The 60,948-nt window shown below is 36.1% G+C and overlaps 1 protein-coding gene across 2 annotated transcripts; it reads left to right on the forward strand.

Annotated features, from left to right (window-relative positions):
• The first annotated feature begins 23,914 nt into the window (after positions 1-23,914).
• On the forward strand, positions 23,915-59,003 carry LOC306847117 (enhancer of filamentation 1-like). 2 transcript variants are annotated; one of them, XM_079380902.1, is made up of 7 exons: positions 23,915-23,944; positions 41,054-41,446; positions 51,723-51,821; positions 52,677-52,808; positions 54,642-55,748; positions 56,649-56,738; positions 58,227-59,003. In XM_079380902.1, the coding sequence occupies exons 2-7, from the start codon at positions 41,060-41,062 to the stop codon at positions 58,779-58,781; spliced, it is 2,370 nt and encodes a 789-aa protein (XP_079237028.1). In that variant the 5' UTR covers positions 23,915-23,944; positions 41,054-41,059; the 3' UTR covers positions 58,782-59,003. The 2 variants fall into 2 exon arrangements, with proteins under 2 accessions (XP_079237028.1, XP_079237027.1); XM_079380901.1 differs by lacking the exon at positions 23,915-23,944 and adding an exon at positions 25,720-25,860.
• The last annotated feature ends 1,945 nt before the right edge of the window (positions 59,004-60,948 follow it).

A 60,948-nucleotide genomic window follows, 5' to 3' on the forward strand; every position in this document is an offset into this window, starting at 1 on the left:
GTTTAAAAAGTTAATTGCTAATTTATCTCTCAATTATTACTTTTTTTTTTACCTCAGAATTGCAGGTTTTTCTCACAATTTGAACTTTTTTCAGAATTGTGACTTTAAATCTTAAAATCCCTAAGAATTTTGAGTTCACATTTCGCAATTCTATTTTTCTGTTTCCGTCACAAAATAAAAAATATATATATATTAAAAAGTTAATTGCGTAATTTATCTCACAATTCTGACTTTTTTACCTCACAGTTACAGGTTTATATGTCACGATTAGTTTGAATTGTGACTTTAAATCTCACAATTCTGACTTTTTAGTCAGAATTCACATCTTGCAATTTTGAGTTATTACTCAGAATTCTGAGTTTACATCGTTCAATTCTTTTCTGCAGAACAGCAAGTTATAAACCCGCAATTGCAAGTTGAAATCTTGCAATTCGGTTTTCCTGTTTCTGTCATTGAACAAAATTAAAAAGGTAATTGCAACTTTTTATCTTACCATTCAGATTTTTTCTGAATTCAATCTCAGAAAAAAGTCTGAATTATAAACTGCCAATAATGAAAAGAAAAAAGAATAGTGAGATTAAACATTGCAGTTACCTTTTTTATTTCTTGGTGGAAAGAAGCTTCCATAGTAGCAAAAACAGGCTGTTTAATTCTGAATGTCAAAAAGGGTGGAAATGATTCTGGGCAGTGGGCCTACAGTGGCAAACAGAGCTGGAAAAAGCTGCTTTTAAACTCCCTTCTGAAATGTTATTCTCCTCACCTGCTGTCTTTGTCCTCTCACATCATCTCTTTACCCCCGGGCTCTCTTTGCATTCAGAACGAGGTCCGATGTCCTGCTTAAAATAACCTCACAGTCTCACATCTTCAGCAGGAGGGCATCCCAGGGGTCCGGAGTCACTGTTCTGTCGAATGATCTCTCCCTTTCTCTCTCTCTGTTTGTCCTTGTGGTGTTCGATTGCATCCTGAAGAATAAGGATGAAAAGCACAGTGCGCATAAGAGAATTCTTTCAAAAACTTAAAAACCTTACTGACCACAAACTTTTGAATAATAGTGTAATAATGATATTCATGCATTTTTATTGTGTGCAAATGTTTTCAAAATACTAAAGGTTTTGGACTGTTTGGAAGTTTTGGAAGCAAAAGCACCTTTCCAAATCCCAATCCAAAAGTTTTTGTACTTAGAAACATTACACTTGTGATCAGAATATCTAAGATGAATGTTCATACCAGGTGTAAAAAGGGATTCATCAGCAAAGCCTCAAATGTACAGTGCTGGAACACTGAAACAGAACAGCGCTGTGTGTGTGTGTGTGTGTGTGTGTGTGTGTGTGTTGGAAAAAGTTTCAGTGTGCGCTTTGGAACAGTAGCTCTCATTCTGGGATGATTGATTTTACAGGAGTCCTCAGCTCAGAGCTCCAAACTGCTGCTGGATTTAAAGCCATGCACTGTAGCTTAAAGCAATAGCTCACCAAAAATAAACTTCTGTCACTGTCACCATTTACTCACCAGCATACTGTATATATTGCATGAAGTCCAAGCTGCTCTTTGCCACAGAATGAAAGTGAATGGGTGCTATCAATCTGCAAAAAAAATAAAAAAATAAAGAAAGAAAAAAGAAAAACACAAACTTTATACTCCATATACAGTAAAAGTTTGGGATCAGTAAGATTATTATTGAAATAAATGAACTTTTATTTAGAAAGAATACATTCATTTGTCAGAAGTGACAGTAAAACATTTATAAAGTTCACAATATCCCCCAAAAAATAAAAAATTTAATTAAGTAGCACATCTGTTTTTAACATTGCTAATAATAAGAAATGTTTCTTGGGCAGCAAATCAGCATATTAAATTGATTTCTGAAGAATCATGTGACACTGAAGACTGGAGTAATGATGCTGAAAATTCAGCTTTGCTTCACAGGAATAAATTGCATAAACATGCAATAAAACAGTGCATGCCATCATGGACATCAAACATGACACTTACATGCATAAGACTTCAAAGGTACAGTAAAGGGGAGGATTTTTAGAGACTTTTGGAAAAATACATTTTCATACTTTTAAGATGCTTCAGCATCGACTTCCATATAAGTAACAAAGCTGTCAGATATCAAACAAACTCTTAAACTCTCGGGTATGTGTGTTGGACGGTGTGGCCCGTTCCTCACTGGCATCTAAAATGAGTGGAGCAGCCCAATGACTCAGCCAGTGAAATATGAAGGCTTTTAGCAGCCCGCCACAAAGGATCACTTACACTCAACTATGTCTCATTTTTGGGGGTTCAGTATGTAGTCATCCTGTAAAAAAGGGAGTCGAACAGCAGTGAATTTGATTAAAAGAGAGTTTTTGCCATGTCAATTTGGCTCGGTCGACGAAAGCAACATCGTAAGGTCATTCATCACCTTCAGACAAACATTTCAAGACAAATTTCGCCAATCCATGGGAGAGGAACTCAAAGTACTATTTGTGGCCTTTTACAAGCCATTTTTGGATTTAGCTGTGCCGGAACAATCCATGCGGTGAGGAAGAGGAGGGCCAACGAGCCCTTCTCAAAGCAGAATCATCTGGAGTTGGCCTGTTTGGGTCTAACCAAACTCTTTCAAGTAGGGTTCTCTGGTCGCTCCATACCACTGCCAGAGGACCAAATGTGCTCCTTTCAAACGCCTGGAGAAAGTAAACACATCAGAATCAAATAAAAACCCATACTAGACGAGAATCTGATTGATGTTTAGAAGGCGTCTGCAATTTGATGAGCTATTGTTTCACAGCTTGATAGATGAACGTCACCTGACAGAGACGGATGAGGTGGTTGTTTTATTGGTTTAGCAGCAGGGGAAAAAGCAGAGACTTGAATGAAAGAGATCATTTAAAAAGTGAATTATGTGCTAACAAGTCTTTGGTTGATTGTTAATTACAGATGCTCATTAAGAGCATTGATTATACCACACAATAATGAGACGTACAAAGATGCTCACACATCCACGTCAAATGTACAAGAAACTGTATTTTTCTTAGGATGTGAAACATCCTAACAACAGTCCCAATATATGAATGGACACAAATGATATAAAAAATATAAGCAAATTGCAAAATCCACATATACCAACTTATATGACAAACATGCACATTTTTATTAATAATAATATTATTATATTATAATTTTGTTGAAGGAATATAAAATATAAAATAAAATATATATCATTTCATATATATAAAATAAAATATTAATATATACATATAAATAAAAAATAAGCATCCCCAATTCAGTATCCAATATTAGCAAAAACACACTTTCATATTTAACAAAAAAGAAGAAGATTTAACATTTTGTGAAAGGTAATTGGAGTATGTTTTACAAGAAAACACTATTTCAGTTTTTCTACCTCAAAATGTAAAGTGTTAACTGTTTATTTTTCATCAGTTGTGAAATTAACCAATTTTTGAATGAAATTTGTTTCTACAGCAATTTCTTTTCAGAGGGTACTGATTAAAAAAAACACCAATATCAGCTGATAAACAATAGTTTTCCTTTATTTAAATTATTTAAATTGTGTTTAACAAAAACATTTTATATTTCATTACTGTATTTTATTTATTGTAATACTTTAAACAAACAAGCATTATTTTATAAGTAAAATAAATAATTTTTAAATATATAAATAATATTGACCATATATTGAATATTGAAATATTGAAGATCACTAATATCAGCCAATAACCAAGAAGGTCCCATTATAATGCATCCTTAGTTCCAAATTTATTTAAGTATAAATAATATTAAATAGAAATATATTATTTAAATTAAATAAAATAAAATAAAATAAAATATCATTTTTGTTGCTGGATGATAATAATAAATGAAATAATGATATAATGATTATTATTATAATTATTATTATGCTGAAGAAGAAGAAAAAGAAGATCTTAATAAAAAGATTATTGAAATGAAAGAAATAATAAAAGACATATGAGACCTAGGCACAAACTACATGCACATATACAACACGCGCACACACACACACACACACACACACACTCACTAATGAGCGGATTAGACAGCATCAGGTGGTCTGTGTAATTAGTGTGAGATTAATTAGCATTTGTTCAGCAGCTTTAGAGGTTGGTAATTCTTTTCTCATTAATTTGAGCTTATATGCATTCCAAAAATAAACAAAACTAAATATTTGTAAAGCTATACTTCCACATTAATACTATTGCATTTTCTCCAGGACATTTGGCTCAACGGAACTGTGGAAAATCTTTCACAAAAGCAGCAGCTCCAGTGAGTCTAAGCCAGTGCTGGTTTTACTTCCAGGTCAAAAGCTGCAAGTGAAGAGAAACAGAAATTCACATTCCTGAGACACATCAGACAGTTTAGTTTATCTGTCTGGGGTTGTAAAACAGTCACGCATTTCTTATTGTAAAACCCATATGCTCACATGCATATATTGACAAATACACTCGAATGCGTGTGCAGTATATACTATATCCTGCTAGTCCACACCAGCAGGACTTTCCCTGAACGTCTCAAGATCACACAAACCTTTCCAATAAGATGTGCTGTCACTCATCCCGTCTCTCCATTCCTTCAGGATGGTCTAGAAGTAAATCCAGGCAGAAAAAGATCTCTGATGCATGTGTTTGTTTAGTACTACAGGGCAAGGTGGAGGCCGGCATTCTGCACTGGAGTGTGAATTTCACAGAACGGCTTCACATACGCGTCTAAACTCACTTTCCGAAAGCCAAAGCTGCCCCTGAGCTAACTGGAAAGCTCACAGAGAGGCTCCTCACGCACACTAGAGCAACAAAGGTGTCCTGTGTCACCTGTTTCCACAGTCCCAGAGGCCTTAGGAACCCTCGCAAATCCAGGATAGAGCCCACATTGTAGAATATTATGGTTAAGAACAACCCACTGAAACAAGGCCTTCTGTAGCTCTGCAAGATAACACACTACACAAAACGTGACAAACGCATTCACACACTGACCACATCATCACACCGAATGTGTTTTCACAAGTACTCACAGTTGTGATGTTGTGATACTTTCACATTTTCTATCCCACAGCGGTTAAAGATCTGGCTTTGTAGGAGAAAGGTTACAGCCAAGATTCAACCTTGAATATCAGTCATAATGCTGAACAAGGTGCATGCAGTCAACAGGAAGTTCAAATGGACCCAGTTTTCTTAATGTGATGTTATAGGCTACATTTATTTAATATTTAATATTTCATTTGATATAATAGTTTTAAAACATTTTAAATATTTTTTTAAATGTAAATTACATTTATTTAAATTTAAATGTAAATAAATTATTTTTTTAAATGAAATTAAATTAACTTTAAATTAAATTAAATTAAATAAAAAAAATCCATTTGCCATTATGTACATTTTTCTTTGTTAACTTGTTAAAATAATAACACAGTATAAATGCAATAAATTTATATTCTTATCATTTGACCGTACAATTATCTTCTCTTTCAGAGGTCAGAGAAATTCTTCCATTCTACACATTACACCAGGTAAAGTTGAGCACTTTTCATTGTGGGACATGGTGTGCAAAAATAGTATAAGTACTGTGGTAGTATATCATTCAGAATTTATGAGTGGTTATATTCTTGTGCATTAGATAGCGAAGACTAAGGCCACTGATCCAGAAAAGAAAAAAAAAAGTTTTCCTTCCACATTCTGATAGATTAGATTACAAAAACAGTATTATCTGATGGTCAGGACTCTGTTGTCAGATGATTTACAGCGTAACTGCAAATAAATTATATTTTCTGTAAATCATGATTACACAGGAAGCCACACCAAAAGGATGCAGAGCTCACGAGTGCCACCACACTGCTGATGGGGAAAAAAATACTTCATTACATCAGTGACAGAAAGTGAAAGAGCTAAAATTACAGCTGTGATTACACACGGCCGGTGAAGTCACTCAAAAATCACGTGGAACGGGAATTTGATGAGGAAAATGAAAGAGATCTGATTTTACAAGACTGATTTGTGCAATGCAGATGCATTGCGGTTAATGTCTGGTTATGTTTTTTAGCTTAAGTTGTTAGATATTGCTTTTATTTTATCAGATTTTTGTGGTGTTCTTAAAATGTTTCCCTCATCTGGAACATGAAGGTAAACTATATTTTCTGGCCTACACATCCAAAAATAATCCAATATAAAATTATTTTGGGGCTCACGGCCAACTACACCAGGTGTTTCTATCATCTCAACTGATCTGGCAATGTTATATGTCTTTGTGTGTGTGTGTGTGTGTGTGTGTGTTTTGTATGCATTAGAGTGTGAGTACACGATCAAGTTTTCACTTGATCTAATGGCATGAGCAGATATCCTGGGCCTGTATTGACATTCTTACACATGCATGTGCTGTCAGACACACAACACACACCTCTCATAACGCATGTCAGCATTATTTATGAGGATCCAAATACTGCTCAAAGTAAACTGCGCATGCTGCTCGAGACACACATGTACTACTGTAAGCGATCTTTGCTTTACAGTTGGAATTCATTGACAATACATTGACTAAACTATGAGAAACTATTGTTTGTGGAAAACAATAATAGAGAAAGAAACCACTATTTATTAAAAGTATTACTGTGACATTAAAAGAGTAGTTCACCCAAAAATAAAAAGGTGTTGAAAAGGTCCAAGATATAGAGTTTGTTTCTTCATCTGAACAGTTTTGGTGTCATTTACTGTAGCATTACATCACTTGCTCACCAATGGATCCTCTGCAGTGAATGGGTGCCGTCAGAAACAGAGTCCAAACAGACGATAAAAACATCACAATAATTCACAAGTAATCCACACGACTCCAGACCACCAATTAATGTTTTTTAACTGAAAAGCTGCATATTTTTAAGAAACTAATCCATCATTAAGATGCTTTAAACCGTTGCTTCCGGCTAAAATATGAATCCTCTATCCATAATATTGCTTTCTCCAGTGAAAAGTCATCTTGTCTGAATTGGGAGAGAAATATGCACAGATCAAACGGTCCAAACACGGTTCTAAACAAATATGTTGGTGGATTTTGATGTGAGAGGACAACAGGGGACGGACTTTTCTCACTGGAGGAAGATTTATTATGAATTATGGTCGCATAGTTTTTTTGTTTTAAAAGATGGCCTGGAGTCATGTGGATTATTGTGATGTTTTTATCAGCTGTTTGGACTCTCCTTCTGACGGCACCCATTCACTGCAGAGGATTCATCTGTGAGCAAGTGACGTAGTGCTAAATGTCTCTGAAACTCTTCAGATAAAGAAAAAAACTCATCTTACTCATCTAGATATTAAAAGTAAATACAAAAAAGTACCTTGGCACTGCCACATGCTGACTCATATTCAATTCAATTTGTTATAATTTCAAAGATTTTTAAAACAGAATTCAGATGTTTGAAAAGCGCCATCGAAATGCTTTTTTTAAGATAGATTTGAAGTAACACTTTTTGTTTTATATGCCTGTAACTGGGATTTCTTAAACTAATCAGTGTTATATGTTTGTAGACAAAACTTCATTGTGTCAGATGGCATGAGTTCTCCAGGCGTATGGAAGACTGACAAACAGCACCTGGCATGGGCCGCATTGTACGCTTGATTATCGACAGGAAGTCTTGAAGTAAACCACAATAGGGTGTTTTGTTTCTCTTTCAACTTTCCTCCCTCCTTTTCCTCCTCCTCCTTTTTTTCTATCCAAACAAAGCTGAACATGGCTGTTGAGAGTATTCAGTGATTCACCACCTGTGTGAGTGTGTAGATACAGGTCACATATTTAAAGAGCTTTAAAAACAAGTGTTTGTCTGCTGGCAAGACGTCAGCGGCTGTCAGTTTCCAGAAGAGAGGCATATTTTTGGTTTGGAGATAAACAAAGCGGAGTACACAGTGTCACTCTACCACACGGATGTGAAATTCCAGCTGTCTGTCAAACTTTAGCTGCAGTTTCGGCAAGTAACGTTGCATCTCAATGTTGTACAAGATCAGAAAACAAAAATAAATTCAATGGAAAGAGTGAGCAGAAATTAGTGGATTCACATGCCATTGTTCATTGTATGATTATTACATTCACCTTGAATGCAAAAAAAAGAAAAATTACTTGACATCCGACCTGACTGGTTTTTTGTTTTTTCAAAAATAAACCCAATGCTGAAAACAAAACAATATCTGTTTTCAGATATTATGCAATAAATGCTAGTTGAAAAGTCATTTTATTCTTCTGTGTTTATGATTAACAAAAGGCAGCAGTCAGGAAATACGTCTCAGCTCAGATGAGGAAAATACCTGTGGTGTCATGTTGCGTTTAAGTCATTTCAAGGATTAAATACAGTGGTTTTCAGTTTTCCATTCACTAATCTTTAACTGAACGATTAGTTTACTCAGTTTGCAAGTTTTCACCTAGCAACCACCTTAGAACATCCTATAAACAACCTAGCAATTCCTACCCAGAACACCATGCAAAAAGTTTGGGGCTGGTAATGTTTCTGAAAGAAGTCTCTCTATTTATTTGATCAAGTATTATATTATATATTTTAAAATATGATTTATTCCTGTGATACAAAGCTGAATTTTCAGCATCATTACTCCAGTCTTCAGTGTCACATGATCCTTCAGAAATCATTCTAATATGCTGATTTGCTGCTCAAGAAACATTTCTTATTATTATCGATGTTGAAAACAGTTGTGCTGCTTAATATTTTGTGTTTCAAGATTCTATGATGAACAGAAAGTTCTAAAGAACAGCATATATTTTAAATTGAAATCTTTCATAAAAGGTCAATTTGATCAATTTCATGCATTCTCACTGAATAAATGATCAAGTTTTTGAGACTGAAGTCTTGATAATGAAATGATAATGTTCTTTGATAGGCTAATGTAAGTTTCCTTTGCTGTGTTCTGTACAATTACAACGTTTTATCAAATTCATGTTAAATACAAAGGCAGTCATAAAATATTTTAAGGCATGACACCCATGTGGTACTTAAGTAAAAAGTCAGATTTTATGCGTAGTTAATGGGTCATTCTACAGAAATGACCATTTTTGGTATGGCAAGATGTCTTAAAATATATTTCTTTTTCTAACATTTAAACGTAGACTACATTATTAGATTACCCTTTGACTTACGAATATACATAAATGGCAGGCTTTTTTTTTCTTTTTCCTTTTGTGCATTTATTTACCCATAAGGAAGGTGACACCAGTGACGGTAACACACAATTTTCATAAAAAAATGCATAACCGCATGTTGTCAATCACTCGCTAAATTAAGTAGTTTAATCTATTTGTATTCTAGTTTGTTTTTTTTACAGTTCCCTAACAATAAAGCAACTTTCAACTAAAAGCAAAGTTCAACTAAAAGCTATGAAATCATGAGATAAATAAGAAAATGTATGTTCTGAAAAGAGACAGTGGACTAATCATGGGCCTTTCTTCATATATCTTCAGGAAATAGGAAGAAGGAAGTCAAGTGATGTCATCAGTGTGATTTTTATTTCAAAATTAACTATTTTTGTTAAATGGTAACTCCAGGGGACTACTTTCATTATTTTATCATATTTATTCACCATTTAGTTTTCTTATGTCATTTACATGATATATTTGATAGCTATGAATACATTATTGTATTTTAAATGGTAGAAAACCCTGTTTTGGACCTCAAAATAAAGCACTTTTTCTCTGTACATGGCTGTGGGGACGAGCAGTTTTGTGGTGCTTAGAATTCTATATAATTCATTAAAAAACAAACATTGCAGCATTGATGTTCAAGAAGGTGTAATTGTTCAAAGAACATGATTGTTCCATTTTAAAATCATAACCCTAAAGTGTTTTTCAAGTGTAATATCTCTGTAAAGTCTAGGGTCAGAAAAATGGACATTTCCATAGAATGACCCTAATAGAATATTAGGCTAATTTGCCCATCGCCCGTTATAGATTAACTAACGTGATATATAAAGGTGCAAAATCCATTTACTTACAGTTTAATTACTGGGAATATTTCAAATAGCCTAAAAAATGAAAAATTAAGTAAACCATAAGCCTACTGCTGTGTCAACCCCCATCCCCCCACCTGTGCCTCCTCAAAAATAATAAGTGCATGACGCCCCTGCTCTTGCATCTCTGGACTATTGAGTCAGTTTACAACCAATTTCCATATTTTTTTGGAAGCCAGATTATCTTGCATCATTCCACATGATTATACTATACATGTTTTTACCAAGCAGCTTAAAAGTGTTGACAAAATAGCTCATGATAAGGCAGATAGAACATTAGATAAAAGTTTTTTTTTTATTTAATATCTCATAAACATTTACCTTCACCCTGTTTTAACAACACTCATCCCAACTGGTTGAATATAGCAATGCCAAGATTTGATTCCCAGACAACATGCAAACTGACATTAAAATGCTCTTTAATGTCTGCCAATTTTTAAAATAAATATGTCTAGCTTTTATTCAGAAAAAAACAGATTACATTGTGTGGTACTTGTGATATTTTGTCTGTGATCCAGTCCCTTATACGAGACACGAAACACACATTTCCCCTGGAAGTTAAAACTCATTGTGAAATTCCTGAGGAGTTCTGTATTTTCCCCACAACAAAAAATATGTTTGACAAACAGCCATCAACTATATATGGATTATTCACATGGTTTGGGGAGAGTAAAATATTCCCAATTCAAGGTCCTGAGGTTTGGCATGGGAAGCGTCCGGTTGAACTAAACTAAGCGGGACGTCAAACTGTGGAAACATAGCGTTCATAAAATAGGAAATCATTTGTGATGTCTGATAGGTGGCGATTGGTCTTGAGCAAATCTTGGCTGTTTTCTTAGAGTAAGGGGATTCAATTCAAAGAGAGTTTGTCTGCCAAACGGAACAGGCTGAAAGACCGGAGAGTGTCCGTCACCAGGGAAACCGCAGATCCGATCGAACTCGCAGCGAGGGGCGAAGTCAACATGGCCAGTCTGACCCAGATTTCACGTTCCTCACAGACAGTTCCTCGGTTTCTTGCTATTTTTGATCTGTTTGATGAGGGGAGCAGATCCAGACATTAAGGCAGCTTTATACATATGTTTTGTCTATGCTTAAAACTCTATAGGCCTGGAGGAATATCTCAAAAGTAGTCTATGGAGTTAAACACACACACACACACACACACACACATAAACACACAAACATGCACACACACACAGAGAGATAATAGTCTGAAATGATCTCTGCATGCTGCTTCCTATGTAATAGAGGAAGTAAAGAAACTTCTTTTGTTCCTGTTGTTTCCTCGCTATATAGGATGTGTCTGTCAATTTATATTCATAACATAATGGAGATGAGAACTAAACAACAGCCGTGCACTAATCTGAAAACATTACAGCCTGAAATATTATTTACTAGAATTTTAATTACTTTCAATTATGGAATGTGTTCCAACTCTAATCTTTTGAATGTTAACTACCATATGTTCATCAAGGCTGCATTTATTTGATCAAAAATACAGTAAAAACAGTGGTATTGTGTGATATTATTCCAATTTATAATAACTGTTTTCTATGTTGATAAATTTTAAATAAATTCCTGTGATGCAAAGCTGAATTCTCGGCATCATTACGCCAATCTTCAATGTCACATGATCCTTCAGAAATCATATGCTGATTTGCTCAAACCTTTAAGCATGTTTTTTAGGATTTGTTGAGGTAGAAAAAGAATAGCATTTATTTAAATCAATTTACTGTCAATTTTGATCAATTTAATCCATCCTTGTATAAAACAAGTATAGTATAAAAAAGTTAATTAGAGTTAGTTAAACCTGACCAGTCTGTCTAATAATCTGTTCCTTTGAGACCGTTTTATTAGCCATGTAACTAATGCAAAATTCATTACATGGAATTGAGACAGTCAAGGTCAGTTCACTCTACAGCCATTCTGAAAATGGAATCAGAATGTCAAATTAACTGTATTTTCCTGGCTGCTCTAGTTAATTAATAAAAGACATTTGGCTCTATATCTAAGGACAACCTGGAGAGCGTCTGTCTGGGTATTGTAGCACTTTAAGTTTTGGGACTGAAATCATCTGATGGCCTCATCTGAAGCGTAAACACCTGCATAATGATTCACTGCTGTCACAATGTTAATATTAGTGATAACATAATTGTTTCTGAATCAGTTCTGAAAGTGATTTCATAGTGACTGGGCTATACTTATGCAACAGGACGGTGCAAGAAAATACAAGATCCATCATCAGTGTTCAATTTGTATATGTCTGCTACATCTATATCGAAATTGTGAATAAAGTAAGCATATTTGGCAGAGGAAAGAGAATAACTGCATTCACTGATGGTGAGAATCTAGTCATGTCTGTGCATTAATGGACGCATATGCTGTGTTATAATCAGCATATCCTACATAATAAAGGAATTAGTTCTGCTCTGTCTTTCTAAATCTTAGCTGTGAGTGTGTTACATGAGGAATTCAGTGTGATTCAGACATCTTCTCCCATGATACATTTCAAAAGGCAGACTTGCTTTGTTCGAAGACTCCAGGTGCTGATGTATCCATCTATGAGTGACCTAATTCTGGGCACTCACAAGAGACGGCAATCATAAAAGCACGACTACACAAACCACAACAGAATACGGCATACAACTAATCTTTTATGTGTTTTTATGCTAATGTCCTTTTATGAATACTGTCTTTTTTGAGTGCTTAGGTCTCTTATATAATACATGGACATCTAAGAAGGTTTTATAAATTACATAATTACTTGTTTCTATTTGTAATTTACATAAATGTAAAAAAAAATACTTACTTAAAATATATGTATATAAGTACATTTTATAATAATTATGTATTATATTAGATTATACTTATTTATTTTAATTTAAAATATGATTTAGTTATTACAATAAAATATTTAGATAAAACCTATTGTCGTGTCTGTTTCTGTTTAGTTTCTGTTTTCCCTTATTTGGTATTTCCTGTTCTAGTTTCCAGTCATTAGTTAATTATCATTATCATCACCTGTGTTATATTAATCATCTCGTTTGTTCCTGTTTCCGTTCCTTTAGAAGTCCTCAGTTCTCCCTTTGTCTTGGTCTCAGCTAAGGCTGAGACCAAGACTAAGACTAAGACTAAGGCTCTCAGGCTGAGGTGAGAGTGAGGACAGCAGATATTTATTTGACACCCCTGACCTGTTTAGATGACCTCTCAGTCTGTCTGGACTCTCTCCAGCGTTACATAACGAGAATATTTCATTCCCAGACAGCTCTATTGTTCTGTTCTTCCCTGCAAACGATGTCCAGACTACAACAGACAACACAGCAGTAAACACTATAAACAAACAGGGTTGGAATTCACGATGAGCTGCAGCACTATTAAGTTCAATCCAAGTTCACCCTGGAGACCAAATATGGATGAGCTTCTGTATCTCCCCCTCGGCAGACATGAATGAACAATGAAAGGGGGTTTTATAAATCCACAGCGTTCCTCAGAGAATTTCCATCTGCTGCAGGCGAGCAAAATACAGACACAAGCATCTATTGATGAGAGATGTGCTATTTCAGTTTGAGGGTTATAGTATAATACACAAATGGCATAATATATCTACATACTGACCGGAAAACTGGGTGTCCTTGCAGGCAGGTGAAGGGGGCAGTGGAGCACAGAAGCTCAAATAAGCCGCAAGCAGAGAGCAGAGGGTAAATGTGGCTCAGATCCCACTGCAGATTTGCAAGCGTCTGTTCTGCTTTTGTCTGAGCTGTGCTGATGGAAATCTCAGTAAAATAAGAAATAATGGCTGTGAAGTCACTTTGTAGAAGCAAAAATGTGTTTCATTTCCTTATTAATTTGACATTTTGCTTTGATTGAGTTGATTTAAATATGTATAAAGTTCAATTATGAAGTTAAAGTAAAAAAAAACAAATGCCATCTGCGTATTTCATTTGGTAATAAAAGGTAATGAAAACAACAGAAATGCAGTACATTTTCTCACTGACATCAACAAATCAATTCAATAGCAACACAGTGTCTTAATCAAGTACGATGCAACAACTTTCCAATGTTAATTAATATGTCTGTCTTCACTGACTGTCGTCTCGTGTAGGCAGACTTCTGACGGCTTAAGGTCTAGCCTTCAATACAACTTATACTGTCAAGCAACACTTACGTAAGAGACTGACCAACATGTAAAAACAAGAATTTAACTAAAAGTCAAAGACTTGCTGTCACTTACCTAGAAATCCAGCTTTTTGAAGTATAGCTGCATAAGAATTTAACTGCAGATGCCTTTGTACTGTTTTTATGCTCCCTAAACTTGACTTTTACATATGCACTGCAAGAATTGCATGTGTACGGCACCATACTAGTGAGATAGCTGTGAATCCTTAAGCAACTCAGCATCACACTACAGTGTGCAACTGGTGCAACATTGTAACCAAAAATAATCTTCTCTAACTGAGGTGCTAAGACTTTTCATTCAGATTTCATTAAGCTATCAACTGCAGTATCAACAGATTACTTGGCTGCATACAAACATATCAACCAAAAGAACATATTAATGTTTAATATACACACACTTACACTACTGGTCAAAAGTCTGGAATAATTCAGAATAATTTTAACGTTTTTGAAAGAAATCTCTTATGCTCACCAAAGTGACACTTTTTTTATTAGAAATACAGTCAAACAATAATAGAGTGAAATATTATTATGAATTAAAATAACTGTTTTCTATTCGAATATATAATGTAATTTATTACAGCTGAATTTAAAGGCATTAATAGTACAGTCTTCTGTGTCACATAATCATTCATTTATTAATAATGGTTTTAATTATTTTCAGTGTTGGACACAGTTTTACTGCTTTAATATGTTTGTGGAAATCATGTTACTGTACAGCATTTATTTGAAATAGAATTCCTTTGTAACATTATACATTTCTTTACTGTCACTTTTGATTAATTTAATGCATCCTTGCTGAATAAAAAATGTTTTGTTTGTGTATTATGGTTTCCATAAAAATAAGCAGCAAAAACTGCTTTCAACATTGTTAATAATAAGAAAAGTTTCTTGAGCAGCAAGAACAATCAACAAAGCAGAAGGATCTGAAGGATCATACGATTGAAGACCAAAGTAATGGCTGCTTCCTTCAAATATAATTTTTCTGTATTTTTGATCAAATTGATGCCACTTTGGCAAGCATAAGTGACTTCTTTCAACAACATTGAAAAATCCAAATTATTCCAAATTTTAGAAGTGTATTTGAAGTGGGTGGAGCTATGCATACTAAAATAGAAACCAAACAATAATTAAAAAGTCACTTTATCGTGGATTGGATATGTTGTACATACAGATAGTAGAAGCACAGTACATACTATCTATTGTCACTGCAGCCATATTGCTAAAACAGACATGAAAATCAAAATATCTGGCTTTGCACAGTGTTCTAGAATGTGATGATAATGGCACAAGCATTACTGAAAAAGGAATAGATGGGGAAATATTCCACTGCCAAATTAAAATCGTGCACACATACTATGAATATGTTTCCCTACTGTCCACATACATTCAATAAAACACAGGATTTGGATGAAAAAAGACAGATCTGAATTCCAGAGATGATGATCTTTTCATCTGCGGAAAGGTTTTGTATAGTTCTCCTCTCCTTTTGGAAATGCTAAGACAGCTGAGTTATGTTTCAGACCGAATCTTGTCTGGGGATTTGTTTTTGTACTTATTTTTAAATGTGGACCTCTATGAATGAATGGTTGTTGAGACAGTCTCATGCTGCCATGAGCGAGAAATAATGGATGATCGTACCGTTCCACTGATGAATGGAGGGGTCAACAGAGAGGGTTTGTGAGGTTTGGAGTGAAGGTCAGGATTGATTTGTTTGCTCAGATGGTTTGAGATGGCAGTCTGGAGAGGGAAAAATTGATCAGCAGGTGTGACAGATTAGGTGGTCAGATTGAACTATACTTGTACTTCAGTTAAAAATCAAAGTTACTATGACTTGTTAATCATATAATTTGTTTTACAGTGTCCATTTATAGTACTTTACTGAATAGTGAATAATGGAACATAACAGAAACTGAATATTGTCAAAATATTGTTTTTCACATTTATTATATACATTTTCACAGTATAAATTGGGTATAATAGCTATATACAATAATAGCTGCCTTTTAAATTTTAAGATGCGGTCCCTCATATGAGGATAATCCTATTTGGGAGTCTGAGGCATCTAAAAGACTGAAAACTCTAGCTCAGTATAACTCAAGTGCTATATTCCAGTTTTTTGAATACATATTTTGGTTGAAAAAAAAGCTAATTTCAAACATTTGCAAAACAAAAATATTGTCACAAGAACAAACATTTGTAGAGAGGTGAATCTAACAAAAGAGTAGCCTGGTTTTGCTTTGGGAAATAGATTTTCCGTACGATATGTGCTTTGAAAAGGAGACAAAATAGATTTATTGTTATCATTGTATGGCCTTCAGATTTACAAAACAGAAAGACAGATAGCACGTACTGTCTGTTTCTCAAGCCAGAGTTCGGACTGAGAGCAACTGGAGAGAAAAAGACATAGATTCCAGTGTAGCCCTGATCTATCTGTATGTGTGTGTGTGTGTTCCCTGGGAGGTCACTAGTGACTGGAAATGTTGAGGTCACCTGTTTGTTTCCAGAGTGTTGATACAGCATTGTGTGTGTGTTTCCAGGCAGCAGGAGTGTCATTACAGTGACCCACCCAACGACTGAAATATTCTGAACTCTGACACAGACGAGAGGTCTTCAACTTATCTAAGCATGTTCAATGACGTTCAGCCTCTGTGATACACAACTAAAATGTGTCTCACCCTAAAATCAATGAAAAACACTCCAGGCCTTTTGACCTGGGCCAGTAATCTTTGCTGCTCGAGCCACGAACTGTTTCTAATTTAGTGAACTGGCTCATCTTATTCACTAGAAAGTATCTGTTCAAAAGAATTTGTTCGCAAACTGGACACCATTTGCCTGAGGTTATGGATTACAGGTAATAATGTTGTATGTTCAGTTTCTTGCACAGACTGATTGTTTCACTTCATAAGACCTCAATATATGGTCAGGAGCCCCACGTATTAATTTTGTATTGCCTGATATCCTTTTTTTGACTCTCAAAGTGACGGTAGCCACTGACTGATCACCAAGGACCACAGTTTGAGCTAATAATCTTCTTTGCTGTTCTACTGAAAAGTAACCTACATCTTGGATGGCCCGAGGGTGAGTAAACTGACAACAGCTTTTGATTTTTGGGTGAACTATCCTGTTAAAACTTGCATACTTGCCATACAAAACTGATTTTCAAAGCTGTCATGAGCTCTTTTTGCTCATTTTTAAACATCAACTCTCTTCTTTATGTACATCTGGCCCTGCAGAGTGTTTCACGGGACACACTGTGTTGCTGTTTTCGAAGGGGTTTACTTTGTGCTGAGGCCATATTGAATATCCAGTACCCCAAAAAGGGGTAATAACTTCAACCATGTACACAGCTGGTGCCAAAGAGCCAAAAGTAGGTCAACGAACAAGCTGCAGCACAACCCACCACAGCATTGTGTTTGTCTTCAAATAATAAGGGGACCTAATGAAAGAAAAGACATTTTCAGTGGTAAGGAACTGTTTTGTGATGGTGTATATGAAACAAATTCAGTATCATGAGAAGCATTTAATTACACGGAGGGTTTGGTTCAGGACTTTCAATGTGTTTGAGTGTCCTGTAAATTCAGCGTATACAATATGCATGTTGTTCATCCTAACAAACACTGAAATATCCACAATGCATTGCTGTCTTTCTTTAAAATGCCCCAAAGTACACCACAACCAGATGGCCCAAAACCTCAATGGATCCTCTCCATGAATAACCAGACCAAAACCAGACTTCTCCATCTCAGGCCTAACATCTCTGTACTAGACATTTCCCTCAGGAATCCTCAGCTCTGTCCACAAGTTCTGCTCACAAATGGGAAAAGCAGACTAGACGCAGAACAAAACTGTGTTTGGCTTCTGCTAAAGGGGTCAAATCATGAGGAATCACATCTTCATTGATGTTTTGAGATGAAAGAGCTGTACTTTGTAGACTTTCACAACTTCCTCATAGACACTAGGAATCTATTTAAAACAAGCTGCAAAAATGACTCATTCTAAACTTCTGCAATCTTCTGACATAAACAACTGATTGTTCGTGTTTACACGATGACACCAATTGATGTTCAAAAACTCAGCCTGTCTAGTTACAGTGAATTAAGGAACAACCAGGATAGATATATTATTCACAAAGACCAAAAACCCCAGATAATTATGGTTAAATAAGTAAAAGTTTGACATACCTTGAGTGGGTGATGCAAGTTCTCTCCAGGCGTTCCATCCCTGGTTCACTTCTAAATGTCAAAGAGAGGCTGGAAAATATTAACGAGAAACTAAAACAGATTTACTGCAAGGAGAGAAAAAAACAAACCATAAACAAAAGACACTTTGAAGTAAATACCAGAATGACAACTACATCCGTATCCAGGTGGAATCTGAAGACTCTCTTCAATGTTTTCTGCAGAAAATGGGAAATCTGCAAAATTCTACAGGATTTAAAAGGCAAAATGTGTTAAACACTTTGAAATCATAATAAATGACCACAATTATTAAGAAATTAACATGCTAAATTGAACATTATAAAAGACAAAATAAAATTCAGTATGTGCCTCTCCATATTTTACTTTTTCTTAACAAAAGGTACAGTATCTGAGTGCAAAATTCATTTGAGTTGTTGATGCATTGGTCTGACAGTTTTCAGGGCACTGACCACACATGTGGTGTTTTGCACTGATTTCACTATGGGGAGAGGAACAAAGTGACAAGTACCAGCAAGGCTTTTAAAAAAAGAACCAAATAGAAAGAGATCAAATCGGCTCAGTGCTCATTGTAGAAGAGGTGTAGTGATGAAAGAAAGCCTGAAGAACAGAGCCGCAAAAGAAGAGGGGGAAGAGCTGTGTGTGTGCAACCAGTATTCCAGACATGTAGGGTGTCTCGCACTGGAAATGGAACTGTCAACACTCCACCACGCATCATCACTCACATCACACACACACACACACACACACACACACACACTGTTGTCCTCATTGCAATGCAATTAAAGTTCTAGAGATCAAAAAAAATAGGGACAGAGAGGAGGATGTGCGGCGTTGTGTCCAACCAAATCTCATTTTGCTCTCCAAACATTTATCATTCTGTTTTTGATTTTATCCATTGGATATTGATTGGATAATAAAAACTGGGCAGGTGTAGAAGGGCTGAAAGCGGGACTGGTGACATAAGTTGTTACATTAATAAAAGAAAATAAACAAGGTCAATTTTCATTTCATGTCGACTTTAAAGGTTTTATCTGGTACAGCATTTGATCCAGTTGTAGCTCTCAGAGGAAGACATAGGTAGAAATTCTTTCTTATGAATCACGAGGTCTAGAAATTGGGGTCAAACCAACCCAGCAGTCACAAACAGCAACAGACATTCACTGTGTTGTGAGATATGTGTGTCTTGACACAAAATGCACAGTAAGTGGGTGATATACAGTACACACAGGAAGAGGTCAAAGCCCATTAATGACCATTTTGGCCTAATGGTTAGAGAGTTGGACTTGTAATCCAAAGGTTGCGGGTTCGAGTCTCGGGCCGGCAGGGATTGTAGGTGGGGGGAGTGAATGTACAGCGCTCTCTCCACGTGCAATACCATGACTGAGGTGCCCTTGAGCACGGTACCAAAGCCCCAACTGCTCCCGGGCACCGCAGCATAAATGGCTGCCCACTGCTCCAGGTGTGTGTGTTCACTGCTGTGTGTGTGCAGTTTGGATGGGTTGAGTGCAGAGCACGAATTCTGAGTATGGGTCGCCGTATGTCACGTCACTTTCACTTTCACTTTTATCCTTTCAAATTTATCACTATCTATTCAGAATCACACACACCTTCACATGACAAAAACCATGATTCAACAGGGAGAAAGAGATATATGTTAAGGTTTTAAAGACTACTTCTGGGCAAGTCCTTTAGCTCTCTAACAAAATAACACTAAATAAAGAGAAACATTGCTGGTGTGCATCTTGAGACAAAACAGAGGACCTGATATATTTTAAGATCAGTCAGTGCACGTTTCTTTCAGTCAAAACAGCTCAGACTTACATTTTAGTCTAGAACTAGGCTTAAGCCTTGTCTGTGAAACCGGGGGCATATTTAGTACCTGGTTAGGTGGCTACATGTAATATTGGCTATTTTTACAATGCATTTATCACACTCAAATATCTGTACAGAAATTATTATTGTTTTTATTATTGTTATTGTTTTTTTGGGGGGGGAGGGGGGGGGGAGGGGGGGGGGGCCGCACAGAGATTGTTACCAAAATAAAATAAAAAAAAAATAATAATGTTTAGTTAAATATAAAATATAAAATAAAATGTTAAAATATTCATTAATAAATAGACAGACCAACCTCAGGGGAAAATGAAACAACCATTAATATTGGTAGTTTTATGATGCATTTATCACACTCAAGGAACATGCATAAAAAACTTAAAGGAGATTAAAATGGGTGAAATGGTATCTAGTCACAGTAGTTAAAAATATTTTCTTTCCTTTATGCATTCATATAAACCTAAATAAACCTAAAAATCTGTACAGTTTTAATATTTGCCAATGCTGTGTACAATAAATACTACATAAAGAGTTTGATCAGAAATCCAATCAGTCACACAAGAGGAGCAAATGACCTTTTCATCTGTAAAATTTAAGGAAACAACTGATGTTTTACGCACTGCAGGGTGTCCCATACATGTCCACATTGTCTAAAGGTATGATCTTCAAAGACGACATGCTTATTTTTTGGCGGGGTCTGTTTTTTTGCTGAAGTGATAACTCTTAAGAAAATCCCCTCCATCTCTGAACAGCAAAGCTTTCGTAGCTCTTTATTTCCCTTGGCCTTCACATGCCCTGGATTCTGACACAATGCTCCACAGCTACAGGGTCACCAAAGGTCAGCGTGCTTATAAAGGACCTGGAGAGACATACAGAGAGAGAATGAGAGGGGCTGTCAAGACTTTGCTGATGCCACAGGAAGCTCTGCTGATTACTGATGTTGATGGATTAGATGGGTGGAACCTTCACAGTATCCTGAAGGACCTGGGATACTAACACAATGCCTTCAGGTTCAATCTCAAGTAGAGAAGTTACTGAGAACCAAGTTAAATCATCACTGTGCCCTTGAACAAAGCAGTTAGCCTAGATTTACCTATGGGAAATGTCCCCAAATTAAAATTTCATTGTTCAGAGTTTCATTGTGTCTCTTTTGCTGCACACTTAATGGACTTATCACCTTTACACAAAATAAAATAAAATAAAATTACAACCCGAATTGCGGAAATGTAGGGACGTTTTTTAAATTTGAACAAAATGAAAAATAAAAGACTTTCACATCATATGAGCCAATATTTTATTCACTGTAGAACATAGAGAACATAACAAATGTTTAAATGGAGACATTTTACACTTTTATCCACTAAATGAGCTCATTAAAAATATTCCTTAATTTCATCCAAACTTCCTACCTAAAGTACAAACACACACACATACACACATATCAGAGAAGGCCATGGTTTTACATTAAAGTGCACCAAGCTGTTTCGTGATTGTTTTCTCAGATCATGAGAATCAGTCCAAAAACTCCCTAAACATAAATTCCTCTCTCGGTTCAACTCACAAGACCAAGTGTAGTTCACTGACAGACTCCTTATGGTAGAGGATACATTTGTTACTCACATGGTGGTGCCTCTAGAGTCAAACAGAATGATCCCATTATGCCCAACCATGTGTATTGTGAGTTTTTATTGTCGAGCCCAGCTGTTAAACACAAAAATAGTTCAAGCATCACCCACCATCATTACAGAACAACCACAAATCTCTCGGCCTTAGAAACCAACGTTATGGTAACAGCTGGTATAGAACATTGTGCAGCTCAGAGTTTGCAAAAACTTATAATTTATTTTCCTGTTATTTCATATCTTGAAACTGCAAACTAATGACTTTTGTTATACAACAAAGAGCTCTCTGGCTACGAGCAGAGTGTTGATCTAGTCTTGTCAATTTTCTAACAACCAAGGGACAAGTTATAAAACAGCAGAGCTGTTTAATTTTATATTACTAACATGGTTTATATAAGACAAAAATGTGTGGCATTTGCCTACATTTATAAAATTACTTCCACTATAATACAAGGTGCTACAAGGAGTTCTATAAACTTTACAAAATAATTGTCATTTTAATAATAAAAGACAGTAAATGGTTAACTGCGAGTTCTCTTACTAGTGAAAACTGTAATAGATAGACATTTTATGCAATTTTACAGTGAAATACTATGTACAGTTTCTAATGCGATGGTCAGTGTATTATAAAGGTAAAAACTGATTTTAGTGCTATTATTTGGTATATTAACACCACTTCACTTTGACTTTTAATACAGTGTATGATTTTCAATTTGTTATGAACTAAAGTTGAATACTTTGGATCAGGGGTTATAATGCTCACAATACAAAGTTATAATTAACCAAATGATTCCTAAAGTAATTAAAGAAAAAAATCTCTGTGGCGTTCTAGCTCAGCCTTGTTATAGTGAGAAAAATAAGTATTTTAAAGGATGTTTGGGAAGGAAACAGGTGCACAAAAACACTGCTTGTCACAGAAAGCTCCTTCTAACCCAGCTGCCACTAATGTATGAAAAATGTTTGTTTTGAGATGTATGATTGGAGATATGATTGTGGTCCTGGAACAAAGAGCAGGGCCTTGAGTCTGCAGGAACTACTCATGAGACCTGTAGAAATGGGAGAGGCAGGCAAACATGAGGGCTGCGCTTGAAATAGCATGCTACTAAACTGCTATTTTAGCAGAATATAGTATGTATGCATATGCAAATGTTCGGCATGCATGGAATTCCCAGATAATCAACTACATTTGTCAAAATGTGCAATAAGCAATTATATATTTCCATAATATAATAATCTACCAGCAGGGGCTAACAAGGATATGCTAACCAACCAAGCATCACTGGATGACCTATAGGGTGACCATACGTCCTTTTTTCATGGACATGTACTAGTCGGGCTTTGTAAATTGCCTAAAATGTCCAGGTTTTGGCTTTGTTTTCCTATATTGACATGCTTTCTAAGATCTCACCTTCTCACACTCCACGATTGATCAATTTTGCACAATTCCTGAACGCTTCTGGTCAAACTACTTTTCAGCCTTACTTCAGGAAGTAAGAAAACAATAGGAAAATTAAGCCAAATTCCAGACATTTTAGGCAACTAAGAAATCCTGGCAAGGACAAGTGCAGGAAAAAAAGGATGTATATACTTCTACACTTGCCAAATATCTCTACAGTAAAATAATACTAGCTGCTATTTTAATATCTCATTTTCAACTTTAACTTTTGTTTGGAATGTTAATACAAAATTAGATTGTTTTCCATGCAAAACAACTTTTTTTTTTATTTTATTTACAAACTGGATGCAACTTGCCCTAATAAACATGCAACATGAGGCCATATGACATAGCAACTGAAATGTTCACAGCCTTTCAGTAAATTAACTGAAACTGAAACTAAATACAACAAAAGTGGAATAAAAGAGAAATTGGTTGTGCATTTGTAGTGGAGTATCCAACGTTCATGTTCTGCATGTTTTTTAAGCCAGTAATCATAACTGCATTGCTTCAAAGCATGTGCATGCACTGCAAGCTCAAACTCACATAAACAGGCAGTCGCACCCCGGCCTACTGCTAGATCAGGCCATCCAGGGCGTTTCCTCTCACCTCTTTGCCATCATCTTTTCTTTACTGTCAAGAGCTCTCTTAAACACACTGACACTCAGCCTACTGGTGAGTACATTACCATTTTTATTATGTGAATTACCTGTTTTGTGTATAATGTTGTGTGAGGTGTGTATGAATCTTTCTGGAAGCAGAGCATCTTTCATTAATTTGATTTCAGATGTACATATACCAAAAACAGCACATTTCATTTAAGTAAAAAATCTATCTTTCAGACATCTCCTAGTTGTTTTAACTAAAGTGGTTTGTTAGAACCCACTCAAAAAAGTCAGCATAGAAGGATTGTTTAGACATCAGAGTTGTAAAATCTGAAATATTATTCATATAGATATTAATATAAATAAAATCTGCATCATTATCATTTCCCACAACGTAGATGTTTCTCAACGTAGATGTTTCATTATCATTTCCCACAACGTAGATGCAAACTTTGATTTAAATTTAAGATTGATATGAAACATGTACAGTGAGACCTTAAATATATTTACAGCTTATATTTTAAATATACATTGGTGTCTTCTGACAAATGAGCAAGAAAACAAGCTACACTGTTCATGGCTTATGATCAACCTCAATGCATTTCACAACAGGAAACCACAATGTGTTCGTAGTTCAACTCTTAATTTTTTGTCTTTTAAATGACATGACAAATTAAAAAGCAGCAAAAACAAAATGTTCTTAAGTAAGAATTTAAACAAAAATGTAATGTAGAACCATGTTAGTATTTATGATTGTGATTAAATTCAAGAATGACTGGAAAAAATAAACCTAAATCCTTCTTGCATCAATCCCGGCCACATCCACATTTAAATCATCATCTTGGAGCTTATGTAAGACTAGTCTCATTAGTGCCTGTGGTCATGGTGGTACAGTCACCACTCATGTAATGCCTGCCTACAGTGATGCAGAAAAGGGATGACTTAAAGTTTGACAAATAAACCAATTAAAGCTGCTTGACATCAAGGGCTAAAAGATCATGATCAAAATCCCACATTAAGGTAACCTCAGGCAATAAACTTGTATCCATTACTTCAGGTCAAGCTATTTTTCACGAATGCCATGTATAATCCAAATCACATCAATCAACATGGCTCCTACAATCATGGGAAACCTGGAAATACCAGGAAATTAAACGTTTTTATATAAGATTAAAAAAAAATGCATACATTTATACAAAAAAAAAATAATCGACCACTAATTTTAATTGAATTAAACTTTGTTTAAAACATAAATATTACGGGAATTCTAATATAAATATATGTTTATGTCTGATATAGGCCTATTTAATTGGCAAAATAATTGCTCTTGTTATCTATTTTTAAAAATCTTCATCCAGCAATCATAAACGACTAGAGGAAAAATCATACAAAACGTATGGAAACCTTGACTCTAGGGGTTTGAAGTAAATTCACTTACAATGTGGCTCAAAATGAATCATGAAGTGTTTATCAAATAAGTTGTTTACAAACTGAAAAACAAAAGCCTAGATGCGTGTTGGTCAAAGTGTGCACGTGTCTAATCATCATTCAGTATACCCCTTCCTTAATATCTAAGACAGTGAGCTCATATTCTATCATCTGTGTTATTTCCGAGGAAATATCGACGCCGTCTTTTATGGTTTATGACAAGTTTTCACTCTGAATTCCGCAGCGTCTAGTCCGCTGACATCACGATCCACGAGTGGAGCGTCCCGCGACCGCTGACCAATGAGCGTGCGATATGCAAATGAGCTCGCGCAGGTTCGCAGAGTAGTGCGCGCTCCTCCAGCTCTCGCTCAGATTAACTACAGACCCTCGAGCGCGCAGGACCGCTTTATCGTTATCACTCCGTTCCTGCAAAATGGGCAAAATGCGCGTCTAGCCTCGTTTAAACGCTAAAGAAGAGTTTCTTCTGACGTTGAACACGGATTTAGTTTCTTACTGGAGTTACTGAAGAGCGAAGGACGCGCAAAGATGAAGTACAAAGTAAGTGACTCTCCATTCATGCGCGCTATTTCCGTAAACTAACTTACATCAGAACTCATCTGTTTACTAGAGTAAAACGTGTAGAATTTACATGTTTATCAAACTTAGAAGGGATTTCTATAACATTTTGAAATGAAAGCGCAACTGTTCTTCAACTGTGACAGACAGATAGATAGATAGATAGATAGATAGATAGATAGATAGATAGATAGATAGATAGATAGATAGATAGACAGACAATATGCAAAGAGGTATAAATTGTATAATGTGCATTATACTACCTTTATTTCTATGTGCCATTATTGTGTGAATGTTTATTATACAGAGTCAAATTCTGTAAATTCATTGGAGGATGTGCTTAAGCATCCTTCCCTTTTAGAACCAATGCTATTTCACTAGTTAAATACTCCTTAACTTGACAACCGGCTGGCTCCAGCTCTGAGCAGCAGTAATTTGTGTGCGTAACCAACCATTCATTTATTGCATGGCTGGTATGATCCAAAAGCAAAGTGCAAGTCATTTATTACAACCACCGTGACACAAAAGCACTCTTTGAGCTCTATTGTAGCGAGACTTGTAATAAATGATGTGATTTACACTCTGCATTTTTAACTCAAGTTACTCGGAGCCACTTGAGGATATATGGGGCCATTCATTAGCCCTGGCTCCAGCCCCTTTTCCAATTTGAGCCTCACTGCGATTGTATAATGTGATGTTTTAAAGCAAACAGCATGCATTTTGTTCAGAGTAACAGGGTTGCTGTTATACTGTGTTCCTGGTGGAGACAGAAAATAAAACCTCTCCAGGATTTTATGTGCATGTCCATGTTTGATTTGTGCATAGATTGCCCTTTACACTGCTGGGACTGAGGGTGGTTTCATAGACGTCATTCGAAAATGATGAATAGACTCATTAATGATATCTATATCTTTAGACTTGTATTTATTTGATTGTTATTAACATCCAGTATTAAAGGAATCATTCCCCTAGAAAATTTTTGTTACTAAAATTTGATTTGATAGTTCTTTGTGTGACATAAAGGCTGAAAATGTGGCTTTAGAAAACTTGGAATATAGAGTCTTATCGCACTTTAATGATACTTTTATGGTGCTTATTTAATCATTTTATAGTTTGACAGCGTCAGACCCCATTCACTTTTATTATAGCCTAAAAAAATTGACTTTTTAAGCAAAATTATCTTTTAAGCAGACAGTGACTTTAGCTGTCATCCTTTCAAAAGTTTTCCCAGCTGATTTTGGGGCACTCAAAAGTATGCCTAAACTTTGGCCAAATCTGTACTTCCAATCCAAGTGCACACGGCGTGGGGGCAGCTTTTCATTCAGGAGAAACTTGGCTCTTGTGTGCGATTCCTTCTCCATTTGCATAGTCTTTGAGGCTTTCAGCCCTTTGGGAAGATTTGCTTCCTACTTTGGTAGGAGGATCGAGTGACTTCCTGAATGGAATGCTTTTGTCTGCTTCACACTATCTGGGGAATGTGGAGTTCTTGGCAAGACACGGACTGTTAGCGCATATTAGACTGTTTGGATTCCTCTACAGTATGGCAATGAGCCTCTGTTGAGATCTCTCTCAAATATGCTAAACATAGCTGTATTTATTTGATTTATTTGCAAAAATAATGTAATAATGTGAAATCTAAATAAATTAAAATACATATTTTCCATTTTAATACATTTAAAAATTTCAGAAGGTATTACTTCCGTTTTCAGTGTCACATGATCCTTCAGAAATCCTTCAATCCTATGCTGATTTGGAGCTCAGGAAACATTTCTTATTGTCAATGTTGAAAACTAATTTGCTTAATTTTTGTGGAAAATGTGATACATTTTTTGCAGGTACTTTATTGGAAAAAAAAACACATTAATTAATAAATATGTATTAAAAATGCATGCTAATATAAAGTCATTCTAGAAAAACATTATGCATTTATTCCCTTTGATTTTGGAGTGAAATATGACCTATATTTGTCTTGGCAGTTTTTGTGAGGTTCACCCCGTAACTTCAGAGGAAGTTACATCAAAACAGATCCAATTTCCTTTTATCTCCTGTTGCATAGAGAGATCCTTTGTTTTGCTGGCATTTTTGAAACTTTTAAAGCATCTTTGCCTCCGAGACTGGTTTACTTTGTGGAGGTAGGACTTTTACCGCAGGGTATTAGAGGATCAGGGCTGCAGGGCTGAACCGGTCATGCTGTTGTTGTTTCTGACGCAGAACAACTGATGTTCATCACCCTGAGTGACACACATGCTGTTCTCGGTTCACGGTCTGATAACTAATCTGCCAAACACAACAGAGTGGACAGGCAGCTGACGGAATAACTAAGGCCATACTTCCTCAGTTTAACCTGTTTACTTCCACAAGTGCTCTTAAAAACCAAAGGTTTCTCAACTGATTCTTTTGGGGTATCAAGGAAGCCCCTCACACAGTCCATGAGGTGAAGTACTGTTGTTAGTTAAACATTAAGTTCTCACCAGAGCCAGTTTTCCACCTTTGGAGCAATGAAGATACTAAACAGACCTCATCTTTCAGTCACGTGGTCCACATCTTGATGTCATGCATCACAAAGGTCAGTCAGAACCCAGGCCTGTCAACGTCAGTTATGTTTTCCAGCAGGTGCGCAGGTGTGAGAAGATACATAAGACACAAATAATCCTCAAACAAGCAGACATGTATGGCCTCTTATTAGATTTCAGAGCTCATGTAGCCTGTTTTTAACAGATACGGGGATCTGGGATCAGTTTGAGACTGTTACGCCATAGATTTTCCTTCAGGAGCACATCGAAATGAGAGCTGACCCCTCCTTCTAAACACCCAGCCACACTCAAACGTCTGTACCCTGCGTTCCTGCTTTCTTTTCACTCTTATGTAACTGTGGCACAAATAGCCTGACAGGCACAAAGAACTGATTAGGTGAAGTAAACGTTCTGGGATTTTGTTTTTTTCTCTTTTCTGTCTAGGCTGTAATCCAAGTCGAGGGTTTTGTTTGGAAATGTACATTGTTCTCAATGTGTCTGAGGGGAAGAAATAGGGGGTTGCCCCACTGAAATGAAAAGAAATGGGAAATACAAGGTAGAGAAAGGGTAAACGGTGATTTTGTGGTTTATTTTTGTGTGTTAGAAAGATAAAATTGTAGTTACCATCAATGATTCCAATAGCATATCTCTCTCATTCCTAGATTAAACAGAGTTCAATTTAGCTTAAGTCTCCTGATTCTCAGAATTTAAAATGACCCAATCATACATGGTAACTTAATTTAAAATAATAATAATAATAATAAAATAAAAAGGTAATTGCGACTTTTATCTTTCAATTTTTTTTATTTTTCTTTCACAATTGAAAGAGTTTATATGGGAATTTTCTTCTCAGAATTGTTTATATTTTTCATGATTCTGTTTATATTAGAATTTATACCTGGCAATTCTGAGTTTATATCTCAACATTCTGACATTGTTTCCTAAGAATTGTGAGTTAATATCTTATAATTCGGACGTTTTTCTTGCAATATGTTTATACCTCACAATTTTTTTTTCTCAAAATTGCAAGAAAACAATCAGAATTGTGAGATATAAACTTGCGATTGTGAGTGAACTTGCAATTTTATGTATTTTTTATTCAAATTGCGGAAATATGCTTTCATATGCATCACATCTAGTGTTTCGGAAACATTTGCCAAAATCGCCAATCAAAAGTGAGAGTTCTTGATATGAACTCGATGTGAAACATTTTTAATCAGATTTGTACAGAAGACATAATTATATAGATAACCTAATTATCTAAACCATGCAATCCATATTAATTTTATAGCTCTTTACTCTTACTATCAGCAAAAATCTTGTTTGCATTATTTCTCTTGAATTATAGTCAACGATGAGACAAGGTTGATAATGTAGCTGAGAACTCAAACTCAATGAAGAGCAATAACGTTTATCTTTAGGTGTCTGGGAAGTTATTAAATGTAAAAGAAATCACTGAAAGGTCTTTCAATTTAAAATCACTTCTTGTTTCCCTCTATAGGAGAACATTGGAGTATGAAGACTTTTGTGCGAGTGAATATATATTCATATGTCTATATATTCATGTGTTTGGTCTGTGTGTGTGTGTGTAGGCCACATCGGGGTGGTATTGTGCATAAAGAACACTTCTCAGCAGGCATTCCACATTCTCCAGGGTGAGAACAAGGGCTATTCAGAGAGTAGGTCTCGACCAGCGCTCCACAGCACAGTTCTGCCCTGCTTGAAAGACATGGACAAAGAAAAGAGATGATTCTGAAGGAGCCGAGAGCCCTCCTGCATATACAGACATGGGGGGTTGTAAAGATGCATCGAATAAGAAACTGTGAACCTTTCAGAACCGTAACCCGCATAGTTGTTAAAGAGCACACATCCCCCAATATTCAGATTAATCCTCAACCCTTATGTGAGATTCAAAAGTTTATTCTTCAAGCCTGGATTTTGTGGTTATATTCATGCATCAATGCATGAACACACAAATCTTCAGAATTCAGATCATCACTCTTCCAAAATTGCAGACAAACTAAGAAAGCCAAGAGTTTATTTGCCTCCAGTGAAAGGTAAACTAGATTAGATCGATCCATTTGAAATACTAAGGAGGATAGGTTAACTTTTGTGGTGATTTAGAGCGATTATCAACAGTCAAAAGGTGGGATGGCAAATTGTCAGATAAGAGGAACTTTAACAGCTGCAAACATATATGTGATAGTGTGGGACTGTTTCCCTTGAACTTTGTGACTTTTCTTTACTTGTAGTCATCACTATTTAAAGACTGACCTTTTTCTTCTAACTTCTGCTGTTGGCATAATTGGAAAATTTTGAATGGATTTGTCATTCATTGTTAATTTTCAGTGTTTCATTTCGTCAATTTGTTTTACATTATTTTATTTTTTGTGATTTATTTATTTGTATTTAATAATAGCTGGAAAACAAGAAAAAATATCTATTTATATTTTTGGCCTTTTTAAATATTTTCATAAGATCTTTTGTCATCCGTATATATATATATATATATATATATACATACACACACACACAGTCACTCACACACATCATAAACTACACTTCTCTTTTAAACCATTTTTAAAATGTAATTTTTTTAGGTTTGTGGGCTCACTGAATAAATAACAGGTAGGGTTGTGACGGTGAGGAAATTTTCCCACCGGTTAATCGACGTGTGACAACACCGGTAATACCGGTATTACCGTGGTGGTAGTGGGGTCGTTTGAGTTTTCCCTCTTTTCCTCGAATTTGCGGCAATTCGGCATCAAACAGTTGTTTGTTTTTAGTTTGTTTGAGTTTTCCCACTTTCCTTTGTTTGTAAAAGCACCGTGCGCATTTTACTTTCACTTTGGGGAGAAATCACACAGTTTAAATAAAATAAAAACTATCAAAGTAGCAAATACTGTGGAACCAAATAAATGAGAAACGAATGTTAAAAAAAACCTTCCAATATCACTTTAGATAAATGGCAGGTCAACAGGCTTTTCAAAATCCAAAATAATTTTTTAAACAGGCGCTTTTACATTTCGTTTTGAAATTCTTCTGCCATCGTCTTGTCTGTCTCACCTCACTCTTCTGTCAGTCACCTCGGCTCACTCTCCTCACGTGTTCAATGAAATCTGATCTGTGATGCGCGACTGTCGTTCGCTCGATGTGTTGCATTGAGCAGCCGTGTTCAGTTTTAATTGTAGTGTCTGTTCTCTAACTGAACTAAATGATTTTTATTACTATTAAAAAAAAATCTAAATTACGGTGAGGGACGGTGCCGCGGTGGGCAAGTGAAGTAACCGGTGTTGTGGCTTAACACCGGTATCACCGCCAACACCGTCTATCGCAGCAAGCCTAATAACAGGTGCTGTTTTTCTAGTGTTAGTCTGGTGACACACAGCGGTTTCTGAGGACATATGTTTTTCTGCTTCATGTCAGAGCAAAACAGGCTTGTCCTATTTACCCAAAATCCTTTGAAAGTAATTTACAGCAAGCTCATGCACTGCTTATCCGTGCCGGACCACTATAGACATTGAGATGACATTTCCCGCTCTTGAAGGGCCGCCCCTGCTGTGGCATCATGAATCTATCACACATCCAAGTCGCTAGCTGGTTTGGGGGGGAATTATGTCTTAAAGTATCTCCCACAGGATGAATGAACCCGATTACCTGATACACGTGTCCAGTCTACCCTATGCAACTACCCTCTCAACAAAATCCATGTCAGCCATTTTGCAATGAGACTGGAGCCTCCTGGCAGAAGCAACTCCCATGACGCGAATTCGCATCTGTTGTGAAGCGAATTTCACGTGCGAATGTATGGAAAGCCAAATGGTTCAGAATTCGCCTGCTTTTCACCACCGTATCAATATTAAAACGCCGTTTTCATAACGCCGCCAGGCGTTAAATAAGCTCCGTTAGGCGATAAGTTAACGGCAGACGCCACCACGCATTAAAATAACGCCGCTTGTTTTCAGTAATGATGCTGAAAGTTTGCCAGTTTTTGGCCACCACGAGCCTTATTTTCTCCATGCCTACAGCATTTGAACACCAAAACTAACCGTTGATGTGTGCAAATGCTCAGAAACGCTAGTGTGGTTTAAAGGTGTTAAAGGAAAAGCCTGCGCTGTATGATTAGAGTCTTTGAGGTTGCCATGTTGGCTGGGCTGTGTTTGTTAGGTGGTTGGTGAGCGGGGTTTTTTTGCTGGTGTTGCAAGTCACGTTGACGGCTTTTAGTGTGGGCTAGTGATGGGTCGTTCTTGAACGATTCGTTCATTTTGAACGAATCTTTAATGTGACTCGAGAAGAACGAGTCGTCTCGGGGAGTGATTCGTTCAGTCGCGCATGCGCATTGCACAGCATTCTCGGGTTTGAGTCGTTCGTTCATCACGTGACAGCCCCATACGCTTAACCAATGCAGCCTGAGCCGGAAAGAGAATTGATTAGGTCTTCTATATCGAGTCTCGGGTTTGAGTCGTTCGTTCATCACGTGACAGCCCCATACGCTTAACCAATGCAGCCTGAGCCGGAAAGAGAATTGATTAGGTCTTCTATATCGAGTCTCGGGTTTGAGTCGTTCGTTCATCACGTGACAGCCCCGTACGCTTAACCAATGCAGCCTGAGCCGGAAAGAGAATTGATTAGGTCTTCTATATCGAGACCTCGGGTTTGAGTCGTTCGTTCTTTTGTCACGTGACGTGACAGTTTTGGACAGAGAAATTAGTTAATTTACAACCTTCCTTACAAACGGGTGCATAGTCATTATTATTATTATTAGAATTATTAGTATTATTATTTACTCTTACAGTTATGTGATGCTTTTCTGGTCTCAAATTATTGCTTTTAATTTCTGTCACATGGTTCTTTTCCATAAAAAAAGATAATAACGAGTTGGTTAACCTCTTCTTGCACTACACATATATCTGCACAGTTTTGTTTTATTTAACTGGTTTGCACTCTATCTATTCTGCCATGTGCCTTATGCCACTTTATCTCTTTCTTTATTTTTCTACAAACGTCCTCATTTGTATAGTTGTATGTGCATATGTTTAAACTGTATTTATCTGTATTTGAACGTCTACTGTCAGTGTCTTAAATGTTAACTGTATGCACCAAGGGTCTGAGAGTAACACAATTTCAGTTCTCTGTATGTATGTACTGTACATGTGAAAGAATTGACAATAAAGCAGACTTGACTTGTTATGCTTTGTTTTTATTTTTTTAGTCTAATCTTCATAAAATACAATACCTTGTTGTATTTATGTCTTTTGAGTTAACCCTTTAGATTGGACTATAGTGTTACTTACTATACTTTTGTAACATATGACACTTTAGACATTAACACTCGGTACACACTCCTGAATTGTTTTTTATTGTTTATTTTTGTGCCAGAAAAAGCTATAGCAAAGAAGATAACTATTCCAAAATGAATTTAAACTATTTAAATAAAAAATACAAGAAAATTAAAATATACTAAAGCCACAGAGCCTTAAAAACCTAAAACAAAATACTGCACAACAAGCTAGGCCTTTTTTAAATAAATAAAAAATAAATAAGCTTTAAAATAACACTGTGGCTATATTTTAGAACATGCTTTAAGGCATGTTTGCATTAAAAAAAATGAACAGACCATTTTTATTTCTAGGAAAATGCTTATTACACATATTTTGATAATTTTATGATAATTCTTAAATATGATCCAACATACAAAAAATACAGTTTTACTTTATGGTAGCCTATTTGATATGTACTGATCCGGCAAGTGGTCACGTGACAAAAGAACGAACGACTCAAACCCGAGACTCCATATAGAAGAACTAATCATTTCTCTTTCCGGCTCAGGCTGCATTGGTTAAGCGTATGGGGCTGTCACGTGATGAACGAACGACTCAAACCCGAGACTCGATATACAAGAACTAATCATTTCTCTTTCCGGCTCAGGCTGCATTGGTTAAGCGTATGGGGCTGTCACGTGATGAACGAACGACTCAAACCCGAGACTCGATATACAAGAACTAATCAATTCTCTTTCCGGCTCAGGCTGCATTGGTTAAGCGTACGGGGCTGTCACGTGATGAACGAACGACTCAAACCCGAGACTCGATATAGAAGAACTAATCAATTCTCTTTCCGGCTCAGGCTGCATTGGTTAAGCGTACGGGGCTGTCACGTGATGAACGAACGACTCAAATCCGAACACTTGTCAGATAAGAGGTGGTGCGCAAATCATAGACTAAAGACCCAGGTAAACAATTAAGTAATATTTTCTGTTTCTTATAGCATAGTTTTGTATTGTTTGTAGTGTGATAAACGTTTGCATAAGTAGTAGATGTGTTTGGAAAGTAACACATAACATTTGAATTATATTTTGCTAAAATGAACGAAATGAACGAAATGACTCGAAAAAAGATTCGTTCATTTTGCTGAACGAGACTCAAAGGTCCGAGTCGGTAAAATGATCCGAACTTCCCATCACTAGTGTGGGCGATCACTGATTTGCAGTGCTGAGGAAAAGGGAGGGATAACTATTACTAACATCACACCACCACTGAAATGAGACAACACTTTTCTTGTGTCTCCTTCCAGCCTTTTATTGATTGGTCAAATGCAAAGTGAAGCATGGCACGACCACTATAAAGTAGTCAAAATATGTGTCACTATGAAATCAGCCCCCCTGGTGGGAGTTTCCAGAGTGTCAGCGTTCAAACCACCAGATTTATGCTATATGAAAAATGAAAAATGTGTTATGTAAAACTTTCTGAAAAGATCCCCAATGTCTTTGATGCATGTTTTAGCTTCTAGCTGTTCATGTGTAACGTACTGTACATTAGAGAGCATTGATCAAGCACTCCGTTGCGTTTTGGCTTGGGGCATGAAATTATCGATCACGTTTCGCTGCTATTATTGTCATCGCCTGTTTGCTGAAGGCGGTTTAATTGCAAGTAAACTCACGTGCAACAATCTTTTCTGCCAAAGCATGACGTATTGCATTAAGGTGTCAAGACAGATGAACTTGCTCAAGAATTATCTAAAGTAAACACAACCGTTCCTAGCCAGTCCCTCAAACGTCCTGTTCATTCGACAGAGCCAAACTCTCGTTCATTCAGCACTACGGCCAAGTTGAGTCATCAGGTCTGTATTAGAGTCATTATGGTAATTATCTTCTATATTTACTCGAGTGAAATGAGGGTAAAAGGTCCTGGTTCACCAGTCCTACCCACACCACCCTCCCTCCAGGGGAACGTTAAAGTGAGCTGGCCTTAATTCTCACACCACTCCATTTCACTGGAGGAACACACCACTTTTCGCAAGGTAGGGGGTTTGCTTATTGGCTGAGACTATTTAATGATCTTTGTTTGCACAGTGCTTTTTTGCACCCTGAGGGTTTATATTTGTGCAGTGTTTTGGTGACTTTGGCAGCGCTGTTGGGGGAATTTTTCACTAGTGTGTTTTGACGTGCTCATTTACTTACATAATCAGCCTTGATGATTTTACTGGGGCAAAGCCAAAAACCACCCAATGAGAGTGTACTTAAGAAGTAAGGAGTCTCTACTGTGCGTAAGTAATTTTTGTTGCACAATGGTGTCAAGCTCCACACCATTGTGTATTCCTCAACATACAGGGTTTACTATACAAACACAAACTGTCTAGCCACAAAAAAGATATATATATATTTAGGACTGGATGAGCCATGAATTTTCAAAAAGTCTCTAAACATAGAGATGATGTAAAGGCGTTGGATACCAGGTGTTGATACCAAATAAAATTTGCAAAAATTTGGCCAAATTAAATTCGACTTGCACTTGTTTTCATCCAAATTAAAATGTAAGCATTCAGTGTTTTAAGATGTAAATGTAAATAATGATGAAATTTAAGAATATATATGTATTACAATGTGTATGTCTCACTTGCTCATCAATATAACATATAACATTAATGATATAAAATTAAGCATTATATCGGCCATCTTGCTCATTGTATATGTATCATTGGTAGAGTCTGAATTTCTTTATCCTGAACCAATGTTATATTAGTATCACTGTAATACTATTATAGTTGTTATTAATCATTTGAATCTTTTATTTTTCAGTTTTCATTTGAAATTTTAGTCAGTTGTATTTTTGTTGTTAATTTTTATTATGATTTTTTTAGTTTATGGTTCTAGTTTTAACTATTAACTATAATAACCCTTTCCTGAATTTGTGGTCAACATTGTAAATTCGAAGTGTTGCACCAATTGGCACCACTTAGACAACTACAGTGAGAACCATTTGCTGGGCAAATGTGGACACATCTGGTTCTTTCCGTGTAAAACACCACTGTTTTATAAGATGGCCAAATCGTTCATGAGACCATGAAATACCCTACATCGTGTAGCTTCACACCTCAATAACATACCACTTTCAGGAAGTTGTTTCAACATTGAAGTGTTGGGGCTTCCCAGACCATCAGGAAAGGTCATGTCTAACACTTGTGTGTAGAGGGACAAGAATACACCACTGATTAGACAACTTTATGATGCTCTGCATCCAAAGAGGCTAACATTAGCATTACCATGACATACAGATACACACCTGTGGTTTATATGCATGCACTGAACAAATGTTTGAAAAACTTAAACCTTAAAAAAATCAAATCAAAGTTACCCGTACTGCAATGACTTGTCTCTGTTTCTTTAAGTCTGTTGCATCCAGTGAGATTAAAGATTGTGTTATCACAATAAAGGACTGGAATTTATTTTGGATGTACTGTAGATAACATATTTTCTGCCGAAGTCATCTCTAAAGTCTAAGGTAGTTGATGGCAGAGGTGGGGGGACTCGAGTCTGACTCGAGTCGCAAATTTAAGGACTTGTGACTTGCTTGACTAAATAATAATAATAAGTTACATTTTATATAGCGCTTTTCTGGGTACTCAAAGCGCTTTACATGGAGGGGGGGGGGGGGTCTCCTCATCCACCACCAATGTGCAGCATCCACCTGGATGATGCGACGGCAGCCATATTGCACCAGAACGCCCACCACACACCAGCTTATTGGTGGAGGGGAGACAGAGTGATGAAGCCAATCAGTGTTTGGGGATGATTAGGAGGCCATGATGGTCAGAGGCCAATGGGCAAATTTGGCCAGGATGCCGGGGTAACACCCTTACTCTTTTTCGAAGGACATCCTGGGATTTTTAATGACCACAGGGAGTCAGGACCTCGGTTTAACATCTCATCCGAAAGACGGTGCAACCTCTGGTTGATGGCTAGTTTAGGGTGGTCTTACAGATCAGGATTCGTTGGAAGATGCACGTCAACTGTTTGTGAAATGTAGTACTTCTTCTAAAAGTGTTGCACTGTAATTGTAGCGAAGCAAATTTCTTCTTTTTGCACGGAAACTTTGCACAAGAGGAAACATGTATTGCCATGATAGTGAATGCTTTGAATGGAATATTTCCAGATCAGTTCTGCTTACAGACTTCACTTTGCTTGTGTGTGTGTGTGTGTGTGTGTGTGTGGAGGTGAGAGTACCAAAAATGGCTTAAATGATTCATTTGCTTTATCTACACACTATTACATACATTTTTGACACTTTTCTTCTTCTTAGTATTAATCTTCTGAGTAAAAACTACTTAGTGATGTTTGCTAAGGCTGTTAATAGCATGGCTCATACTAAGCATTAGGGCTTTTTCAAAGTGTTATTATGCAATTTCATGACGTTCAATGAATCACCAGTTTTAACTTTGGACACTCTATAACTAAACTTGGAAATAAAATGAAGTGGTTAAGTGATTCGACTTAAGATTTTCTCATGCCTTGCTTGATTCTCTGCCTTGTTTCCTATTCAATGAATTGTTTTTGTATTATTTTTGAGCAAATAAGCCCTAAACAGGCTGAATGGTCGGAGATGAACACAAAACGCTCCTATTAGACAATGATGACTCTAAAGGTCATGTTCTTAGGCTCACTGTATTAGCATGTCGTGGTTTTCTCAGCGGGAGTTGTTGTCATGCCCTAATGCGGGTGACCAAGGCCATGAATGTGAAACAATAGCCATGCGACCAGACGCCCAATCACAGATAATGATGCTGCTCAAACAGGAAGGTTCACGTGGGAACTGGTTTACTTAGCATTGTGGGAAAGCAGACGAAGGCATACAAAGTCAGCTAAGACAGAACTCAAGGAAAAGCTGATAGACACACTGTTCAAAGTGAAGATAATGTTTGTAGGACCGTTTGTGTTTGGTCCATGGGAGCATTAGTGATAGACTGATATGTTGGCCAAGATAAAGCCATATCGGTCAACCACTAAATTACATCCCAAATTACCTTAGAACTGAATTTTTACATTTCCAAATAAAGGCATCTTGTTAGAATTTGAATCTGAGTGGAACTGAATCTTAAAAATCTAGCTGTAATCAATAGCTGTCCTAAATATTTACAGTGGTGCTGTATGATTGCCATTTTCATGGGACTTCAAAATGATATTAACCATGTAAAGCCTGACATATGAAATAATAGTCAGGAAAAAAATGAAATTAACTGTTTATTGAACCTTTAGACAAATTATTTTAAAAAGTGTTGTAGAAATGAGTGCATCAAATATGGTACAGTATGCTTCAGTACCTTTTTTTTTTTTTACAGTATAATATTTATATTCTAGCTTCATCTTCTTGCCTGTACAAAATATACATCATCAATAAGGTGTTTACTGAATTTCGCCTTTTAATATCTGTATTTTACTACATTATTACTTGATGCAATTTGCGTAAAAATAACTGGCGGTCAGTGGAGCAAAGCTTCGTTTTGCCCGCCAGGTGGGCATTCCTATAAGGGTGTGACATCACATGAAAACTATCAATTGAGCCTTCAGCTCGTCTGTATTGTTGAATCGACTGTTTCTCATCTTTCTCTTGAACATATCCCATAGATTCCATATGGGGTTCAGGTCAGGCGAGCTGGCTGACCAATAAAGCACAGTAATATCATGGTCAGCAAACCACTTGGAAGTGGTTTTGGCACTGTGGGCAGGTGCTAAAGTCCTGCTGGAAAAGGAAATCAGCATCTCCATAAAGCTTGTCAGCAGATGGAAGCATAAAGTGCTCCAAAATCTCCTGGTAGATGGCTGCATTGACTTTGGACTTGATAAAACACAATGGACAAACACCAGCAGACGTCACGGCACCCCAAATCATCACTGACTTCACACTGGACTTCAGGCAGCTTGGATTCTGTGCCTCTCCACTCTTCCTCCAGACTCCAGACCATGATTTCCAAATGAAATGCAAAATTTACTTTTATCTGAAAAGAGGACTTTGGACCACTGAGCAACAGTCCAGTTCTTTTTCTCTTTAGCCCAGGTAAGATGCTTCTGACATTGTCTCTGGTTCAGAAGTGGCTTGGTAGCCCTTTTCCTGAAGACGTCTGAGTGTGGTGACTCTTGATGCACTGACTCCAGCTTCAGTTCACTCCTTGTGAAGCTCTCACAAGTGTTTGAATCAGCTTTGCTTGACATTATTCTCAAGCTTGCGGTCATCCCTGTTGCTTGTGCACCTCTTCCTACCCAATTTCTTCCTTCCAGTCAAATTTGCATTTAATATGCTTTGATACAGCACTCCTTGAACAGCCACACCTTTCAGTAATGACCCTCTGTGACCTTCTCTTTGTGGAGGGTGTCAATGATTGTCTTCTGGACCAATGCCAAGTCAGCAGTCATCCCCGTTATTGTGGTTCCAAAGAACAAGAGATACCCAGAATTTACACTGTGGGGATGGTCATTTATTGAAACTCAAATATAAATATTCTAATGTTTTGAGATACTGATTTTTGACTTTCATTAGCTGTAAGCTCTAATCATCAAAATTAAAACAAAAAAACTTTTGAAATGTTTTACTTTACATGTATTGAATCTAGAATATATGAAAGTTAAAATTTTGAAATAAGAACTTTCAAGATATGCAATTTTTTTATGCACCTGCATATATATATATAATAATTTATTTATTAATATTTTAAATACTTTTCTTTCCTAATTTGTAGGTAGCTAAGTAGCTTTTAGGCAAAATACAATTCAAACCCACTAGACCTGTGGAATATTGTTTTCTAAAAGTTTATGAAATAAATGGAATGGACTGGCACAATATTTAACTAAATTCCGCCAGCAGGGTTCTTTTTTTCCCCCCTCAAAGTGGTTTCTAAATGATTGACAGAAAAATGGTTTTCCAGCATGGCCCTTCAGAGAAATATGTTTTGGCTATCGAATCGGCAAGTGGATTTTATGATTATTTTCCTAGTCCGATGTGGGTCGACTCAGCCAGACGTTCAGTTTGAGTTTGAGTTATTATTGAGACGCAGTGGATGAAATGGCTTCTTTTGAAGGGAACTCCCAGCAGGCTACCGAACTACATGGATAGTGTTACACGGATGTTTTTTAGACATCTAATTGTGATATTGCAGGGAACCGCTTTATATTACAGCCCACAAGAACCCGCTGAACAAGTCCAAAAATCACTGTATTTAATCACATAATATGCCTAGATCATGCCTCAATGATTGTGATAATACTGAACATGAATATGATACTTGAGTTGGCTAGCGGTTAGGGTGAGCATTTTCTTATGTAAAATCTGGAATGTTAAGTGCCTTAATGAGTGCAACAGCATCATAAATTATTGTACCTTCATTCTTTGCAGAATCTAATGGCTAAAGCGCTTTACGACAATGTCCCGGAATCTCCAGAAGAGCTGGCTTTCCGGAAAGGTGACATCCTGACTGTCATCGAGCAGAACACTGGCGGTCTGGAGGGATGGTGGCTCTGTTCGCTCCACGGCCGTCAGGGCATCGCACCCGGCAACCGCCTCAAACTGCTTATCGGACCAATGTTTGAAGGACAGACGCCTGCATCCCCCTCCCCTCCACAGGGTCACGCTCTCCAGCAGAGGCCGCTCACACCTCAGGGTGTGTACCAGGTGCCGCCGTCCCACCAGAGCCCACAGGGACAGGGCATCTACCAGATCCCTCCTTCTAAAGACGTGTACCAGGTTCCGCAGAGAAGCGCACTGAAAGCTGATGGGACTCCTAGCAAGGTAAACTGAACTACAGCAAAGATGTTTACCTTGTGCTTTATGATAACACTTGTGGCATGTGTTGTCAAGTTCAAACGTTCATCTAGTGTATGATTGTGCAACACGCTTTTGCGCTTGCATTTTTTACTCTTACAAAGAAGTACTGTGGTAAAGTATTGGAAACACCATGGCGTTTTTATATGAATCACTAGTCAAAAGTTAGGACACAACTACTTTTTCTACTCATTTTCCACATTTTAGAACACTTGAAATAATCAAAATGATGAAATAAAACAAATGAAAGTATATAGGGATTCCAGGTTTACACTCTTTGGACATTAAATCAACTTACAGAAGTGCATCTTGGGATGTTTTTAAAGATTAAATTCAAATATTACTTTACTTTTGGATTATTATTTAAGAAATACATAAAAGGCACAATGTGTACAGTATTTGTCTGCATAATATTTAGGCATAAACTCAAAATATTTTTTTGAGATCATAAGAAACAAACTGAGTGAATTGTGTCCACACATTTAACTGGTAATGTAGAGACCATGGTAATTCATGATTATCATATTCATAAATGTGGTACTTGAAAAGGATATTAAGCTATTGCCATTATGAATAGCCTTCCAAAAACTAAGGTACTTTTTCACTTACTAGTTTTAATTGTGTTTGACAGGTAACAGGTGAATAGTGTATAATAATAAATAATACAATTAATAATAATTAAATGTAAAAATATCTAATATATAATTCTATATAATTATGCATTCTATAAATTTAAATATAATTTTATATATTATATAAGAAATAATAATACTAGCTATTTACAGTGGATGGTTAACCCATAAACCAGTTTTATAGTCCAGATTAAAAGCGTCTCCATGCCCAGCCAAAAACCATTCTGGATCGAAGTTGTGTGCACACCCTGCCCTGCCCTCCACCGCAGTGATGAGGCTTTATGTTTAAGGGCTTTGTAATGGTCCTGTCGATGCATCGGGCTGCACCGGTGCACTCTGAATAGGAAAACCACAGCATGAATGGAAAAATAAATAGAGGAGATCCAGCTACTGAACATGCTGAGAAAGCATACAAAATGAAGTGGATGTCAGCAGGACGAACGGGATTTCTGTGTCGTTCTTGAAAACTCTCACCTTATTTCTTTGAAGCACATCTATGGCAATTCTCCTCCCTCTTTTATAGACACATCATAATGCATGATGGTCCAAAAACAATTCATATTTGAGAAATACTGTGATATGATAAACATTTAACTTTTCATATTGCCATGGAACTTATATTATATTATGGCTTTAGTTTTATTTACTAAAATTTATGCAAATTAAAAATAGATTTAATAAAAATTGTATTTATTTTTATTTTTATTATTTATTTCATACTGTACAACATTGTTTCAAATATTTATTTTTTATTAAAATATTACATTTGATTTTGAAGAACTGCAGTATGATAAACAATTCTGAATATAATTTCATATTGTGGATGATAACTGAAGATGAATATTAGATGCAGACACTGTAGACATATCTTGTGTTCATAAGCACTAGATGAAAACATCACTCAGGCAAACTCATAACACTAACATCTGCTTCTGACATTAAGTGTTTAGAGGGTTACTAGTCTCTGAGATCAGGTGTTGATGTTAAGGTTTGGTCTGTCCATCTCAAATGACCTTGATATGGACGATCATGGACATAGGGCTGTCTTGTCTTCAGCAAGGTTTGTCTGGCTGTTTTGTTTGGCGGTGTTCAGAGTGATGGCACGCCTTGTTTGTTGTTTTCGTGAGGTTGGCATAACAGTTGGCCGGCTCCAGTAAGAGTGAAGTAAGAGGGTGTTCCCAGCAAATCTGCAAATGCAATGTTCAGTTGACGTACTTCTGACATAAAGTGTGGCATAGAAAGGTGTGGCATAGCGGAAAGTGCAACAAAAACAACCGTTTCCTTCCTGCTCTCACTTCCTGTGCTGAAAAATAAAAGTGATCCCCTTTTTAGATCTATCGCTGAAAATGGTGACGCGATTTTGATCAGATTAGTGTGCAGTTTAGATTTTCCATGGTGATTGTTCTTCATTGCTGCATCTGTGTGCATGCTTGCTTGCAGTGTGGCGATGCACATCCTGACCTTCACAACTTGGCCAAATCAAATGTTTTAGGAAGTACAAAAACTTGTAGAAGTTCAAGAACAAACGAAGCTTGTCATGTGACAACCAACCAATTACGTTTAATTGACATTATGTCTACAAGTTTAAGACTAGTAAAAACACTTAATCTTTGAACACCAACTTCTTTACATAATTGTGATTGACTATGTTAAAAATAGCAACAGTTTCAGTTAGGTCAACTCACACAGTATTTCTGTTAAAAATGCCATTTTATTAACGTCAATAAATATTTAATGAGCACATGTACAGATAAAATTACCCCTGTGCTGAAAACCCTTGATTTTGATTAGATAGCCGATCTAAAATGACCTTTTAAAAGTTTTGTGTAAATCTCTCTTATGATATATTATCACCAAATCTTGTTCTTAATCTTTTTGTTAACTTGTTTTATTTTAATTAGCACAGGTTTTTTTTTATTTCTTTTTAGGACTGATTGATTGTAGACCTCATTGATTTGAGCTTATGCCCTTCAGTTTATGAGAAAAAAACAGCAAAAATATTATTTGTGGATAATTTTGGCAATATTACTGAGGTGCATAAGTTCTGATCAATGAGGCCTATTATCAGTCAGTTCCAAAAGCAATACAAAACCTGTGATAACTGAAAGACAACTAAATTGAATCCATTATTTGGTAATGATATAACAAGGAATTTAAAAAAAGGGAAATATTAAATGTTTATCATGCTGCAGTTCTTTAAAATTAAATATTTAAATTAAAAAAATATATTTTAAACAATGTTATATAGTATAAATGTAAAATAATAACAAATATAATTATATGTAATTTTTATCAAATATATATTTACAAAAATCATTCAAATTTATGAGCAAAGTTAGTAGTCCAGTGCGACATAATTAACTAGCATTGTCTGAAAAAATAAAATGTTTTTTTTTCCCTGTCATCAACAAAAAGTAGCACATGGATCCATTTTGGCTTTTTTAGACTTGCCAAGCAACTAATATCTAAGGACCTGAACTGCTCCGAGTTTTCGTCTTGTAATTATGGCCGTTCTGAAACAACATGAACACAGTGTTTCTTACTATAGGCCTAATTCTAGAACATAAAGTTCTTGAATGTTTCATTTGAATCCAGAAAGTGTCTATTTGTGCTGTAGTGCAGTTATGCTCGTGGATGATGTGTTTGTTGCTGGCACAGAGCAGGATTTGGGCATATAATGACACACTGTAAGGTTTGGTTGCTGGAGTCTGGCTCTGTCGAGGAGGGCGGCTCTGTCCCTGCCTGACCTTAAGAGTACAGTGATCTAAAGCTGCTCACAGTTGCACTATTCATGCCAGCCAGAGCCTGGCTCGAGCGAGGGCTGTCTCTGAGATTTACACAACCACACAATGTCCTTCACAGAGCCGGGACTTATGGGTAGAGATGAGATCTCTCGTCCCATTGGTGCCCGAGTCTGGTTGACACCACAAATTGACGTTGTTTGTGAAGTAAAGCAGTTTTTGTGACTTCATACACGCCTTTCCAGAAAATTCTGAGCTTTGACGTTTCCAGACTTGAGAGCAACGTTGTTTGTAGGCATTTTTAGGATTAACGTTTCTTCATGAGTCACATCATAAATCATCATTTTTTGCCCACTCTATGGCCCGAGGCTGTTATCGCCACTAACCAGGTATTGTTCTCCTCCTTCCGTCTTGTTTGAGACGGCTAAGCCAGACGTTTTTGTTTGTACACCTCAGTCTCCAGGAGATATCGTAAAGATTTGTTGGAAGCGTAGGCAGATCACATGCCACCACACCCTTCTGTGGAAAAGTTAGCAAAGTAGTAGAGCATTGTTTGTGTGACTCACACTTGCTAGTAGCAACTACATTTGACATCCTCATTTCTACTATGCATTATCTATTTAAAAATACATTTATACATTTATAATTTTATAATATTTAATACAAAATATTACAAATATTGTTTTGTCTAAATATTTATATTTATTAAAAATATGACTAATATATATTTAAAACTTAATTGCATTGGTTCAAATATAATATAAAATAGGCTAATATAATGTAATATAATATTTTTTTATTTAATAATAATGTAATTTTACATTGTATATGCACACACAGATATAAACTTATATTTTATTTTATAAATGTTATATTTAATTGTATTTAAATGTAAATATTCACATATAAATATAGTTATATTTTATTTAGAAAATTATTTAAATAATGTTAAATAATGCTAAAATTAATAAATGTAATATTTAGATATGCATTATATGTATATATATATATATATATATATGTGTGTGTGTGTGTGTGTTTAAACATAAATATATTCACACATATACACTTATATTTTATTTAAAAAATGATTTTAAATAAACAAATGAATAAATGTAATATTTAAATATGCATATTATATGATTTTGTATATATTAATATTACAATTATATATTACAATTATATTGAATTGTAATTAAAAGTAAATATTCATGTTATTTTTAAATAAATTAAATGTAATATTTAAATATGCATTTAATTTTTTAAGCTGTGTAATTTATTTGTATACATTTGTACAAACACATTAAATTATATATATAAAAAAAAAAGTAATTTTAGATATAGATTAGGTGTGAAGTTGTTCGGCCTGTTTTTAGTTTGGATTTGTCACAAGCCCCTGTGATCTGACCCAGAAGAGATGTCATGACCCCTTTAGTGTGAGACACATGGCTGTGTTTTCCCTCTGCAGAGATAACAGGAAATGCTCAGCGGAGAGGTAACTTATTTCCCCATGCTCACTGGACCTTTTCAGCACAATTCATTCCAGTTTACCTCCTCGTCTTCCTTATTTCAAGTCAAAAATCCTGTTTTTGCTGCCGCCCAGTTGTTATTAATCAAACACAAACTGTTGAAATCAGGGTCACTGCATAATTGATGCATATAATTAAAATAATCACCCCAAGCCCGTCGTCTCAATGCGCATCTATAAATCACGGGGTGTGTTTGAATGATTCCATTGGATGTAAAATAATTATGGTACTTTGCATTAGGCTAATACTGCTAAATTGGTAGGAAGTCTTTGTGCTTTTCGGTTTTATGGCCGTCATGTGGGAGATCCCTGAGGGTTTGACATTTAATTGCCTTCGTTGATGAGTTCGACTTATTAATAGGATGGAGCTTTTTCTGTCACAGGAACAGAACAGATGTAAAGGGACTGGAGAGAGAGAGACACAGCAGATCAAGATGGAAGATTACAGATGATTCTAGAGATTTGTTTTTTATTCTTTTTATCCAGATGATCAACCAAATGATTTTTCAGCTCTATTTACTTGTCAAACGTGACTCAGAGCTGCTCAGTGAAGTCATTGTTTACTCAAACAGCTTTCGCCTAAATGCTGCATACCGAAAACTGAGGCTGGTGAGAAAACACGCTTATGTCATGCTGCTTTTTCAGCGCTGTTATTCTCCAAGGACAAAAAAAGAGGCTTCTGCAGCAATTAGGTCGGTCTCAGGTTCAAATGTGATCCGGTCTTAGTCATGCACTCCCAGCCAGGGTGTAACGGAATACAGGGAAGGAGTCACCTGAGCGGGAGAGAATGTTTGCCTAGAGGTCACAGTTCACACCTCACACTGCCACACATTTACTCATTTCCGATTAGACGCTCCAGGTGGCAGAGGATTGATCTGGGTAATATAGGATAGATTTATATCTTATCATATTTGCGGAAAATTAATAGAGCATATAATAAATGTTAAATAATGTTAAAATGTAATATAATACATTAAGTAAATTATAATATGTGACCCTGGATCACAAAACCAATCTTAAGTCGCTGGGGTATATTTATAGCAATAGCCAAAAATACATTGTATGGGTCAAAATGATTGATTTTTCTTTTATGCCAAAAAGCATTTAGACAATCAATAAAGATCATGTTCCATGAAGATATTTAGTAAATTTCCTACTGTAAATATATCCAAACTTAATTTGATTAGTAATACACATTGCTAAGAACTTCATTTGGACAACTTTAAAGGCGATTTTCTCAGTATTTAGATTTTTTTTTAGCAACTTCAGATTCCAGATTTTCAAATAGTTGTCCTATGCTAACAAACCATACATCAATGGAAAGCTTATTCATTCAGCTTTCAGATGATGTATAATTTCGAAAAATTGACCCTTATGACTGGTTCTGTAGTCCAGGGTCACATATAATATAATATAATATAATATAATATAATATAATATAATATGATATGATATAATATAATCTACAATATATATGAAACCAGACTAATATATATCAAAATATATCAAGATTATAATATATTGTATATTTAATAATAATATATACTATATATATATATATATATATATATATATATATATATATGTATATGTGTGTGTGTGTGTGTATATTTATATCTTTTTATAATTTATATCAAGATTATAATATAGATTTATTAATTATCCCCGAATACTGTAATTAGGTAAGGGGGAATATCCTGAACATGCAAGTGTGAGATTTATCAGACCACTGCTGTGTCCCGTTCTCCATTTATTCCCACTTTATTTTCCCAGGATTTCTGGGAATTTATGACTGGTGATTTATGACTGATGGGAACAAGCTGAGAGATCTGGGTAATTGGTGAACTATGCTGAACCTGGAGTTCCAGAATGCTGATTTATGAACAGGAATGTCATTGATGTGCACCTAAACTCACAGAGTAAAAATAAGAGTGTGACGGTCCCGTTTATGAAAACCATCTGGACATTCCCATCTCTGGAACTCCGAGTGTCAGAAGGGGGTTCTTAATATGAGTGCAAGTCGTCGAAGAAAGAAATTTTTCCAGTTTAACACAGCTTGGATAAATAGATATAGTGGGCTTAGGAGTTCCCAACCTCACTTATGAAGATACCGCGGTTCATACCTCCTACATGCCACAATTATTGCGGAGCGTGAGAGATAGAGAACTAGAATAGAGAAAATTCTTCCTCTTAAAGAGGCTTTGTTCCAAACCTTAGTGAGTTGACTACATAGGTTTTATACATTATGCATTGTTTATAATTTCTCTAAACAAAATGTGTTTTAGATTGTTTTGTTTTTTTTCAAAATTATATATAAATGAGATAAATACATTTAAATGGTTTTTATTTATAATTTATATCATTTTAAATCAAATAAATATTATATATTTAATTATATAATAATTATATATATATATATATATATATATATATAATGTGTGTGTGTATGTATAATATATAATATGTAATAAATAATGCAATCATCATGATGCTATGAAATAATCACAAATATATTTAATATTAAACATTTTTGTGCTTAGAGATGAGAATCACTGTTTCTTTGAGTTCCTGCCTGTGTAGAGTGTTCCAAATCACTCACTTATGGGGTTTCAGTTCAGTTGGAAGGCAGCTGTCTATGTAGGTGGTAGACAGTAAGGCAGCCCACTAGGTTTTGGAACAGATCTAGAGTCTCTCAGGCAGGAAGCAGTATGGTTCCCATTTTCGAGACCTGTCAGTGACCCGTAAGTGTTCTCGTGTGGTGACAGTGGTGTGTGGTGTAGTAATGCCTGGGATGAGGAGGGGGGCGGATTTTGGGGAAGAACAAATGGAGACCAAGTACATTCCAATGATGCTTTTGTCTGTCTGAAGCAGAAGACGGATGTGGAGCATAATAAGATGGAAAGAAAACTGGATGAATATAGAGAGAACTGATAGATTAAAAACGTACAAGAGGACACAAATATTGTTTGGAACCGAGGAGGCATGTAAGACAGATCACCCCATTAGCGTCTCTGTTTGCAGTTGCATTAATCTAGTCACGTACACAATGCACCATATTTTCACCATAGCCATTTTGCTTGTTGCCGCAATATGTTGTGGATGAACAACAGCTTTTTGTGATTAAAAAGTGATCTTAAATTAGGCAGAATTATTCACTATAATAGAAATGCGTATAATCTTAATTCTAAAAATATATATATAAAGTGATTTTTTTATCATCACTAATAATTTATTATTATTACTATGCATTACATATAAGAATATATATATACACTCCCCTCCAAAAGTATTGGAACAGTGAGGCCAATTCCTTTATTTTTGCTGTAGACTGTAAACCTTTGGGTTTGACATCAAAAGATGAATATGAGATGAGAGATTAACATTTCAGCTTTTATTTACAGGTATTTTCATCTGGATCTGATACACAACTTAGAAGATAGCACCTTTTGTTTGAACCCACCCATTTTTCATGTTACCAAAAGTATTGGAACATGTGACAGGTGTGTTTTGTTGCCCTGGTGTGTCCTATTAATTGATTATTCAAACAATAAATAGCACTGAATGTCTGTGCTCAGTTTCAGATCCGTGCAGACTGCATTTATAGTTAGTTAGACGTGTAACCAACATGAAAACCAGAGAGGTGACTATGGGTGAAAAACGAGCAATTGTGAAGCTGAGAGAAGATGAAAAATCAATCAAACCGTTGCACAAACACTGGCAATAGCAAGTAAAACCATTTGGAGTCTCCTGAGGAAGAAAGAAACCACATGGAGTACTAAATAACGCACCTCGAACGGGTAGATCAAGGAAAACATCTGCAGTTGATGACAGAAACATTGTGACAGCTGTAAAGAAAGACCCTAAAACAACTGTTAGTGACATCAGCAACATCCTCCAGAGGGCAGGAGTGAAGGTATCACAATCTACTGTTCGCAGAAGACTTCATGAACAAAAGTACAGAGGCTACACCAGGATGCAAACCACTCATTAGCAAGAAGAATAGGAGACGAGCCTCAAAAATTCTGGAACAAGGTTTTATGGACTGATTTTATGGACCAAAGTGATGGAAAGGCTAAAGTTTGGAGAAAGAAAGGATCTGCTCATGATCCCAAACATCCAAGCTCATCTGAAACACAGTGTACACAGGTGTACATTATAGTACACATTACACAAGTAATGTAATGGCTTGGGCTTTCATCGCTTCTTCTGGGACAGGCTCATTAATCTTCCTTAATGATGTAACACATGATGGCAGCAGTAAAATTAACTCAGAAGTCTACAGAAATATTTTGTCTGACAATTTACAGAAAGATGTAACCAAACTGATTGGGAGATCCTTCATCATGCAGCAAGATAATGACCCAAAACATAGTGCCAAAACAACAAAGGAGTTCATCAGGGGCAAGAAGTGGAAGGTTTTAGACTGGCCAAGTCAATCTCCACACTTAAACCCTGTAGAGTATGAGTAAGAGACTGAAGGGAGTAACCCCCCAAAACTGAAAGAGGAAAAGCATCACAAAAGAAGAATGCAAAAGTTTAGTGATGTCAATGGGTCACAGGCTTGATCAGAATCAGAATCAGAATGAGCTTTATTGGCCAAGTATGTTTACACATACAAGGAATTTGTTATAGTGACAGAAGCTCCACAGTGCAACAGGACAGGACACAGATAATAAAAGAATAACAACAATTAACCAAAAGGCAATGTACAAAGCAGCAAAAACACAATATATAATATAGACAGATGCAGTTATTGAAAGCAAAGGATTTGCAACTAAATATTAAGTCTTTTTCACTTTAATCTATGTTAATTCTATCTGTTCCAATACTTTTGGTAACATGAAAAATGGGTGGGTTCAAACAAAAGGTGCTATCTTCTAAGTTGTGTATCAGATCCAGATGAAAATACCTGTAAATAAAAGCTGAAATGTTAATCTCTCATCTCATATTCATCTTTTAATGTCAAACCCAAAGGTTTTCAGTCTACAGCAAAAATAAAGGAATTGGCCTTACTGTTCCAATACTTTTGGAGGGCACTGTATATACACACACACACACACACACACACACATATATATATATATATATATATATATATATATAATGTAAATGAAAACTTATTTAAATATATTTCTCATATATAATTTTAATATAATAATATAATGTAGTAATATAAAATATTATATGTATTATGGTTGTAAAAATGTTTTTTGTAGGGTGTTTTCAGCCTTAATCTCTCCTGCATGTCAAGAGACCCTCAACAAATGGCACTTTTTATGACATATTTCATCTATGAATAAAAAATTTTGGCTCCAACTTTAACATATGTATTCTTGTTTCAGGTGGTGACTCCGATCCGCGTAGGGCAAACATACGCTTACAGTCCTGCTTCAGATTCATCTCATGACCTCTACGATGTTCCTCCAATTCGTCAACAGGGGGTGAGTGTCACTATCAATAAAACATACTCATGTAGATTAGGGATGCACGATATTGGATTTTTGCCAATATCCGATATGCCGATATTTTTCATCTAATTTTGGCCGATACCGATGCCGATATATTTTCTTTTGTTTGGAAACAACACCAAGTCTCTCCTGTGCAGAAATTATAAGAAAATTATTTTCAATTTTGGTTAGTTTTTAACAAGAGCTTATTTATTACAATTAAATAAAAAATAAAGTTTTTTGACAGTACATTGAAGCTTTGAAAATAACTATAAATAAACTATCAATTGCTGCATTTTTTCATTTAAGCTATAGCTTCTGACCATTAAATTAAAACATACTCATTATTTTATTACATCAATTACTGCTTTATTTAATCAGAAACACAGTCTAAATGTTATTTGTGTAGACTATTTTACTTTTAATTTAATTAGAAGTAGGCCAACAGCACCCCCTAAAGATTAAATATCCTTACCGACCGGGCCTTAGGACCTGGGGGAGGCTGTCACTGCTGCCGCTGCACGTGCTGTTACTGTTTACTCTATGTGCTTTCACAGATTATGTTCAGCGATCTAAATCAGTGAATCTAATCATCATTCAGACAAAACTTTGCTTCAAGAATGAGCCACACTGCTGACGTGATCTAATCACTAGCACACCCAGAGCACATGTGAGTTAATGTATTCCTCTTATCGGCAAGACATATCAACATAATTTTTCATATAAGGCCGATGCCGATATTTACATTTAAAGCCATTATCGGCCGATTCCGATATCAGTCTGATAATATCGTGCATCCCTAATGTAGATGTCTGCATACATGTATTTATATTTTAAACACCCACACAGGTGTACGATATTCCGGCGAGCAAAAAAACTGGACAGCATGGCATCCCCAGAGCCCAGGGCCTCTACGACACCCCCCCTTCCAAGGACCTGCGATCAAAAGGACTGTATGACATACCACCAATGTCACAAGGGGTATGATAATCCTTCAGCCCATAATATTCATTATGATGTTATGATAATTAGCACAAGCAAATTAGGATTTGTTTAAAATGTTAGCATATAACTTGTCCCACATTGTTTGTGCTACAAAATCTGGTGGTCGATAAATTCGAGTTTGCTTCAAAATTATTGATGAAAACAGTCAAATGTGTCAAAAAGAATAATGAAAATATATTCATAAGCGACCCAATATTTATTTTAGTATCATTGAGATACTATTATTGTTTTTTTTATTTTAAATTAGCTTTAATTTTGTTTTGTATATAGCATATATATTTATTTTTCTATATATTTATGTCTATATAGTTTAATTTTTAGTTCAGTTTTAATTATTTTAGTACTATTAGTACAGTTTAGGTTTAGCTAATCTAGTTAAACTAAACTAAAATTAGAAATACTACCTTTGCCACTAGCTGAAAAAGTATATTTTATTTTATTTCATTAAATGTTTATTTTACTTCAAGTTACAAAAAAATGTTATTGCTTTCGTTTTAGTTAAGTATAATAACCCTGATGCAGCCCTTGTTCTTTGTCTTGTAACCAAACGCTATTATTTCCCAGAAATTTTACAAAGAAATTAATACTCAGATTTTTATTACTTTCCCCTGCTAGCAAATTAAAGCCTAGCTTGCCAGTAATGTTGAAGTCAAACTTAGTCTTAACTCTGCAAGGAGGTCAAAACAGAAATAATTGTGCTGAAGCCCCGCTTATGTTTCACCGCTGCTCCTGGCGAAATGTGGCACAGCGCCTCGAGTTTGTTTGAAATAAACTGGATGTATGTGGAAGCCTATTATTAGAGTCGTATTTAATTAGGGTTTGAGGAAACCCGGACTCACTTTGAAAGATAGATTCTACGCTTGACAGAAATCGCTTACAGGCCGCTGCGTTTATTTATTGACCAGTGTCCTGTTGGCACGCCCCATGTACTCCCATTACGCTGTCAGGTCAATGCCGGGTTTTATCCTTTAGATGGATGGCAGGACTTTCCATGTACTATTCAGAACTAGACTTATTAGACTGTCAGTAGCTCAAACTTGGTGCTTAATTGTTTTGTCAAGATATTGGGATTTCCCAAAAAAATATTAATATGCGATACTATTTTCAATACCGCAGGGAAAAATTACACAATGTTAAGGGCATAAAATAAACTTTAAAATTAATTTACCACTGAAATTTTAATAATGATTATAACAACGTAATTGTGGCAAAATGCATCAGATGTGAAATTATTCAAATTTTGCTGTAAAGCAGCATAAAAGGTAATAATGTCATTATTCAGCTCAGTTTAGTTCAGTGTTGATTTAATTTTTATTTACGAACAGTGCTGACGTTGTAAAGTTTATCAATTATGAAATAAGTCGCTATAAAGCAGCTTTACAGAAGACAAGTGTGTTGTTTAGTTCAAGTCACTGTTGTTTCAATGCTGCAAAGTTAATCAATTATGAAACGATTCCAAAGGCAGCTCTACAGAAGACAGTGTAATTATCCAACACAATTAGGTTCAAGCTTTTGTTTTCATCCGACAGTGTCAGTGAAGTCAATCAAAACATTTTCTGAATATTCATTATCTTTTAGATGAAATGGCGTAATAAAACCGAGCAATGTCATAGTAAAATTGACCCCGACTGAGCAAGACAGTGGCAAGAAACCAAAAATTTGTCACCAGTATAGGTGTATCAATACTGTAGAAAATGAGTGCTTAATCCATTTCAAATATTCAAAATTTATATACAATTGATATTTTTGGCAACACTAGTTCTTATAAGCACATGTACTTCATGTTTAACCAAACTCTCTTTTCCACAGGTGTACGCCACGCCACCTTGTAAGAATAACATTGCACAAGACGAAGGGAATTACGACTTTCCACAGCCTTCGAAGCACAAGCAAGAAGGTATATATGACGTTCCACCACCGTCACTCTCCAAAGCTTCCCCATGCTCCAACTACGACTTCCCGCCCAGCTCTGAGCCGGTGTCCCGAAAGGGCATGAACCACAGCGCTGGCATCTACGACGTTCCCGCCAGCCAATTGGCCACAGGTGGATCTCAGGACTTGTATGATATTCCACGTGGAATGCCGCAGAATCGACATACTTCTTCTGAAAGAGACAGAAATAAATCAGTTTACGATATTCCTCCAGGAGACGCTCGGTTACTCGGTGACGTGACCGAATGCGTCAACCGCTTGTCGTTTTCCAGCACAGGAAGCACTCGCAGTAGTATGTCGACTTCCTCTTCTTCTGCTGGATCGCCCGCTGAGGGCCGGCTAGTGTTGGATTTAGACTCTGCGGTCCAGAGGTTGAGTCGTCTCCAGCAAGGTCTGGAGTCTTCGGTTTGTGCACTGCAAACTTTTGCTGCATCGCCTCACTGGCGAACGTACAGCTTCATGGACCGGCATGCCAACGAGGTCCGCGTTTCACTGGAGCGCGTCAAGTGTGCGCTCACAGATTTTCTCGTATTTGGCCGTGGAGCGGCTGCGAATGCAACCATGTTGTCCGATCCAGGATTGCACTCCAAGTTGCGACGCCAGTTGCAACGTCTAGAAGATTCCCATCAGATTCTTCAACAAACACACCAAACTTTAGAAAACAATTGCTGGGCGCTTAATATCCTAGTAACGGGCCCCAAGCATCAGAACAAGAGTGACGAACTGGAACGTTTTGTAATGGTGTCACGGACCGTACCTGACGATGCCAAGCAGCTGGCTTCAACAATAGGGGGCAGCACGGAGTTACTTTTCCGAAGAGCACCAATAGAGGGCATCGTTCACCCCTTTACTTGCACCCCAACGGAGGATGACAGCTACAGAGCCCAGACCAAACCTTTCCCCGTATCTCACGACAAAGCAAACATGAACAGCGAGAAGTGCGTTAAAAGCTGGATGGAAGACTATGACTACGTCCATCTACAGGTGAGAATCATATCTATCCATCCATCCTTCCAAAGCAGATTGTCTTTGAAAAGAAAATGAACAGGGATTTAACAGGGATGTATGCTTATTTTTTGGGAGTTAGCACTAAAAAAACCTCAGAGCAATTTATTAGCACATGGCAAAGAATAGTAAAATTGTTTTGTTTTTCATTAACATTTGTATTATATACAATTTTTTACTTCAAAATTGGAATTATTTATTCACCCTCATTTATAACTCACTGACTTTCATTACTAGCATTAATTCATTTTAATTAAATAATATTAATGAAATTGTATTTTACATTTTATTTTAAGAGAAAATTAATGGAGAACTATTGCATTGCTCAACTGTTTAATGTGATATTAGCGTTGTTTGCCAAGTCAATATTCAGTTTTGCTATTGTTCATGTTTTTGTGACTGGACTTTTATGATGTTTGCATAGCATACGACACAACAAACGAAAATAAAATTAATGTAAAAACAAAAATGAATGCTACAAAATAAGGCCTGCAGCACAAAACTGCAACTGAAAAACAGTCCACCCGCTTCAGTCTATCATCTATTAATCCTGGATGCAGAGATTAGGAATGAGAGCCCTTAAATTTGAGCATGCAGAAAGTGACATGCTATTGGGATTAAAACCTAAGCATGTACTTCAATCTCATGCAAAAGGCTAAAAGATGATAGTTTAGATGCTGCCAGAACAGGGTTTTGAAGAAATGCTTATTCAAATTCAGTTCTCAAGACAAATAAAGACAGACTTTCTAATTTGAATTAAAAAGGGATTAGTTTAATACCACAGTGGCCTTTGGCTGTTCACTGGAGCATTGAAATGCTAGTTTCTGCTTTGAAACAAATTGTTTCGACTTGCTGACTGACCTTTTTTTATTTTTGCAGGGAAAAGATGAATTTGAACGTCAACAGAAGGAACTTTTAGAGAAGGAGAACATCACCAAACAAAGCAAAGTCCAACTCGAACAAGAACAGGTAAACGACACGTGCATATAAACGTCACCAGCTTGTGCATCAGTCATCAATGAACAGGGAAGTAGCTTATAATTAATACGGAAATGCAGAGTGACAGATGCTTTATCAACCTCAGAATGGATAAGAATAGAAACGGCAGAAGAAAATGACTTCAGTTGTGAACACATTAGGTGAAAGAACAGGGTAGTGAAACCATTTGTTTTCTTCACACATCAGGAATAAATGACTCATCTCAAGTGAAAGGCTTTTGTTGATCAAGTCAGTTAACAACTGTATCATATGAGATGTTAGGGTGTCCATATGTTCACCATATATCAGAGTTTCACTATAACAGCCTCACAGGTGCAGATCTCAACTCTCTTCTAGCACAACCAGCATAGCAGGTGGTTCCTGTTGCATATAAACTATAAGATATTTACACATTCTTCCTGTTTTAAAACTGTATATGCCAAAATCAGGCAAACAAATTATTAGAAATATTTTAAGAAGATTCTTTTTTTTTCAAAGATTAGTTTGCATGATTTTGAGATGGACACAAACGACATGAGATATCTTCAATATATCTCTAGTATTTTGTTTTGTGTATATATACACTATATTGCCAAAAGTATTGGGTCACCCCCTTCTAATGAACATGTTTGACTACTTTAGTCATTTCTATGAGTACAAATCTTAATGTTTAAGCATATAATAATATTCTAGGGAATTGTTTGCTTCTAATTTTATTGCAACAGTTTGGACAGGACCCTTTTCTATTCTAACATGACAGTGCCTCGGTGTATAAGGCAAGGTTCAAAAAGACATGATTGATTCAGTCAGTGTGGAAGAACTTGACTGGTCTGCATGAAGCAAAGTCCTAATCTCAGCTGAACATCTCTGGTGTGACTTTAAATGCAGACCTTGAGCCGAAAACTCATCAGCAAACACCAATGATTTGTACATACACTATATGGACAAAAGTATTTGGACACCCCTTTCATTAGAACAGAAGAAGGCACTTCCAAAACTGTGGCAACAAAGATGGAAGCATAATTCACGTATTTAAAAACTGTATTTCCATCTCTGTTGCAATAGTTTTGAAAGTGTCTAAAATGAACACGCATATACAAATCATTGGTGTTTGGTGATGAGTTTTCGGCTCAAGGTCTGCATTTAAAGTCACACCAGAGATGTTCAGCTTTTATTCTATATTACATATGTTTAATAAATAAACATAACATATTTAAAAAAATATATATACATGCACGTTTGTATTTATATATATATAATAAATATACACACTATACACACATATATTATGTAAACACTTTTATTTTGGATGCGATTAATCACGATTAAGCGTTTGACAGCACTAACATATATATTTTTTTTTTTTCATTATTTAAAAAGTTCCACCAGTAAAGATATGCACTATTTTTCTGCATTTTTTTTATGATGATGATCATTTTAAATAGTTCTAACTCAGAATTTCTTTCTCTCTCTTAACAGCTGAACCAGTTCAAACAGCTCGAACAGGAAGTGATCAAACCTGTAGAGAATGACATCACCAAATGGATCTCCCACCAACATCCAACAGGCTCCTCCCCCTCATCCTCAGACTCCTCCTCTAATTTCTCCATGGGAGGCGGAGCTCCGATGTGTTTGCGTGATCGCCAACTGTTGGGTTTTTACGCAGACCAATGCGAACAGCACTTTGTGACACTGTTGAATGCGGTAGATGCATTTTTTGGCTGTGTAAAGGCCGGGCAACCTCCACGAATCTTTGTTGCGCACGGCAAGTTCGTCATTCTGAGTGCCCACAAACTTGTGTTTATCGGGGACACGCTGTCGAGACAAGCCTCAGCAGCTGAAGTGGCGAATCGCGTCATGAACTTAAGCAACATGCTGTGCGAGATGCTAAAGACAGTCGTGGGCGCCACCAAAATAGCGGCCCTTCACTATCCCAACACGGCCGCTGTACAGGAAATGGTAGATCGCGTGACGGACCTCTCGCACTTGGCACAACAATTTAAAGTGCAGCTCTCTCAGATGGCGGGATTGTGATGTCATCAGCATGATGTCACTAACTTCTGAACAAAGACTGTCATTTTAACATATATATATATATATATATATATTTATACTCCTATAGATGCATCACTGAAAGTTGTCTTTTGTAAATAGTCCTGCTTTCTGTAAATATTTGGCTCTATATTTTGTGTAGATTTGTTTTATATAATAATATTAACTGTATGAATAGAAATGATTGAGACTTGCATTTGTAGAGTAACCGTTAACATTCCTGATTGTTTTGTGTATTAGGCACCTTACAAGTTGTCCTTAACTGCTAATTATTGTGTATTGCTGAACGCCAGAACCTGAAAATGTGCTGTATTGTGACACACAGTCTGCCGAGAGAACAGTATGAACAAAGTAAAAGATTCCTCTGTCTTTGCTATACAAATGGTGTTTCATTTATTTTTGTTTGAACATTGACATTGTGGTAGGGGAATCTCACAAAAAATGTGTTCCAGGTCATATTTTACCCCAAAATCAAAAAGAAATCCTATTTTGTTGATGCTTGCTTTAGAATCATTAATAATTTTTGCATTGTGGCAATTTGGTTTTTACAATTGAACCCTTTTCCTCCTGTTTTTATTCTTGTAATGCAGACAAAAATGCATTTTCATTACTGTATTATGATCAAAATAAATGTACATATATACAAGTATTTTTATAACATTTTACTACTTTTATGCTAATTAAAAAAATACTGAATTACAGTATTTTATTACAGTAAAAAAAAAACTATATTTGTGTTTTTATTAAAATGTCACAATGCAATAAAAAAAAAATTCAATGCAGCTAAAAATAATTTTTCTTGCACAAAATTTTTCTTTATGTGGTGAAATGTGACCCAAACATGTTTTCGTGAGATTAATTCCACTATCGCAGCATAGCTAACCAAGTAAACCATGTTAAACGAACGTGAAATCTGGCAGAAGCGAGGAAGACGTTTTCCCAAGAGCTTTCACCCCTCCATTAACATAACTCAATGTCCCAGCAATCCATAATTCCCAAAGTATTATCAGATGATCCAATTGGACAGATATAATCTGATAAAAAAGACCTTAGATGGATGTGAACGTCCAAAACCATCTCTTTGGACCTTGGTGACTAATACTTTCCATTCCAGGCTGTAATGAAATGAGCATGTATCATGGCTCTTGTGGGTTAGCGGCGATGATGAGAAGCCATGCTAAGGGGATTGAAGAGTAAGTCGAGCACGGCCTGAACAGAGTGCCACAGCATATTATCATTAACATTAACCTGCTGGAACATTTGGAGCACCACATGTCTGCCCAATCTAATTTGGTAGGTTTTTATTTTGCCATCTCATCTAAAAGGCCTTAAAATACTGGTAATTTGGCTTATTCTCATCTAACAATGCTTTTAACAGATGCTCTTGATGATTTAGCGTGTGGCCTGCGATGAGATGAAGGACATTAGCTCATGCAGCAGGTGCTCTGCGGCTCTATGCAGCTGTGCACCAGTTTCACCAACCATTACAGTGGCTAATGGGCAAATTTTTTATGAATCATTCCCTGCACATGATAGAGGCATTTGTTACCTACAGCAGCATTATATTGTTTTTTGTTGTTGTTTTTTGTTTTTTTACATAAAGGAATAATCCAGTTTGTGTACAACATACTACGGTTTGCATCTTTGCATCTTGTTGATTACCAACACTAATAATCTTATAATTCATTAAACTGTAGGTTTCTATTAAATTAACTGCTTTTACAGATGAACAAATTGCTTTAACAAACGAGAAACAGATTTACAATAGTATTGGAAGCATAGAAGGCAAATAGGGTGCACCACGAATAAACAAAATGGCAAAAATGTAATTCAACTTAAAAGGAATAGCTCACCCTAAAATGAAAAACTGCTAAAAATGTACTTACCCCCTCAGGCCACCCAAGATGTAGATAAGTTTGTTCATCATAACAAATTTGGAGAAATTTAGCATCACTAAATTAGCATTTAGTACACCAGTGGATCCTCTGCAGTGAATGGGTGCCGTCAGAATGAGTCCATACAGCTGATAAAAACATCTCAATAATCCACACCACTCCAGCCCATCAGTTAGGCCAATGTCTTACGAAGTGAAAAGCTCGTAAGAAACAAATCCATCATTAAGTTTTTTTTAACTTCAAACCTTTGATTC

This window comes from Barbus barbus (assembly GCF_936440315.1).
Source record: "Barbus barbus genome assembly, chromosome: 27".
In the NCBI taxonomy this organism is placed as follows: Eukaryota; Metazoa; Chordata; class Actinopteri; order Cypriniformes; family Cyprinidae; genus Barbus; species Barbus barbus.

Excerpts from the sequence above, each read along its gene's own strand:
- LOC306847117 (XM_079380901.1), top strand. Across the intron at positions 51,822-52,676 it reads CTCCAATTCGTCAACAGGGG|GTGTACGATATTCCGGCGAG; the intron begins GTGAGTGTCACT and ends ACACCCACACAG. Across the intron at positions 56,739-58,226 it reads TCCAACTCGAACAAGAACAG|CTGAACCAGTTCAAACAGCT; the intron begins GTAAACGACACG and ends CTCTCTTAACAG.